The sequence below is a fragment of the Macaca fascicularis genome, chromosome 19, assembly GCF_037993035.2.
Source record: "Macaca fascicularis isolate 582-1 chromosome 19, T2T-MFA8v1.1".
NCBI classification, from domain to species: Eukaryota; Metazoa; Chordata; class Mammalia; order Primates; family Cercopithecidae; genus Macaca; species Macaca fascicularis.
The window spans coordinates 15,559,167-15,629,161 of record NC_088393.1 but is presented as its reverse complement, the minus strand read 5'-3'; the positions used below and the strand labels follow the sequence as shown (position 1 = coordinate 15,629,161).

Below are 69,995 nucleotides of genomic sequence, written 5' to 3'. Positions count from 1 at the left end.
GCAGCCAGGGGAAAGGAGCCTTTGTGGTATGAGAAGCATGTTCCTACCAGTGGGAACGTTGCAGGCAAAGGCTGGCAAGGCCAAGAGGCAGGGAGATGAAACTGATGAGGTGGGGAGGAATTGTGTTACTTCAGGCAATGGGGAGCCATGGAAGGTTCAAGCGTCAGAGTGTCCCAGGGAAGCAGTGTCCAGGGGACACGGCTGGGTCCAGCCTCCCCACACTTGCCGAAGGCCCACACTCAACTGCCCTCACCCCTGCTGGTTCTCACTAGGCTCCCACAGCCCACTGCCTGGCTGGAGAACCTGGCCCCAGCTTCTGGGCAGAGGGCGGGACCGCAGTCCCAAGAGGAAAAGCCAGGGCACATTCTCAGGTTCCTGGTCAGCGGGCCAGCAGCTGTGTCTTGGCCTGGCCCCAGGTCCCGCATCCCCAGGGACTGAGCTCATGGAGGAGAAATGCAGTCCCCAGCCAAGGCAGCCAGCAGGAGCTGGAGAGGGGGCTCAAGCCCACCCCCACCACATTGGGAACTGTGCGGCTGCAGGCTGCAAGGCCATGGGAAGGGTTGCTCCGACTGCCCCGTCCCCTAGGGATCTGGACACCTTGAGTGGGTCCCACCACCGTGGCTGGAGGGCAGTGGCAGGAACCCGCAGCTGAGATCCCATCTTTGGCTGAGCGGGTGCTTTGTAGATATGTCTTTCTTCTTTTTACTTGAGACAGAGTCTTGCTCTGTTGCTCAGGCTGGAGTGCAGTGGTGCAATCTTGGCTCACTGCAAGCTCTGCCTCCCGGGTTCAAGTGATTCTCCTGCCTCAGCCTCCCAAGTAGCTGGGATTACAGGCGTCTGCCACCAGGCCTGACTAATTTTTGTATTTTTAGTGCAGGTGGGGTTTCGCCATATTGGCCAGGCTGGTCTCGAACTCCTGACCTCAAGTGATCTGCCCATTTCAGCCTCCCAAAGTGCTGGGATTACAGGCATGAGCCACCGCTCCTGGCCGGGTCTGTCTTCTTTTAGTCTGTATTCCCCCGTGCAGTCCTCTGCCTGTGTTTTCACCATTACTGCCCCCTCTCCCACAGACCACGGTGTGCTGTATCAGCAGTCACAGACTCTGAACTTCCCACCTAGTGAAATGTGTGTCCAGGGTCCTTGGTTGCTCCTAGTGATGGGGAGCTCAGCACCTCCTACAGCATCCATTCCAGCAGAAAGCCCTTTCTCAATTGTTTGAACCCAGGAGACGGAGTTGCAATGAGCCGAGATCGAGCCACTGCACCCCAGCCTGGGTGACAGAATGACACTCTGTCTCAAAAAAAAAAAAAAAAGAGGAAAAAAAGAAAGAAAGAAAGAAAGGCCCTTCTCAGATGGGCCAAGGGAGGAGCTGACCTTCCTTGAGGGCCCTAACTTTGCCCCTCAATCCCTAGACCCTTCTGTGGAACCATAGACCATCCCTGCCTGCAAAATTATACTGAACAGAGTGGTTTGAGGCCCCCAAAGTGGCGGCTTTTTTTGGGGGGGGGGACGGGGTCTCACTCTGTCACCAGGCTGGAGTGCAGTGGTGCAATCTTGGGTCACTGCAGCCTCCACCTTCCGGGTTCAAGCGATTCCCCTGCCTCAGCCTCCTGAGTAGCTGGGACTACAGGCGCCCGCCACCACACGCGGCTAATTTTTTGTATTTTTAGTAGAGACGGGGTTTCACCATGTTAGCCAGGATGGTCTCGATCTCCTGACCTCGTGATCTGCCTGCCTTGGCCTCCCAAAGTGCTGGGATTATAGGCATGAGCCACCGTGCCCTGAAGTGGCTCTTCTGGGCTGGGCTTCTCAGCTCCTTCAGCCCCTTCCTGAGTCACCAAACTGTCCCATGTCACCTGCTTTGTGCTCACCCCATGCTGGGGGATGCTGGGACCCTCGAGAAACCTCATCCTCTGTCTACCTCAGTCTTTTGTTTGTTTGTTTGTTTTTTGTTTTTGTTTGGAGACAGGGTCTCAGTCTGTCACCCAGGCTGAAGTGCAGGGGCACGATCTCAGCTCACTGCAATCTCCACTTCCCAGGTTCAAGCGATCCTCACACCTCAGTCTTCCGAATTGCTGGGACTACAGGTATGCGGCAGCATGCCCGGATAATTTTTGTGTTTTTTGTAGACATGGGGTTTTACCATGTTACCCAGGCTGGTCTGAAACTGCTGCCCTCAGGTGACCCGCCCGCCTCGGCCTCCCAAAGTGTTGGGATGACAGGCGTGAGCCACTGCGCCCAGCCAGCCCTTAGTCTTTAAATAGGGGACAAACCAGGGTACAGACACCCCAAACCCCTTGTGAACAAGGCTGAGCCGTGGAGAAAAAGGGCACCGGAAGAGCAGGGGTGTCGGGGAGAGAGGGGTGCAGACTGAGGGGCAGGGAGGACTTCCCAGAGAGGTATCCTTGAAGAATGGATAGGAGGTAACCAGAAACAGAAATAAGGGGCCAGGCACAGTGACTCAGGCCTGGAATCCCAGCACTTTGGGAGGCCAAGAGTGGGAGGATCGCTCAAGCTCAAGAGTTTGAGATCAGCCTGGGCAACATAGCGAGACCCCCATCACTACAAAAAATACAAAAATTAGCAGGGTTTGGTGGGGAGCACCTGTAATTCCAACTACTCGGGAGACCGAAGTGGGAGGATCACTTAAGCCTGGAAGGTCAAGGCTGCAGTGAGCTGTGATCGCACCACTGCACTCCAGCCTGGACTATAGAACGAGACTCTGTCTCTATTAAAAATAAGTAAATAAAATAAATAAATAAATAAATAGAGAGAAAGAAAGAGAGCAAGCAGGCTGGGCGTGGTGGCTCACGCCTGTAATCCCAGCAATTTGGGAGGCTGAGGCGGGCAGATTACTTGAGGTCAGGAGTTTGAGACCCGCCTGGCCAACATGGTGAAACCCCGTCTCTACTAAAAATACAAAAATTAGCCGGGCATGGTGGCCCACCCCTGTAATTCCATGGGAGGCTGAGGCCGGAGAATCACTTGAACCCGGGAGGTGGAGGCTGCAGTGAGCTGAGATTGCACCACTGCACTCCAGCCTGGGTGACAGAGCAAAACTCCATCTCAAAAAAAAAAAAAAAAAAAAAAGAAAGAGAGTAGCTTGGGCAAAGGGGTGGCCTGTCTGAGAACTGTGTGAGAAACAGCAGAACATTCCCTCTAGCTGGAAAAAAATGTATTTTTGAAGAGGTCACAGTGGCTGTGAGTTCCTGCTTGGGGAGGAAGCAAAAGGGTGTTTCTGTGCAGCTGGGTGTCTCAGGCAGAGGGAAGCGCCCAGGCAAAGACCATGGGAGCGCAAGGCCTGCTGGGTGCAGATGAGGTTTGACATGGTGTGATGGTTGTTTTGTTTTGGTTTTTTTGGTTTTTTTTTTTGCTGGGGGGTTGGTGGGGAGGGTTAGGAAGGAGAGGGTCATTCCCGGCCCAAGGGGCCCGAAAGTAGGACTGAGGGTCTTGGATTTCCTTCCTGGGTGGTGAGCATGACGCAGGACTAGATCTGTGCCTGCCCCCACGGGCCTGTTGACTCAGCACAGTCGCCGTGCGTCAGCGTGTACCCCTTCTTAGGCAACTTTTGTCTATTCCTCTGCCCAACCCCTACCCTGCCCCTGTACTCCATGTGGCCGGGAGTCACTGAGACCCAGGTTCATTTTTTTTTTCTTTTTCTTCCTGTTTTTTTTTTTTTTTTTTCTGAAACAAGGTCACTCTGTTGTCCAGGCTGCAGTGCAGTGGTGTGACCATGGCTCCCTGCAGTCTGGAACTCCTGGGCTCAGGTGATCCTCCTGCCTCAGCCTCCTGAGTAGCTGGGACTACAGGTGTACACCACCACACCCAGCTAATTGTTTCTTTTTTGTTTTTGTTTTTGTAGAGACAGAGTCTCACTATGGCCCAGCCTGGTCTCAAACTCTGAACTCAAGTGATCCTCCTGCCTCAGCCTCCCAAAGTTCTGAGATTACAGGTGTGCTACACTGTGCCCAGCCAGGCCTTTTTTTTGGGAGACAGTCTTGCTCCAAGGCTGGAGTGCAGTGTCATGATCATAGTTCACTGCAGCCTGGAACTCCTGGGCTCAAGTGATCCTCCTGCCTCAGTCTTCCGAGTAGCTGGGACTATAGGCGCGCACCGCAACGCCTGGCTTGAGACTTAGCTTCAAACCTCAACTTTTTTCCCAGAAAGGCTGCAGTGAGTCACTGTCTTTTTTTTTTTTTTTTTTTTTTTCTTTTTTGAGACAGAGTTTCACGCTTGTTGCCCAGGCTGGAGTGCAGTGGTGCGATCTCAGCTTATCGCAACCTCCTCCTTCCAGGTTCAAACGATTCTCCTACATCAGCCTCCTGAGTAGCTGGGATTACAGTCACCTGCCGCCATGCCCAGGAAATTTTGGTATTTTTAGTAGAGATGGGGCTTCACCACGTTAGCCAGGCTGGTCTGGAACTCCTGACCTCAGGTGATCCACCCACCTCAGCCTCCCAAAGTGCTGGGATTACAGGCGTGTGCCACCGTGGCCGGCCTGTCTTCTCTAAGTTATACGGCTGCACCTGTAAGATGGAAATGGTCAAATATCTTCACCTTCTGCCCTCTCAGAAGCCAGGGCAAGACCAGGGGTTGTCAGTGATGCTAGCTGCTGGTCAGTCATTCAACTTTCTTTGTTGTTGTTGTTGTTGTTGTTTTGAGACAGAGTCTCACTTTGTCACGGGCTAAAGTGCAATGGGCTTCATTGCACTCTGGGCTGGAGTGCAGTGGTAAGATCTTGGCTCACTGCAACCTCCACCTCCTGAGTTCAAGAGATTCTCCTGCCTCAGCCTCCTGAGTAGCTGGGATTACAGGAACATGCCACTAAGCCTGGCTAATTTTTGTAATTTTAGTAGAGACAGGGTTTCACCATGTTGGTCAGGCTGGTTTTGAACTCCTGACCTTATGATCCGCCCGCCTCGGCCTCCCAAAGTGCTGGGATTACAGGCGTGAGCCACTGTGCCCAAGCTCAGCTTTTATCCTTAGCACTCTCTCTCACTCTCTCTTTATGAGACAGCTCTGTCACCCAGGTTGGAGTGCAGTGGTGTGATCATAGCTCACTGCAGCCTGGAACTCCTGAGCTCAAGCAATCCTTCCACCTCAGCCTCTTTTTTTTTTTTTTTTTTTGAGACAGAGTCTCACTCTGTTGCCCAGGCTGGAGTGCAGTGGTACAATCTCAGCTCACTGCAACCTCCGCCTCCCAGGTTCAAGCGATTCTCCTGCCTCAGCCTCTGAGTAACTGGGACTACAGGCACGTGCCACCACGCCTGACTAATTTTTTGTGTTTTTAGTAGGGACAAGGTTTCACTGTGTTAGTCAGGATGGTCTCAATCTCCTGACCTTGTGATCCTCCTGCCTCGGCCTCTCAAATGGTGGGATTACATGGGTGAGCCACCACACCCAGCAATTTTAAAATTTTTTATAGAGATGAGATTTCACGATGTTGCTCAGGCTTATCTGAAACTCCTGAGCTCAAGCAATCCTCCCATGTCTGCCTCCTAAAGTGTGATTATGGGTGTGAGCCACTGTGCCCGGCTGTCTCCTCTCTTTGACAAGCCTTCTCTGTCTCCTTTGCCTCCTCTTTCAGCCTTTAAAAATCATCCGTCTGGCCGGGCGTGGTGGCTTACGCCTGTAAACCAGCACTTTGGGAGGCTGAGGCAGACGGATCACAAGGTCAGGAGTTTGAGACCAGCTTGGCCAGTATGGTGAAATCCTGTCCCTACTAAAAATACAAAAAGTTATCTGGGCATGGTGGTGCGCGCCTGTAGCCCCAGCTAGTCAGGAGGCTAAGGCAGGATGATCTCTTGAACCCGGGAGGCAGAGGTTGCAGTGAGCCGAGATTGCGCCACTGCACTCTGGCTTAGGTGGCAGAGTGAAAGTCCGTCTAAAAAAGAAAAATCCATCCAACCGGGCACGGTGGTTCATGCCTGTAATCCCAGCATTTTGGGAGGACGAGACGGGTGGATCACAGGGTCAGGAGTTCGAGACCAGCCTGGCCAAGATGGTGAAACCCTCGTTTCTACTAAAAATACAAAAATTAGCCAGGCATAGTGGTGAGCGCCTGTAATCCCAGCTACTTGAGAGCTGAGGCAGAGAATTGCTTGAATCCAGGAGGCGGAGGTTGCAGTGAGCTGAAACCACTCCACTCCCTGGGTGACAGAGCGAGGTTCCATCTCAAAAAAAAAAAAAAAAAAAAAAAAAAAAAAAAAAATCCATCCTAAGTATCAATGGACGACTGGGTAAGTATTGTGTGGTATAGCCATTCAATGAAATATTACTTAGCCATAAAAAGGAAGGAAGGCTGGGCACAGTGGCTCATGCCTATAATCCTAGCACTTTGGGAGGCCACCAGCCTGGCCAACATGGTGAGGCTCTATTAAAATTACAAGATGTTTGTATTTTTACAAAATAACTAGAATTATTAACTATTAAAAATACAAAAATTAGCTGGGTGTCGTGGCAGGTACCTGTAGTCACAGCTACTCAGGAGGCTGAGGCAGGAGAATTGCTTGAACCTGGGAGGCGGTGGTTGCAGTCAGCCCGAGATCATGCCACTGCACTCCAGCCTGGGAGCAACAGAGTGAGACCCTGTCTCAAAATTAATAATAATAATAATAATAATAATAAATAATAAAATTAAAAGGAAGGAAGCTTGGATCCATGCTACGACACAGAAGAACCCCAAAAACATGATGTTGAGTGACAGAAGCCAGACACAAAAGGCCACATAGTGTATGATTCCATTGATATGAAATGCCCAGAATGGATAAATTCATAGAGACAGAAAGTGGATTAGTGGGTTCAAAGGCCTGGAGGAGGGAGAATGGGGAGGTTTCTGTTTGCGGGGATGGAAATGATCTGTAACTAGAGGTGATGGTCACACAGTATGAACATACTTTAAATGGTCAATGTTTAATTTTATGCTATGTGAATTTTACCTCAATTAAAACAAAAAGCATCAGAGAAGGCCCAGGAGTTGTGGGGTGTGTTTGTAGTTTCAGCTACTCGGGAGGCCACTTGGGCCCAGGAGTTCGAGGCTGCAGTGAGCTATGATTGTGCCACTGGAACCCCGCCTGGGAAACAGAGCAAGACACTCTCTCAAAAAAAAAAAAAAAAGTAAAAAAATGATCCGGAGAAATAATCAAAAGATGCTAAAATCCATGGGGGAAAGCTTAATGGGTACTAGGATATTCACATGGTCTCAGTGTATCTCCTTATAGGATAACTGTTCTGTGATGCTAGTCCCTGGTCAGTCATTCAACTTTCATCCCCCTTACAAATGGGGAGGATGGAAAGGGAGGAAAATGCACTCTTATAGCAAGAAAACTTGACCAACTTTGCCCTGGTGATGACAGCTGAACATCGCCAATGCTGGGAACTGACGTCAGGAACCTTCTGATATGATGCACCGGGCAGCATTGCTTCTGTGGTTTCTGCCGAAGATGCATAGCCTGAACCTGGTCACAAGGAAATGGCAGGCCAGCTGGCTGCTGGCCATTCTGCACAACTGACCTCAGCTCTCCAAAAATGTCAATGTCATGAAAGACAAAGAAAGGCTGAGGAACCGATTCAGATTAAAAGAAATCAAGAGATATAAGGATTAGAATTAGCCGGGTGTGGTGGCTAGCTACTTGGGAGGCTGAGGCAGGAAAATCTGTTGAACTTGGGAGGCGGAGGTTACAGTGAGCCAAGATCATGCCACTGCACTTCAGCCAGGGCGACAGAGCGAGACTCTGCCTCCAAACAAAAGGATTAGATGCAACTCATGATGCAGCATTAGATCCTGGGCCAGCAAAGAAACATTGCAATAAAAGATTCAATTTTTTTTCTTTTCTTTTTCTTTTTTCTTTTTTTTTTTTTTTTTGAGACTGAATCTTGCTCTTTCACCCGGTCTGGAGTGCAGTGTCGCGATCACAGCTCACTGCAACCTCTGCCTCCTCGGTTCAAGCTATTCTCGTGCCTCAGCCTCCCGAGTAGCTGGGATTACAGGCACCCGCCACCATGCCCAGCTACTTTTTGTATTTTTAGTAGAGACGGGGTTTCACCATGTTGGCCAGGCTGGTCTTGAACTCCTGACCTCAGGTGATCCGCCAGCCTCAGCCTCCCAAAGTGCCGGAATTACAGGTGTGAGCCACCACACCCGGCCACTGTTTTTTTTTTTTTTTTTTTTTCCCTACAGGGTCTTGCTCTGTTATTCAGACTAGAATGGAGTAGCATGATCACAGCTCATGGCAGCCTCGACCTCCTGGGCTCAAGCAACTCTCTCACCTCAGCCTCCCGGGTAGCTGGGACTACAGGTATGCACCACCATATGCTGCTAATTTTTTCTAGTTTTGTAGAGTCAGGGGTCTTACTATATTGCCCAGGCTAGTCTTGAACTGTTGGCCTCAACCAATCCTCCTTCCTTGGCCTCTCAAAGTGTTGGGATTACACGTGTGAGCCACTGTACCTGGCCCAATAAAGCCTATTATTTGGGCAACTAGCAAAATTTGAATACCGACTGGGGCAAAAACTGTAGTATGTTTATATAAGAGGATGTCCCTGTTCTTAGGAAACACACAGCAAAGTATCTGAAGGCAAAGGAACATCCTGTCTACAACTTGCTCCCAAATCATTTAGTCAAAAAATGCATATATACATATGCGTATAACATATATGTACATATATATGGCAAATGTGACAAAATGTGGGTGGTTGGTGAATCTGGACAAAGGGCTTATACAAGTTGTTCATGCTATTCTGTAACTCTCAGTTGTTTTTGTTTTTGTTTTGAAGTGGGGTCTTGCTCTGCTGCCCAGGCTGAAGTGCAGTGACATCCAGACTCAAGTGATCCTCCCACTTCAGCCTCCCAAGTAGCTGGGACTACAGGCGCTCACCACTACACCCTCTTAATTTTCTTTTAATTTTTTGTAGAGATGGAGGTCTTGCTATGTTGCCCAGACTGATTTTGAACTCCTGGTCTCAAATGATCCTCCTGCCTCAGCTTCCCAAAGTGCTGGGATTACAGACGTGAGCCACCATCCCTGGCATGCAACTTTGTGTGTTTTTAATTATTTTCAAATAAAAAGTTAAAGAATTTTGGTCAGGCGTGGTGGCTCATGCCTGTAATTCCAGCACTTTGGGAGGCCGAGGTCGGTAGATCACTTGAGGTCAGGAGTTCGAGACCAGCCTGACCAACATGGTGAAACCCTGTCTCTACCAAAAACACAAAAATTAGTTGGACATGGGGGTGTGGGCCTGTAGTTCCACCTACTGGGGGGAGGGGACTGAGGCAGGAGAATTGCTTGAACCCAGGAATGGAGGTTGTAGTGAGTTGATGGCGCCACTACACTCCAGACCGGGCCACAGAGCGAAACTCGGTCTTGAAAAAAAAGTCCGGGCGTGGTGGCTCATGCCTGTAATCCCAGCACTTTGGGAGGCTGAGGCGGGCAGATCCCCTGAGGTCGGGAGTTCGAGACCAGCCTGACCAACATGGAGAAACCTGTCTCTGCGAAAAATACAAAATTACCTGGGCATGGTGGCACATGCCTGTAATCCCAGCTACTCGGGAGGCTTAGGCAGAAGAATCTCTTGAACCCAGGAGGCGGAGGTTGTGGTGAACAGAGATTGTGCCATTGCACTCCAGCATGGGCAACAAGAGTGAAACTCCGTCTCAAAAAAAAAAAAAAAAAATGGCGGGCACGGTGGCTCATGCCTGTAATCCCATAATCCCAGCACTTTGGGAGGCAGAGAAGGGTAGATCACCTGAGTTCAGGAGTTTGAGACTAGCCTGGCCAACATGGTGAAATTCTGTCTGTACTACAAATGCAAAATAAGCCAGGCGTTGTGGTGTGTGCCTGTAATCCCAGCTACTTGGGAGGCTGAGGCAGGAGAATCAATTGAACCCTGGAGGCAGAGGTTGCAGTGAGCGGAGATCGCGCGCCACTGCACTCCAGTCTGGGTGACAGCGGGAGATTTGTCTCAAAAAAAAAACAATTGTCTGAAGATTTCTGGGATACCCATGTAACTATCTCTAACCAGAATGGTTCTCCCATGCTCAGCCTTACCTGCCTTGTAGGTGATCCCCTCAAACCCAGCACCTCACCTCCTCCCAACCCATTCCTTCGTCCAGGATCCTCACCACCAAGCCAGATACCAAGGAGTAAGCATGGCTCCTTTCTTTTCTTAACCTCTGGCCTGCACAATTTCCCTTCCAACTCTGCCCCTTCCTCTTGGCATGGGCCAGTCCCTCTGCTGGGATGTCTTCCCTCCAGCTCACCTTTCAGGGCCAAACCCCACTGGATGTCCTCTTGGACGCCCTCCAGAGTGCACCCCTGTCCATAGAACAGAGTGTGACATAGGGCTGGAGCCGTAGCCATACTTGTTGAATACATGAAAGAACAAATAAATAACCCTCCCAGGCAAAGTCCTCACCCATCACCTGTGTACCCCAGGCCCTTCCCAGATTCCATGCCTTTCTCTGGCCCAGCCCTGAGCCCACCACATTGCGTGTGTGTGCGTCTAGCTTTTTCTTCCCCAGACTGGAAGTTCCTTCAGGGCTGGGCTCCAGGCCTCTCAGCGTCCCCATTCTTTCTATGGAACAGAGGGAGCTGCAGGAAGGCTGTGCAACATGACTGATTTGGGAAAAGGCAATTGATCAAGGCTGGGCGTGGTGGTTCATGCCTGTAATCCCAGCACTTTAGAAGGCCAAGGTGGGCGGATCACTTGAAGTCAGGAGTTCGAGACCAGCCTGGCCAACATGGCAAAACCCAGTCTCTGCCAAAAAAAATAGAAGCTGGGGGCGGTGGCTAACGCCTGTAATCCCAGCACTTTGGGAAGCTGAGGCGGGCGGATTACAAGGTCAGGAGATCGAGACCATTCTGGCTAACATGGTGAAACCCAGTCTCTACTAAAAATACAAAAAAATATAGCCGGGCGTGGTGGCAGACACCTGTAGTCCCAGCTACTCAGGAGGCTGAGGCAGGAGAATGGCGTGAATCCAGGAGGCGGAGCTTGCAGTGAGCTGAGATCGCACCACTGCACTCCAGCCTGGGCAACAGAGCGAGACTCCGTCTCAAAAAAAAGAAAAAGAAAAAATTAGCCAGGTGTGGTGGCACACACCTCTAATCCCAGCTACCTGGCAGGTTGGGGGGGATGGGGGCTGAGGCAGGAGACTCGCTTGAACCCGGGAGATGGAGGTTGCAGTGGGCCAATATAGGGCCACCGCACTCCAGCCTGGGTGACACAGCAAGACCCTGTCTCAAAAAAAAAAAAAAAAGCCGGGCGCGGTGGCTCAAGCCTGTAATCCCAGCACTTTGGGAGGCCGAGACAGGCGGATCACGAGGTCAGCAGATCGAGACCATCCTGGCTAACCCAGTGAAACCCCGTCTCTACTAAAAAATACAAAAAACTAGCCGGGTGAGGTGGCGGGCGCCTGTAGTCCCAGCTACTCGGGAGGCTGAGGCAGGAGAATGGCGTAAACTCCGGAGGCGGAGCTTGCAGTGAGCCGAGATCCAGCCACTGCACTCCAGCCTGGGCAACAGAGCGAGACTCCATCTCAAAAAAAAAAAAAAAAAAAAATCAAGAAAAGGGAATTGATCAAATTGAGCCAGATGGGCTGAGGACCAAAGATGTGTGGCGTATGGGGGTGGGACTAGGGGGCTCGGGAGACGCTTTGAGAGTCACAGAGGGTAGTGAGGAGGAAGTGGGTTGCTTTCTGGGAGGGCTGAGAGTAAGAAGGGTGTGTGTGTGTGCATGTGTGAGCACACACGCATGCATGTGACTCCTAATGTGTGTCTGAGGTCTGAGGCTGCAAATGTACTCCTAGGCTCCTGGCCTGGTTGAGTGGGTTTTAGCGGTTTTTTTGTTTGTTTGTTTGTTTTGTTTGAGACAGGATCTTGCTCTGTTGCCCAGGCTGGACTGCAGTGGCATGATTTCGGCTAACTGCAACCTCAGCCTCCTGGGTTGAAGCGATTTTCCTGCCTCAGGCTCTCGAATAGCTGGGACTACAGGCCTGCACCACCATGCTCAGCTCATTTTTGTATTTTCAGTAGAGTCGGGGTTTCACCATGTTGGCCAGGCTGGTCTCGAACTCCTGATCTCAAGTGATCCATCCGCCTCTGCCTCTCAAAGTGCTGGGATTACAGGCGTGAGCCACCGCGCCCGGTCGACTTTTAGGTTTGTGAGTGTTTTAGATCAGTGAGTCTTGGGGAATCTTGGTGCATGGGCTTGCATTTGTGCGTCGGTGGCTGTGGGTCCATGAGCCTCTCAGGACGTGACTGGTCTCAGTTTCCAGGGTTTCTGGGAGGCTGTGTTTTTGTCCCAGCTCCAGAGGTGTCCCGCTCTGGGTGTGTATTGGGGGATGGGGATGGGGTGCGTGGGCGTTCACGAGGTTGGGTGTGCCTGCCACTCCGGGTTCGGCCCGCGTCTCACTGCATGCTCGGCCTGGGTTTCCGAGGGTCCGCGCGTCCCAGGCCGTGCGGGTGGAGGGTGGGCAGGGACCCCGGGAGGCCGGGCGGGGGGCGGGGGCGCGCTGGGCCGGCCCCGGGGCGGGGCGAGCCTTCGAGGGCTGGGGGCGGGGCGGCCCGGCCGCCTCACTTCGGCGAAGTTGGCGGCGCGGAGGCTGGCCCGGGACGCGCCCGGAGCCCAGGGAAGGAGGGAGGAGGGGAGGGTCGCGGCCGGCCGCCATGGGGCCGGGGGCCCGGGGCCGTCGCCGCCGCCGTCGCCCGATGTCGCCGCCACCGCCACCCGTGCGGGCGCTGCCCCTGCTGCTGCTGCTAGCGGGGCCTGGGGCTGCAGGTGAGGGGCCGGGACCTGGCGGATGGGACGAGGGCGGCAGAGGGGGAGTGCAAGAACCCCCAAGGCCGGGGCTGGGGGGGTTCATGGGAGGCAGGAACCAGGGTCGGGGAAGGGGCGCAGAAGCCCGGGGCTGCATGCCAGTCCTGGAGGTCCCAGAGGTTCAGAATGAGGAGGACCCCAGAGGCCCAAGGAACGGGGACCCTTGAGCGATCAGAGCAGAAGATGAAGGGACCCAGGAGTCCGAGACTGGGAGGTCGAGGTGCGGGGATCAGGGACTCGAGGTGGGGAGGGTGTACAGAGTCCGGGACTCGTCCCCATCCAACTCACGCCTGGAGTCCTGGATAGGTTATGGTTGGAGGCCCAGGTACTCCTAGGCCGGGGACCTCTCGCACAAAAGCCCCCCCACCCCGCCCCCGACACCCGGGGCGGGCCGGGCCAGGCGGGGGGTGGGGAGGGGGCGCGAAGTTCTGGGAGCTCTGAACTCGGAGAAAACTTCCCAGACCGGCGCGCAGCAAGACCCGGAGCCGGATTCGGAGCCGGAGCCTCGGCGGCTCGCGCGCCCCCTCCCCCGCCCGCAGCCCCGCTCCCTCCTCTGGCCGCGGGGACCCGGAGGCCCTGGGACCCCGCCCCTGCACGGGGAGGGGAAGGGGCGAGGACTCACGTGCTCCCCTTCGGCTCCAGCGCCCCCTCCCCACGGCCGGAGCCCCTCCCCAGCCGGCCAGGGGCCCCCCGCCCCTCCTCTTCTCCTCCCTCCCCTCCCCCGCTCGGGACAATGGCCGCGCCGTCTAGACACCCCCTCCCCCCGGCCGGCCTCGCGCTTTCTTTGCCAGACAAAGCGGGACCCGCGGCAGGGCCGGGAAGGGGGCTGCGGGGGCACCCCCCTCACCGCTACGGGAGGCCTGGTGGGCGGGGGAGGGGCGCCGGCCAAGGCCCCTGGCCAGGGGTCCCAGACGCCACTGTGCGGCTTGGCGCTGGGTGGAATGGGGATTTCGGGAGTGAACGGCCTCCCCAGCCCAGCCCCGGGGCCCGGACGGGACAGGACCGGGCAGGAGCAGCCGCCTCCGCCGGACCAGCGGCGCACACACATGGCCTGTGACACACTCGTTGGCACACACAGTTCTAGGTCACGTAACAGAGATGCAAACCAGCACACACACAGCACACTCGCAGACATGCACACCTGGCCCAGGAAAGACACACCCGGCTTCACGCACACAGCTCACACATTGACATACATGCACACACAAATATGATCACACATACTGTGCATCGCTAGTGCAAGGTGTGGTACACACGCTGCCTGCACACACTCAGCACACAGATGAAGACTCAAGGACATGCTTACACCCAGCTCACACATGCAGATGGACAGACACAGCCAACCCATACACAGACACACTGGTGCACACACAGGTCACACCAACACACAGCTGTACACCCAGATACACGGTTCACATAGACGCACAACAGACACAGCCTGCATACAGACAGCACACACATCTGTGCACTCCTGTATGGGTGTGCAGCTCATACACACATGGGCACACCCACGCTGACATGAATGTACAGATAGACTCACATGTAGCTGCACAGGGACACAATAGATGCATGCCCAAATCCACATACAGACTGACACAGAAGCCCGTGCACGCACACACATGTGGCTCACATTACCTACAGCTCAGCGTGACCCATAGCCCATGTTACGAGACCCACAGCGTGAGTTCACGAACACCCACAGGTCCTGGTGTGGGTGGTAGTGTCCAGTCGGCTTGTTCTGTGGGGAAGGCGACATATATCATGTACGCCCATGCTCAGGATCAGTTCAACTCATTCTGTCACTCACCCTCTTGTTTTCTTTTTTTTTTTTTTTTGAGGCAGAGTCTCACTGTGTTCCCAGGCTGGAGTGCAGTGGTGCAATCTCGGCTCACTGCAACCTCCGCCTCCCGAGTTCAAGAGATTCTCCTTCCTCAGCCTCCTGAGTAGCTAGGATTACAGGCGCCCGCCACCACGCCCAGCTAACTTTTGTATTTTTAGTAGAGACTGGGTTTCACCATGTTGGCCAGGCTGGTCTCAAACTCGTCCTGTCCTCAGGTGATCCATCCACCTTGGCCTCCCAAAGTGCTGGGATTACAGGCGTGAGCCACCACGCCTGGCCGCTTTCTATTTTTCTTTCTTTCTTTTTTTTTTTTTTTTTTTTTGAGAGGGAGTCTCACTCTGTCGCCCAAGCTGGAGTGCAGTGGCGGGATCTTGGCTTACTGCAAGCTCCACCTCCTGGGTTCATGCCATTCTCCTGCCTCAGCCTCCTGAGTTGCTGGGACTACAGGCACCCACCACCACGCCCGGCTATTTTTTGTGTTTTTAGTAGAGACGGGGTTTCACCTTGTTAGCCAGGATGGCCTGACCTCTGATCTGCCCACCTCGGCCTCCCAAAGTGCTGGGATTACAGGCGTGAGCCACTGCGCGCGGCCCGTTTCTTTCTGTCCTTCTCTGTCTTCTCCTGGTCTATCTGCTTCTAGTTCATTCTTTTGTGTCCGTCTGTTTTTATCGATCTTCCTTTCATTCCATCACCCTCTCTCTGACACGAGCACGCATGGATGTACACACTGTGTCCCCACACCTGATCCAATGCACACAGTTCTCCACTAGCTCAGACCCAGCCACACCTTGGACCTGTCTGGCAGGACAGTTAGACTATGCCACACCCTAGAGGGCCACAGCCTTAGGGATGGCGATGTTGGACAGGGCAGCACATGCCTTGTGCCAGTTGCTCCTCCCTTCAACACACACCCTATTCCAGCAACGCCCAGCGCTGGCTGCTCCTGGAGATGCTGTGCTCACTCGTGGGTACATGCCTTGGTCCCTCTCCCAAGAGCACAACGCAGGCCTGCCTGGCTGGAGTAGATGCCCATCAGGGAAAGGAAGGCCTGTGGCCCTAGGACCCCCTGCCCCTTCCCCTTCTGTTACCCCTGAACCTGGACTTGAAGCCCCAGACCTCCCTGTAACACTCAGCACCCTTACTTCCTGTCTCGGCACACCCCATTCTGCACATCTTGGCTCTGGCAGCTTCCCGAGCCCCCACATCTGGCACAAGACAGCCCCTCCTCCTGCCCGCCCCTGCTTTGTGGTTCCCAGGGCTCGAGCTGGCAGGGACAGCTGCAGTCTCAACAGCTGGGGCTGGGGCGGGGGGGCCGTGGGAACTGTGGATGGGGGGACTCCCTGCATCCGCAGAGACGCCCCCAGCCCCATGCAGCTGTTGCCTGGTGGAGGGAGGGAGGGGTTTTGTCACTTGGGCCTGGGGTTCCTGGGCACCTGGCTGATCCTCCACCTTCCTTCGCCCCCACACAGTCCCCCCTTGCTTGGACGGAAGCCCGTGTGCAAATGGAGGTCGTTGCACCCAGCTGCCCTCCCGGGAGGCTGCCTGCCTGTGAGTGCCTGGCTCAGAGCCACCAGTGGGCCCTGTGTGGGGGGTGTGATTTGTCTTCTCCCTCTGCCTCTGTGTTCACCGTGGATGTCTCTACCACTTCCTACATGTGTGTGGCTTGGGCAACCTCTCGCGTTTCTCCATTGGAAACTGACCAGGGGCTCTGCAGTCTTCTTGGCCTGGGTTCAAGTCCCACATCATGTTGCTGACCGGCTAGGAATTAAACTCTTTATGTCTCAGTGTCATGGTCTGCAAAATGGACCTGGTAATCCCAGCTTCACAGTTCTTGGCCACCTGAGGTCACATGTAAAGCCCCCCATGAGGCAGGTATTATTCAGTCAACAAACTCTCAGGGACCAATGGCAGTGGCTCACACCCTCCACGCCCCTCCCGTCTCTCAACATTTAGTGGTGGGGGACATAGGAGGCCTATAATACATCCCACACTGTCACTTACTTGCACCTGTGAAATAGGGTATGCTTCACCCTGGCGACTGTGAAGGGGCTTAACAATTTAAGAAGGCTCTAACAATTTGTTAGATATCGCAAGGAAAGGCAGGGGGTTGCAGGGAGCAGAGCAGAGGCTGGGAAAAAGCTGAGGAGAGACAGAAAGAGCTCAGTTTGAATTCTGGGGTCTGGGACACCTTGAGCATTCAAGCTTTTTGAGCCTCAGTTTTTGCATCTGGAAAATGGGGCAATAATAACTCCTGTATGCACTCAGCATACATTAACTGCTCAGAATACAGTATGTGCTCAACACATAGGCATTATAAATAATAATGGTAGGGAGGCAGGAAACAGGTGCTCTAAGGAGAAGTCTCTCAAGGTTATGAGGAAATGCTTGGCTCCTTTCATGCTATCATTAATAACAGCAGTTCACGCAGTAGCCATTAATTGACTCATTAATGTATTCATTTATTCAGCATCATGTGTGCCAAGTACTGGGTCAATCCCAAGCTGGGTGGGTCTAGGGTGAGTTTAGACCCAGAGGAGCTGCTTTGAAGTTACACCTACATTTATTTTGGCTGGATCTCCCACTCAGGCTCACCTTTGTGGAGGGCTGAGCCTGACTGAGGGGGTTTCCTGGGTGGGGCTGGAGGGTCTGCGATGGTGGGGCTGGATGGGGAAAAGTGTGACCTTACCTGGAGCCACACACCTGGGAGGGCGAGCGGTGGGGCCGGGCGCCTGCGCAGTGGAGCTCCGCGCCTGGAATACTGCCGACAGGTGAATGCGCCCGCGGCTGCCCCGCCCTTCGACAGGTGAATCACCGGCGTGCGCGGCGCCCGGAGCCCGGATCGCCCGGAGTGGAGCGGGCTCAATCCTCCGAGCGGGGCTGTGGGAACCACTGCCTACACTCCCCCCAACCCCCACGAGTCTCTTTCATGGTCTCAAATACTCAAGTCCTTTCAAGGATGCCCCAAGCTGTCACCCCACCCATGGATCCCCCAAGACTCCCCCCCTCTGACCGCAGAAGTTTCCATAGACCTCGTCCCCATCTCCTAGTCCTCGCCTCACCCGCTGTGCCCCCCCCCGCCCCCGACCAGGTCTGCGCTCCCCACTCCGTCTCCCCCAAAGCTTAGGCCGTGGGGCGGGGCGCGGGCTGGGGCTGGAACCGGCCCGACCGGTCGGCGGGGGCGCGGGACTCAGAGCGTGGGAACCCGCCCGAGGCGTCGGGAGGAGGCCCGCGCGGGTCGCGCCCTGCCTGGCGGTGGGACCGGCTATCCTCGGCGCCCAGCTCAGCGCGCCCCCTCCCGACGCGCGGTCGCGGCCGCAGTGGTCGCCCTGCGGGCCTTGGAGGAGGGGGCGGGAGCTGTGCCCTCGCCTCCCAACGCCACCCGCACCTCTGCTTGCTCGGCCGTGCCCCGACCTGTTTCGCTGGGGGCCGGGGTGGGGGGGATCTTGCGGGTGACGCTGACTGAGTCAGCCGCTTGTTGAGCTCAGTCGCAGGCGTCTGGGACAAGCCGGAGGGAGGACAACCGCGCCAGGGACGGGGGAGGTAGAGGGGGGTGAGGGTTGGCAGCGTTGGGGGGCGGAGCTAGGACTCTCTGGCTTCTCCAAGCCCCTCCCTCTGACCCCGCTAGAGCCCCTTGGAGATTTCCAGTCTTAAGACCAACCCCTCCCAGTTCCAATTTCTCACACTCCTTGGTGGGCTTGGGGAGCGGGGTACAGGTTGAAGGACCACCCCCACAAAGATGAAGGTACCGAGAGTAGTGTCAGTTCCCCAACCCTCCACCTTCCCATCCCTTCATAGGAGGCTATATAAGTCCCAGGGAAGGGACTTGAGGGTTTGTGGGAGCCCTGCTGTCTGTCCCTGTGAGTGAGAGTTGCTCATTTCCGCCTCAGATGCTGTGGGTTGGTATCTTGAGTGTTGGCCAGGCCATGGGGTCCAATTGGTGTGTCCCTCTATGTGTGTAGCTGTGGTTTCTGGGCCTATGTGTGCTTGGGTGGTTGTATCCTGGGGTCTGAAACTTTTCTCCTTTCTTTCTTTTCTTTTCTTTTCTTTTCTTTTTCTTTTCTTTCTTTCTTTTTTTCCTTTCTTTCTTTCTTTCTTTTCTCTCTTCCTTCATTTCTCTTCCTTTCTCTTTCTTTCTTCTTTCTTCTTTCTTTCTTTTCTCTCTTTCTCTTTCCCCTTCCTTCCCTCCCTCTCCCTCTCCTGCCTTCCTTCTTTCCTTTCTTTCTTTCTTTCTTTCTTTCTTTCTTTCTTTCTTTCTTTCTTTCTTTCTTTCTTTCCTTTCTTTCCTTCTTTCTCTCCTTCCTTCCTTCTTTCTCTCCTTCCTTCCTTCCTTCCTTCCTTCCTTCCTTCCTTCCTTCCTTCCTTCCTTCCTTCCTTCCTTCCTTCCTTCCTTCCTCTCTCTCTCTCTCTCTCTCTCTCTCTCTTCCTTTCTTTAGATTGAGTTTTGCTCTTGTTGCCCAGGCTGGAGTGCGGTGGCTCTATCTCCACTCACTGCAACCTCTACCTCCTGGGTTCAAGCGATTTTCCTGCCTCAGCCTCCCGAGTAGCTAGGATTACAGGCATGCGCCACCACACCCAGCTAATTTTTTGTGTTTTTAGTAGAGACGGGGTTTCTTCGTGTTGGTCAGGCTGGTCTCAAACTCCCGACCTCAGGTGATCCACCTGCCTCTGTCTCCCAAAGTGCTGGGATTACAGGCGTGAGCCACTGGGCCTGGACAAGGGTCTGAGACTTTTGATTTGCTGTTCCCTCTGCCTGGAATGCTGTTCCCCATAAATCCCCATGGCCCCCTCCTTACCTTCAAATGTCTGTGAAAACAGAATTCTACCTCCTCAACCCCATCATTCTATCCCTTAGCCCTGTGGTTTAGCTTCCTACTGCTGCTCTAACAAATTACCACAAACTGGGTAGCTCGAACAATAGTAATTCATTGCCATGAAGTTTGGAGGTTGAAAGTCTGAAATCAAGGTTTCGGCAGGGCTGAGCCTCTCCATGGGGACCCAGGGGAGAACTGACTCTTGCAGCTTCCGGTGGCTCCAGACGTTTCTCAGCTTGTGGCTGTCTCACTCCAGTCCCTGTCTCAGTCTCCTTCTCTTCTTTCTCCCACCCAAATCTCCTTTTGGCTGCCTGTCTCATTTTTTTGAGACAGAATCTTGCTCTGTCACCCAGGCTGGAGTGCAGTGGCGCAATCTCAGTTCACTGCAGCCTTCAACTCCCAGGCTGAAGCGATCCTCCCACCTCAGCCTCCCAAGAAGCTGGGACTACAAGTGTGAGCCACCACGGCCAGCTGATTTTTTATTTTTATTTTTTAAATGGAGTCTCTCTCTGTCACCCAGGCTGGGGTGCAGTGGCATGATTTTGGCTTACTGCAACCTCTGCCTCCCAGGTTCAAGCGCTTCTTCTGTCTCAGCCTCCTGAGTAGCGGGGACTACATGTGTGCACCACCACACCCAGCTAATTTTTGTATTTTTAGTAGCGATGAGGTTTCACCATATTGGCCAGGCTGGTCTTGAACTCCTGACCTTGTGATCTGCCCGCCTCAGCTTCCCAAAGTGCTGGGATTACAGGTGTGAGCCACTGCACCTGGCCTTTTTTTTTTTTTTTTTTTTTGAGATGGAGTCTCCCTTTATCACCCAGGCCGGAGTGCAGTTGTGCAATTTCGGCTCACTGCAACCTCCGCCTCCCGGGTTCAAGCGATTCTCCTGTCTCAGCCTCCTGAGTAGCTGGGATTACAGGCTCCTGCCACCATGCCAGGTATTTTTTCTTTTTTTTTATGGAAAAAAGGTCTCCCTATGTTGCTCAGGCTGTTCTCGAACTTCTGTCTTGAAGTGATTGTCCTGTCTTGACCTCCCAAAGTGTTGGGATTAGTCGTGAGCCTTTCGCTTGTATGAACACTTGTTACTGAATTTAGGGCCCAGGTGAATACTTCAGAATAATCTCATCTTGACATCTCTCATTTAATTACATCTACATAGCCAGGTGTGGTGTCGTGTGCCTGTAGTCCCAGCTACTCAGGAGGCTGAGACAGAAGAATTGCTTGAACCCCGGGAGATGGAGGTTGCAGTGAGCCAAGATCGTGCCACTGCACTCTAGCCTGGGTGACAGAGCAAGACTCCGTCTCTTAAAAAAAAAGAAAAGAAAAGAAAAGAAAATAATTACATCTGCAAAGAGTCATTAAAAAAAAAAAATAAGGTCCTAGTCACAGGTTCTGGGACATGGACATCATCTTTTCAGGGGCTGCCACCCAACTGACTACATCCTTCATGGTTCTGATGGCTTTCACCACCCCCTGCCAGCATGTTGTATATTAATTTGTTATTTCTATATGTTCTCCTTGCCTGGACCTTGCTGCAAGGATCCAGAGGGGTAGGGACCACTTTCATTGTGTTTGTTGCTGTATTTGTATTGCTCAGGACATAGTAGGTACTTAGTAAATCTTCACTGCATGAATGAATGTGTGTTTTGTTTTGTTTTGTTTTGTTGGGACGGAGTCTTACTCTGTCACCCAGGCTGGAGAGCAGTGGCACGATCTTGGCTCACTGCAACCTCCACCTCTGGAGTTCAAGTGATTCTCCTGCCTTAGCGTCTTGAGTAGCTGGAACTACAGGCACACACCACTATGCCCAGCAAATTTTTGTACTTTTAGTGGAGACGGGGTTACACCATGTTGGCCAGGCTGGTCTTGAACTCTGACTCCAAGTGATCTGCCCGCCGCAGCCTCCCAAAGTTTTGGGATTACAGGCGTGAGCCACCGCGCCCAGCAAATGTGTGTTTGCTGCACTGTTTCCCTGTGTGTTTCTTGCCTGTCTGGTGTGTATCTTTGTGTCTGGGGCCATCCTGCCCTGTGCTGCCCGACCAAGCCACCTCTGCCCACAGGTGCCTGCCTGGCTGGGTGGGTGAGCGGTGTCAGCTGGAGGACCCCTGTCACTCAGGCCCCTGTGCTGGCCGTGGTGTTTGCCAGAGTTCTGTGGTGGCTGGCACCGCCCGATTCTCATGCCGGTGCCCCCGTGGCTTCCGAGGTGAGAGGGGAAGAGTCTGGAGGGGAGGCAGGCGGGGGTGTGGTCAGTACCAAACTAACCCTGTCCCGTTCCCTCCAGGCCCTGACTGCTCCCTGCCAGATCCCTGCCTCAGCAGTCCTTGTGCCCACAGTGCCCGCTGCTCAGTGGGGCCCGATGGACGCTTCCTCTGCTCCTGTCCACCTGGCTACCAGGGCCGCAGCTGCCGAAGTGACGTGGATGAGTGCCGGGTGGGTGAGCCCTGCCGCCATGGTGGCACCTGCCTCAACACGCCTGGCTCTTTCCGCTGCCAGTGTCCAGCTGGCTACACGGGGCCTCTATGTGAGAACCCCGCGGTGCCCTGTGCGCCCTCACCGTGCCGTAACGGGGGCACCTGCAGGCAGAGTGGCGACCTCACTTACGACTGCGCCTGTCTTCCTGGTGAGTGAGCCCTACTCAGGGGAGGCAAAAGGGTGGGCGAGGGGACATCAGGCCAGCCCAACGGTGACCATCCTTGCCCCCTTCCCTGCTAGGGTTTGAGGGTCAGAATTGTGAAGTGAACGTGGACGACTGTCCAGGACACCGATGTCTCAATGGGGGGACATGCGTGGATGGCGTCAACACCTATAACTGCCAGTGCCCTCCAGAGTGGACAGGTGGGCACTGGGGCCAGAGGGAGTGGGGAGGCAGGCCTCAGGTGGACATGCGCCAGGTAGCTGGACTGCTGCGTCTGTTTGCCACAGGCCAGTTCTGCACGGAGGATGTGGATGAGTGTCAGCTGCAACCCAACGCCTGCCACAATGGGGGTACCTGCTTCAACACGCTGGGTGGCCACAGCTGCGTGTGTGTCAATGGCTGGACAGGCGAGAGCTGCAGTCAGAATATCGATGACTGTGCCACAGCCGTGTGCTTCCACGGGGCCACCTGCCATGACCGCGTGGCTTCTTTCTACTGTGCCTGCCCCATGGGCAAGACTGGTGAGTGGCTGTTTTCTCTGCAGGGAGCCGTGGATGGTTTTTAGGGGGGGCAAATAAGAAGTCTGACTTGAGTGTTAGAAAGATTATGCTAGGCTGGGCACAGTGGCTCATGCCTGTAATCACAGCACTTTGGGAGGCCAAGATAGGAGGATCGCTTGGGCCCAGGACTTTGAGACCAGCCTGGACAACATAGTGAGACCTCATCTCTACAAAAACTTGGTAGGCTGGGTGTGGTAGCTCACGCCTGTAACTGCAGCACATTGGGAGGCCCAGGTGGGTGGATTGCTTGAGTTCAGCAGTTTGAGACCAGCCTGGGCAACATGGCAAAATCCTGTCTCTACCAAAAATACAAAAAATTATTTGGGCATGGTAGTGCATGCCTGTAGTCCCAGCTACTCTGGATGCTAAGGTGGAAGGATGGCTTCAGCCCAGAAGGTGGAGGTTGCAGCAAGCTGAGATTGAGCCATTGCACTCCAGCCTGGGAGACAGTGTAAGACCCTGTATTTAAAAAAAAAAAAAGAGGCCGGGCGCGGTGGCTCATGCCTGTAATCCCAGCACTTTGGGAGTCCGAGGTGGGTGGATCACGAGGTCAGGAGATCAAGACCATCCTGGCTAACACAGTGAAACCCTGTCTCTACTAAAAATACAAACAATTAGCCAGGCTTGGTGGCACATGTCTGTAGTCCCAGCTACTTGGGAGGCTGAGGCAGGAGAATGGCGTGAACCTGGGAGGTGGAGCTTGCAGTGAACCGAGATTGCGCCACTGCACTCCAGCCTGGGTGACAGAGCAAGATTCCGTCTCAAAAAGAAAAAAAAAAAAAAAAAAAGATTACGCTGGAGGCGGCTTTAGAGGGGAAGTTGCTGGGAGAGGAAGCCTGGGAGAGACTTAGGAGGAGGCTGACATTGCACTGATGCATGCAGAAGCCATTGGAATTGGGGAACTCCTGGGAGTTACCTTTGGAAGTGGCAAAGATCAGAGAACATGTTTAGGAGGGGAACATGGATATAGAAAGAGGGCATAACATGGCAGAGGGTATTACAGAAGCAAAGACTGGAAGGTAGGCGTGGTGGCTCATGCCTGTAATCCCAGCACTTTGGGAGGCTGAGGCAGGCAGATCACCTGAGGTCAGGAGTTTGAGACCAGCCTGGCTAACGTGGTGAAACCCCATTTCTACTAAAAATAAAAAACATTAGCCGGGTGTGGTGGCGCATGCCTGTAATCCCAGCTACTCCGGAGGCTGAGCAGAAGAATCTGGGAGGTGGAGGTTGCAGTGAGCCGAGATCGCACCATTTTAATCCAGCTTGGGCAGCAAGAGCGAAACTTCGTCTCAAAAAACAAAACAACAACAACAACAAAACAATATGCAAGGGGTGTGGGCCTTTTGGGCAGAGCAGGAAGGTCTGCCTATGACTTCTGCCTACCACTTCCCAGGCCTCCTGTGTCACCTGGATGACGCCTGTGTCAGCAACCCCTGCCATGAGGATGCTATCTGTGACACGAATCCAGTGAACGGCCGGGCCATTTGCACCTGTCCGCCCGGTTTCACGGGCGGGGCGTGTGACCAGGATGTGGACGAGTGCTCTATCGGTGAGGGGAGCTCCATCGTCTGTGAATGGGCCAGGAAAGAGGGGAGAGGAGGGGGTCCCGTCCAGCCACGCCCACACTGAACGCACTCTATCCGGCAGGCGCCAACCCCTGCGAGCACTTGGGCAGGTGCGTGAACACGCAGGGCTCCTTCCTGTGCCAGTGTGGCCGTGGCTACACTGGACCTCGCTGTGAGACCGACGTCAACGAGTGTCTGTCGGGGCCCTGCCGCAACCAGGCCACGTGCCTTGATCGCATAGGCCAGTTCACCTGTATCTGTATGGCAGGTGGGTGGTGGGCGTGGCCTGGGCGGGTCCTGAGGCAGGGGGCGGGGCCAGATAAGCCCGCGGATGGGTAGCTGAGCAGAATGGGGTGGAAGTGGGTTTGGAGTGGGACCCTTAAGAGACTGAAGCCCGGAGGGAGGTGGGGTCGGGGCCAGAAGGGAATCCTGTGTGATTCTGGGGGCTTGGTCAAATGGAGTCAGTAGAACCTCAGGTGGGCTGGGAGTATTCTTGGCCTTAGGACCCTCTCGGGAAGGGGTTGGGGCTAGAGAGGCAGAGTTGGGGCTGCTGTGAGGTCAAGGTGAAGCCTGCAGACAGTCTTGCAGTGAGCCTGGGCAAAGGCTATGGGGGCCCTGGGGCTGGGGGCTGGGGACTGGGGACTGGGGAAAGGGCTTAGTCTGAGGACTGGGGAGAGAAGGAGGAGTTTGAAGGCAAGGCCTCTGCGAACACCCATGAGCCTTGGGCCAGTTGGGACCACAGCTGGGTGACAGTCCAGGCTGAAAATTAAGGTTGGGCTGGGAGTGTGGGAGGGGGGACGAAGGCTCGGGGGATTTGTCGATGAGTAGGAAGGGAAGGGAAGTACTTCCTTCCTTGCACCCCGTTCACACCATAGGGCAGCCCCCACTTTCCTAAGCCCTGTGCCCTGCCCCAGGCTTCACAGGAACCTATTGCGAGGTGGATATTGACGAGTGTCAGAGTAGCCCCTGTGTCAACGGTGGGATCTGCAAGGACCGAGTCAACGGCTTCAGCTGCACCTGCCCCTCGGGTGAGGACCTTGGGAGAGGGAGCCTGAAAAGACATATCTGGGAAGGGGCGAAAACTCCAGGGTGGGAACCTATAAAACCACATTAGCGGATAACTTACAATAGAAATCACAGGTTATGAAGCACATTGAAGTTAATTTAAATCCAAGTAAATGGGTTTTTCCACCCAAACAAGGCGGGGCTGGAGTGGGGTGTACTGCTCTCAGCCTTTCTGGGCCTCTGCTCATCCCACTCCCCACCCCAGGCTTCAGTGGCTCCACGTGTCAGCTGGACGTGGACGAATGCGCCAGCACACCCTGCAGGAATGGCGCCAAGTGCGTGGACCAGCCTGATGGCTACGAGTGCCGCTGTGCAGAGGGTGAGGCGGGCCAATGACAATCCGACGAGAATCAGGAGGCGGGGCTTGTGGGCGACAGGGCCAATAACAGACTTGGGGAGAGCTTGGGGGCAGGATTGTAGCAAGGCAGGACCCAGTGACAGAGTTGGGGGGTGGAGCCAATAATGCATATAGACTGACATAAGGCTACACGTGGAGCCAAAGGGTTGGGCTGGGCACAGGGTGCATGTAACTGAATGGGGAGGGCCCAGTACCTTCCCCTGTCACCTGCCGTCTGCTCACATCTCCAGTAGGGGGTGGGGCAGAAACAGGGCTGGAGGTGGGGCCACAGCTGGGGGTGGGATTTAACTGTGGGAGAGTCTTGGCTAGGGACAAATTCCGGAGCTTACAGCGGGGTGGAGTGGAAGTAAGTGGCGGGGCAGGGCCTGTATTGAGCCTGCCTCCTGACAGCTTGATGGGCAGGGCCTCAGATAGAGCTGAACCAGGATTGGTCCGAGGCCTCACCTGTGGGCAGGCCCCTGGCAAGTGGGCGGAGCCTGACACTCTTGGCCCCGCAGGCTTTGAGGGCATGCTGTGTGAGCGCAACGTGGATGACTGCTCCCCTGACCCATGCCACCATGGTCGCTGCGTGGATGGCATCGCCAGCTTCTCATGTGCCTGTGCCCCTGGCTACACGGGCACACGCTGCGAGAGCCAGGTGGACGAATGCCGTAGCCAGCCCTGCCGCCATGGCGGCAAATGCCTAGACCTGGTGGACAAGTACCTCTGCCGCTGCCCTTCTGGGACTACAGGTGGAACTGGGGGCTGGGGCAGAAACAGCACTCCTGAAGGGGCACAGAGGGTGTGGGAAGGTTGCATTTAGGGGGGCACAGTGGTGACTGCTCCATGCCATGTTCCTGGCCACCAGGTGTGAACTGCGAAGTGAACATTGACGACTGTGCCAGCAACCCCTGCAGCTTTGGAGTCTGCCGTGATGGTATCAACCGCTACGACTGTGTCTGCCAACCTGGCTTCACAGGTGGGCAAGTGGCTGCCATGGAGAGGGGGTCCTTAAATCGAGGGTGAAGTCGCTTGTTTCTGTGGGCCTGTTTTGCCCATATCTTTGCAGACTCTTGTCCAACGAGGTTGTCCGTGCTTTGCCCTGAGTCTGTGCTGTCTCATTGGCATAAAGTTGTTTAGATATTATTCTGGAGGCCAGGCGTGGTGGCTCACGCCTGTAATCCCAGCACTTTGGGAGGCCAAGGCAGGTGGATCACTTGAGGTCAGGAGTTTGAGATCAGCCTGGCCAAAATGGCGAAACCCCGTCTCTACTAAAAACACAAAAATTAGCTGAGCGTGGTGGCGGGCGCCTGTAGTCCCCGCTACTTGGGAGGCTGAGGCAGGACAATTGCTTGAACCCAGGAGGTGGAGGTGGCATTGAGCCAAGATTGTGCCACTGCACTCCAGCCTGGGCGACAGAGTGAGACTTCATCTAAACACACACACACACACACACACACACAAAAAAAAAGAAAAAAAAAACAAGAAAAGATTATTCTGGAACACAGATGAAAGTGTCCAAACTCAGTGACTAGGTTATTTCTGAATGGGACTAAAGTAATTCTTGGTGGAAACGAATGAGACTTTGCTAAGTGTGTTGGCTCATGTCTGTAGTAATCCCAGCACTTTGGGAGGCTGAGACGTGAGGATCACTTGAGCCCAGGAATTCGAGACTAGCCTGGGCAACATAATGAAACCCTGTCTCTACAAAAAATAAACACACTCCTCAAGACAGATTAGTCAATAAGTAGATAAACACACACACACGCACACAATTAGTCGGACGTGCTGGTGTGCAACTGTAGTCCCAGCCAGTCGGGAGGCTGAGATGGGAGGATCGCTGGAGCCCAGGAGGTCAAGGCTGTGGTGAGCTATGATCACGCCACTGCAGTCCAGCCTGGGAGACAGAGTGCGACCCTATCTCAAAAAATAAGAAGAAGAAAAGAAAAAGAAAGGGACTTCATGGAAGTTTGGGAACCAGAATGATCTGGGGCAAGGCAGCTCTTGTTTGAGGAGGTGGGTGTCCTAATTTGCACAAGAGCTGATGCATTACGAAAAAGAGGTTGTCCTTGCTCGGGGGTGTGGGTGTGCTAAGTGGGGTCAGATCGTCCCTCCCTGGTTGTCCCTGCTGCCTTTGTTCTGAGGTGAGATTGCTTGTCTACTCCCCAGGGCCCCTTTGTAACGTGGAGATCAATGAGTGTGCTTCCAGCCCGTGCGGCGAGGGAGGTTCCTGCGTGGATGGGGAAAACGGCTTCCGCTGCCTCTGCCCGCCCGGCTCCTTGCCCCCACTCTGCCTCCCCCCGAGCCATCCCTGTGCCCATGAGCCCTGTAGTCACGGCATCTGCTATGATGCACCTGGCGGGTGAGGGCCCTTCTCAACCTCAGACACCGCCTCCTCTCCCTGGCCTACCTCCTTGGCCTGACTACCTTCCCCTGCCAGGTTCCGCTGTGTGTGTGAGCCTGGCTGGAGTGGCCCCCGCTGCAGCCAGAGCCTGGCTCGAGATGCCTGTGAGTCTCAGCCCTGCCGGGCCGGCGGGACGTGCAGCAGTGATGGGATGGGTTTCCACTGCACCTGCCCCCCTGGTGTCCAGGGTGTGTACCTCACCTTCCCTCTGCAGCCCCACCAGCACCATTGGCCTCATCTCTCTTCTCCTCTACTCTCTCCTCCCCATATATTGGCTTCTTTTTTGCTTTCAATCATTTCCCTCCAGGAGCTTGGGAGGTGGGTATCGAAGTGGGGACGGGTTGGGGGAGGTGGGGGAGATGGGATCAGGGAATCCCTCAAGGCTGTCTCTGCTTCCTTCTCTTCCACCCCCCACAGGACGTCAGTGTGAGCTCCTCTCCCCCTGCACCCCGAACCCCTGTGAGCATGGGGGCCGCTGCGAGTCTGCCCCTGGCCAGCTGCCTGTCTGCTCCTGCCCCCAGGGCTGGCAAGGTATGTCACCTGCTTCTCTCCCCTCCTCCTCTCCATCTCCTCTGCCCCTTGCCCTATCGGGATTGATGCTGGGGATCTGGAGGGGGACCATCCCCAGCTCTGCCTTTGAGAGAGGCTTCCTTCTGGGAAAGACAGAGCTGGATACAGATCTGCTGCCTGTGTGGGTCAGCCCTTGGAAGAGGAAGGGCTATGGGGCTAGAGATGCTGGGATTCAGGATGGGGTTTGGGGTACAGCTTCCTGGAGGAGCAGACCTCATAGTAGGTATTTGCCACCTACTGAGACAGGGAGACGACCGTTCTGAAACTGCATATGCAAAATGCCCACGCGAATGACAGCATGGCTTATTTTGCCTTCACCCATCTCGGCCTGCAGGTTCTTCCTGAGCCCCAGGTCCCTGGGACCCTGCTCTATACCCTGTAACCCTAGGTGTGACCTTGCTCCCCACCCTCAGGCCCACGATGCCAGCAGGATGTGGACGAGTGTGCTGGCCCCGCACCCTGTGGCCCTCATGGTATCTGCACCAACCTGGCAGGGAGTTTCAGCTGCACCTGCCATGGAGGGTACACTGGCCCTTCCTGCGATCAGGACATCAATGACTGTGACCCCAGTGAGTGCAGGGGAGCTCTTGGGGGTGCTGCTCTGGGGAACACAGTCATTAAGCTTGAACTGTGTGCCTGGCACTGTGCTGTCATTTCATCTTCACAGTTATCTTACTTTTCCTGTTTTATTCATATGGAAACCTAGGCCCATGAAGGTTGAGTGACTTCTAGCCCGAGGCTACGGAACGAGTCAGGGAATGAGCTGGGCTTAGAACCCTGGAGTCTGTGCACTGATTCTTTTTTTTTTTTTTTTTTTTTTTTGAGACAGTCTTAGCTCTGTTACTGGAGTGCAGTGGTGCGATCATGGCTCACTGCAACCTCCGCTCTCTGGGCTCAGGTGCCTCAGCCTCCCCCGTGGCTGGGACTATAGGTGTGCACCACCACACCCAGCTAATCTTTTGTATTTTTTGTAGAGATGGCCTTTCGCCATGTTGCCCACGGTGGTCTCCAATTCCTGGGCTTAAGCACTCTACCCGCCTCCACCTCCCAAAGTGCTGGGATTACAGGTGTGAGCCACCACACCCGGCCTGAGTGCACCGTCTTTGAGAGCAAGCAAGTTAATATCATGCGCAGAGTATGAGATAAAAGGCCCCCCAGAGGCCGGGCGCGGTGGCTTACGCCTGTAATCTCAGCACTTTGGGAGGCCGAGGCGGGTGGATCACCTGAGGTTGGGAGTTCGAGACCAGCCTGACCAACATGGGGAAACCCCGTCTCTACTAAAAATACAAAATTAGCTGGGCATGGTGGCGCATGCCTGTAATCCCAGCTACTTGGGAGGCTGAGGCAGGAGAATCACTTGAACCTGGGAGGCGGAAGTTGCGGTGAGGTGATATCGTGTCATTGCACTCCAGCCTGGGCAACAAGGAAAAACTGTCTCAAAAACAAAAAAACAAACAAAAAGGCCCTCCAGAGGATTCCCCAGGGATGCTGCCCAATAGACAAATAACACAAGGCACATATGCAATTTTAAATTTTCTAGTAGTCACATTAAAAATAAACAGAAACTCGAGATATTAAATTTAATATTATTTATTTATTATTTATTCAGAGTGAGGCTGTGTCGCCCTGGCTGGAGTGCAGTGGTGCGATTTTGGCTCAGTGTAGTCTCGAACCCCTGGGCTGAGGCAATCCTCCTGTCTTAACCTCCTGAGTAGCTAGGATTACAGGCACTCACTACCATGCCTAGCTAATATTTTTATTTTAATTTTGTAGATATGGGGTCTCGCTACGTTGTCTAGGCTGGTCTCAAACTCCTGGCCTCAAACCACCCTCCTGCCTTGGCCTCTCAAACTACTACCACTGTGCCTGGCCAAATTTAATATATTTAAATTTAATTTATTGAATGTATATAATCGGCTGGGTGTGGTGGCTCACGCCTGTAATCCCAGCACTTTGGGAGGCTGAGACAGGTGGATCACCTGAGGTCAGAAGTTCAAGACCAGCCTGACCAACATGGAGAAACCCCGTCTCTACCAAAAATACAAAATTAGCCCTGCATGGTGGCGCATGCCTGTAATCCCAGCTACTTAGAAGACTGAGGCAGGAGAACCACTTGAACCCAGGAGGCGGGAGGTCGTGGTGAGCTGAGATTGTGTCATTGTGCTCCAGCCTGGGTAACAAGAGCGAAATTCCATCTCAAAAAATAAAATAAAATAAAATAAATAAATAAATAAATAAATAAATATAAATGTATATAATCTATTTTATTTAACCCAATATATTAACATGTCATTTCAACATGTAATCAGTATAAAAAGTGTTAATGAGATATTTTACATTTTTTCCTTTTTTTAATTTTTTGGAGACAAGGTCTCACTCTGTCACCCGGACTAGGGTGCAGTGGTGTGGTCATGACTCACTGCAGCCTTGATCTCCCAGGCTCAAGTGATCCTCCCATCTCAGCCTCCCCAGTAGCTGGGACTACAGGTGTGCACCACCACACCCAGCTAATTTTTGTATTTTTTATAGAAATGAGGTCTTGCCATGTTGCCCAGGTTGGTCTCGAACTCCTGAGCTCAAGTGATCTGCCCACCTTGGCCTCCCAAAATGTTGGGATTACAAGTGTGTGCCACCACACCCAGCCTATTTTTTTTTTCATACCATGTCTTCAAAATCTGAAACCCAGTTTGTATTTTACATTTATAGCACATCTCCATTTAGTCACAATTTCAAGAACTCAGTAGCCACATGTGGCTAATGGCCACTGTCCTTGGCTTGTCCCAAGCACAGGAATTAGATCAGGCACAATTAGCAGCATTTGCTCGGCAGCTTAAAGGGACATTTTGGTTCTCCCAACATCCTGCCCTTGCCACATAGGTGAGGTTTCCAGATAAAGGAGGGGACAAGGCCACAGAAGGGGATGGATTTAGATTCCTCTGATCAAATGCACCCCACCCCAGTTGAACCTGGTTTCCTCCTGAATTCTTCTCAATCCAAGGCATATCCCAGTCAGACTGGACTAATGGGGGCAAAGTAGGTGACCAGACTGCCTTCCTCCTGTCCGCAGACCCATGCCTGAACGGTGGCTCGTGCCAAGACGGCGTGGGCTCCTTTTCCTGCTCCTGCCTCCTTGGTTTCGCCGGCCCACGATGCGCCCGCGACGTGGACGAGTGCCTGAGCAACCCCTGCGGCCCGGGCACCTGCACCGACCACGTGGCTTCCTTCACCTGCACCTGCCCGCCGGGCTACGGAGGCTTCCACTGCGAACAGGACCTGCCCGACTGCAGCCCCAGGTGGGCGGGGCCTCTGTTTGGAGCGCAGGGACTCTGACTTGGGATGGGGCCTGGGACCTGGGACGAAGTGGGGACAGCAAGGACTAGGGGGAGTCCTCAGCTTGATACCCACTGTGGACTGTGATGACTAATGGGGCAGGGCCAGGGAAGGAGCAGGGCGTCTGTTTGGAGGTCACCTTGGAGTCTCTGGTGCCTGAGAGGGCATGGCCTCCAGGTGGCTCTCACCTTAGGGCTGAAGTCCCTGGCGAATTGGGGCTAAGGGACTTGGCTGGCTTCTGCTGGGGCTGAAGCTTCTTGCGGAGATAAGGGTCAGGGAGTGGGACGTCCCCAGCGCTACCAGTGGAACTCAGCGCTTCCAGTGGGACTCAGGAAGGAGGGCGGGGCCTGTGAGGGGGCGGAGCCTGATTCTCCCTCCCACTCCTTCCGCTCCAGCTCCTGTTTCAATGGCGGGACCTGCGTGGACGGCGTGAACTCGTTCAGCTGCCTGTGCCGTCCCGGCTACACAGGAGCCCACTGCCAACATGAGGCAGACCCTTGCCTCTCGCGGCCCTGCCTACACGGGGGCGTCTGCAGCGCCGCCCACCCTGGTTTCCGCTGCACCTGCCCCCAGAGCTTCACGGGCCCGCAGTGCCAGGTGGGTGGAGTTACTGGGGACCTGGGGGAGGAGCCTGCCTGGGATCCTAGGAGGGAGAAGCCAAGTTGGAGCACAGTTTCTCCCAGACTACCTCCTACCCCCCAGTACTGACTCTGAGTGCTTCCTCTCCAGACGCTGGTGGATTGGTGCAGCCGCCAGCCTTGTCAAAACGGGGGTCGCTGCGTCCAGACTGGGGCCTATTGCCTTTGTCCCCCGGGATGGAGCGGACGTCTCTGTGACATCCGAAGCCTGCCCTGCAGGGAGGCTGCAGCCCAGATCGGTGAGTGGGAGCACGCGGGCGGGGCTGTGGGGCCTCAGGAGGGGGCTCCTCCAGGTACCTCCTGCTAGTGTGAGTCGAATGGGGGTGCCACAGAGCTTATGCGGCATGATGGGGTGTGTGACTGAGTGGTGTGGGTGTGTGAGCATGTGACAACTGGCTGGGATGGTGTGTGTGTCTGTCACTGTGAGACAGCAGGGATAGTATATGTGCTACAGGGTGTGACCGAGCTGCTGCGAGCGTGGAAGGCATGTGTGTGTGTGTCAGTGATGAGACCTTGCCTGCTGGAAGGATGTGCGACAACCTGATGGAGTGTGGGTGCGATCCTGTGGACCTATTCTAGCAAGGATGTTGGAAGATGTGTGTGATGGAGGCAGAAGGGGGATGTATGGGGTTACCTCTGTTCCTGTGCCACTCTGCTCTTTGCAGGGGTGCGGCTGGAGCAGCTGTGTCAGGCGGGTGGGCAGTGTGTGGATGAAGACAGCTCCCACTACTGCGTGTGCCCAGAGGGCCGTACTGGTAGCCACTGTGAGCAGGAAGTGGACCCTTGCTTGGCCCAGCCCTGCCAGCATGGGGGGACGTGCCGTGGCTATATGGGGGGCTACATGTGTGAGGTAAGGGGGCGCTCCCCAGGAGAGGGAAGAGAGGGTGGGCATGCTTGGGTGTGTCTGGGCACACGTTTCTCTGCATCTGTGACTTGGTGTGTGTATGTCTCTAGATGTGTCTGAGTTTTTGCTTTTGTGACTCTTGGTATATCTGTGGGTGTCACTCTGGGTAGATCTGGGGTGTTTGTTTGTTTTTTGAGACAGGGTCTCACTCTGTCGCCCAGAGTGGAGTGCAGTGGCACAATCTCGGCTCACTGCAACCTTTGCCTCCCGGGTTCAGGTGATTCTCCTGCCTCAGCCTCTCGTATAGCTGGGAATACAGGCACCCACCACCACGCCCAGCTAATTTTTGTAGTTTTCATAGAGACGGGGTTTCACCATGTTGGCCAGGCTGGTCTTGAACTCCTGACCTCAGATGATCTGCCCACCTCGGCCTCCCAAAGCTCTGGGATTACCTACTGGTAGTGCGCTGGACATCCATGTGTCCTTTCGTGCTGGGGTTCTTTGTGTCTTCATGGGTATGTCCAGTTGTGTCTGTGTCACACTAAGCTGAGTGGGTCCCTCTCTTGCCCCACTGAAGTGTCTTCCTGGCTACAATGGTGAGAACTGTGAGGACGACGTGGACGAATGTGCCTCCCAGCCCTGCCAGCATGGGGGTTCATGCATTGACCTCGTGGCCCGCTATCTCTGCTCCTGTCCCCCGGGAACGCTGGGTATGCCAGGGCCAGAGTTGGGGGACAGGATGGGAGGCTGTCTTCATTCCTTCCTGACCACCCCCTGTTTCTTCCCCCAGGCGTGCTCTGCGAGATTAATGAGGATGACTGTGGCCCAGGCCCACCCTTGGACTCAGGGCCCCGGTGCCTACACAATGGCACCTGTGTGGACCTGGTGGGTGGTTTCCGCTGCACCTGTCCCCCAGGATACACTGGTTTGCGCTGCGAGGCAGACATCAATGAGTGTCGCTCAGGTGCCTGCCACGCGGCACACACCCGGGACTGCCTGCAGGACCCAGGCGGGGGTTTCCGTTGTCTTTGTCATGCTGGCTTCTCAGGTAAGCATTGGAGAAGGGGCTGGCCTGGGACCCGGCCTGTTATTCCCCCACTGTGGTTGATCTACATGTTCCTGCTTGCTCAGGTCCTCGCTGTCAGACTGTCCTGTCTCCCTGCGAGTCTCAGCCATGCCAGCATGGAGGCCAGTGCCGTCCTAGCCCAGGTCCTGGGGGTGGGCTGACCTTCACCTGTCACTGTGCCCAGGTAGGTGTGGGTGGCGGCCTTTGGAGGCGGGGCAGGGGCGTGGCCTCTGGAGTAGTGGGGCGTGGTGTCTAGGAGGAGGATATGGCTTTAGGGGAAACTTCGAAGGGGAGGGAGTTTCTGGAAAATGCTGACATTTCTAATGGGTGTGGTAGCTCATACCTGTAATCCCAGCACTTTGGGAGGCCTAGGCGGGAAGATCACTTGAGGCCAGGAGTTCGAGACTAGCCTGGGCAACATGGTGAACCCCTGTCTCTACGAAAAATACAAAAATTAGCCGGGTGTAGTGGCAACCGCCTGTAATCCCAGCCACTCGGGAGGCTGAGGCAGGAGAATCGCTTGAACGTGGGAGGCAGAGGTTACAGTGAGCTGAGATCGCGCCACTGCACTCCAGCCTGGCGACAGAGTGACACTCTGTCTCAAAAACAAAGAACCCCCCGCCCCCGACATTTCCTGGAGGTTTGAAGGAAAAAGGGGGTGAGGCTGGTAATCGGGGAACGTGGCCTCCCGGGGTGGCGGGGTGGCGGGGCGTGTCTGCCAGGTGAGGTCTCCGTTGTGGAAAGGTGAGAGGTTGGGTGGGACATGGGGAGGTTGTGGGGGGCGGGTCTCAACCTTCCTTAATCTTGACCTCTTCTCTTCCCCCTCTCTCCCCTTGACTCTTTTTTTCGCCTCTCCTCCATTTCTTCTCCTCCTTCCCTCCACTCCCCTCCTTCACTATTTTTCCTCCCTCCCCAAACCTGACCCCCAGCCATTCTGGGGTCCGCGTTGCGAGCGGGTGGCGCGCTCCTGCCGGGAGCTGCAGTGCCCGGTGGGCGTCCCATGCCAGCAGACGCCCCGCGGACCGCGCTGCGCCTGCCCCCCAGGGTTGTCGGGGCCCTCCTGCCGCAGTTTCTCGGGGTCGCCGCCGGGGGCCAGCAACGCCAGCTGCGCGGCCGCCCCCTGTCTCCACGGGGGATCCTGCCGCCCCGCGCCGCTCGCGCCCTTCTTCCGCTGCGCTTGCGCGCAGGGTTGGACCGGGCCGCGCTGCGAGGCGCCCGCCGCGGCACCCGAGGTCTCGGAGGAGCCGCGGTGCCCGCGCGCCGCCTGCCAGGCCAAGCGCGGGGACCAGCGCTGCGACCGCGAGTGCAACAGCCCGGGCTGCGGCTGGGACGGCGGCGACTGCTCGCTGAGCGTGGGCGACCCCTGGCGGCAGTGCGAGGCGCTACAGTGCTGGCGCCTCTTCAACAACAGCCGCTGCGACCCCGCCTGCAGCTCGCCCGCCTGCCTCTACGACAACTTCGACTGCCACGCCGGTGGCCGCGAGCGCACTTGCAAGTGAGCCCATCCACCCGATCGATCCATCTATGCATCCATCCCAGTCTGTCTGTCCGTGGGCCCTGCCTCTCTTTCTACCTGCCCACCCACTTGCCCGGTCTGTTTCTCTGTGCACCCTATCTGCCCATCATTGTGTCCCATGTGTCTGTCCGTCTGTCTGTTCATCCATGTGTCCTGCCTATCTTGTTCTTGTTTCTATCTGCGTATGCACTTCTCTGCCCCGTTTGTCTGCCCTTTTCTCCATCCAATAATTTCTTTTTCTTTTTTTTCCCCCCCGCAAGACGGAGTCTTGCTCTGTGGCCCAGGCTGGAGTGCAGTTTCGCGATCTCGGTTCACTGCAACCTCTGCCTCCCAGGTTCAAGTGATTCTCTTGCCTCAGCCTCTGAAATAGCTGAGATTACAGGCGTGAGCCACCGTGCCCAGCCGAATTCCTTTTTTTTTTTTTTTTGAGACTGAGTCCGGCTCTCTTGCCCAGGCTGGAGTGCAGGGGCTCGATCTCCGCTCACTGCAAGCTCCGCCTCCTGGGTTCAAGCGATTCTCCTGCCTCAGCCTCCCAAGTAGCTGGGACTACAGGTGCCTGCCACCACGCCTGGTTAATTTTTTTTTTTTTTTTTTTTGTATTTTTATTAGAGACAGGGTTTCACCATATTGGCCAGGTTGGTCGCGAACTCCTGACCTCGTGATCCGCCCGCCTCGGCCTCCCAAAGTGCTGGAATTACAGGCGTGAGCCACTGCACCTGGCACCTTTTTTTTTTTTTTTTTTTTTTTTGACAGAGTCTTGCTCTGTGGCCCAGGCTGGAGTGCAGTGATGTGATCTCAGCTCACTGCAACCTCTACCTCCTGGGCTCAAGTAATCCTCACACCTCAGCCTCCCGAGGAGCTGGGACCACAGGTGTGAGCCACAGCGCCCGGGTAACTTTTGTGCTTTTTTTAAGAGATGGGGTTTCACCGTATTGTCCAGGCTAATCTTGAACACCTGAGCTCAAAGCGATCCACCCAGCTTAGCCTCTCGAAGTGCTGGGATTATGGGCCTGAGCCATCGCACCTGACCTAAGAATTTTTTTTATCAGCCGAGCACAGTGGCTTACGCCTGTAATCCCAGCATTTGGGAGGCAGAGGTGGGCAAATCACCTGAGGTCAGGAGTTCGAGATCAACCTGGGCAACACGGTGAAACCCTGTCTCTACTAAAAAATACAAAATTAGCCGGGCGTGATGGCACATGCCTGTAATCCCAGCTACTTGGGAGGCCGAGGCAAGAGAATCACTGAGATCATGTCATTGCACTCCAGTCTGGGCAACAAGAGTAAATCTACATCTCACCAAAAATAAATAAATAAATAAATAAATAAAAGAAATAAAATTCCTGGCCGGGCGCGGTGGCTCAAGCCTGTAATCCCAGCACTTTGGGAGGCCGAGACGGGCGGATCACGAGGTCAGGAGATCGAGACCATCCTGGCTAACACGGTGAAACCCCGTCTCTACTAAAAAAAATACAAAAAACTAGCCGGGCGAGGTGGCGGGCGCCTGTAGTTCCAGCTACTCGGGAGGCTGAGGCAGGAGAATGGTGTAAACCCGGGAGGCAGAGCTTGCAGTGAGCTGAGATCCGGCCACTGTACTCCAGCCTGGGCAACAGAGCGAGACTCCGTCTCAAAAAAAAAAAAAAAAAAAAAGAAATAAAATTCCTTTTATTCCTCTGTGTATGCTGCACCCCTGCTTGTCCATCCTTGGGCTGAATCTGTCCATCCATGCAATCTTTTTGCTCCTCTATATGGCTGTCTATCTGTTTTGTGTCTGCCCCTGACTGTCTCTGCCCCTCTTCTGCCCCTCTCTCTGTCTGTCCTAGGCAGTCCATCTGTCCATTCCTACACCCTGCCCCTTCTGTTCCTCTGTGTACCTCTCTGTCCACTTGGAACCCTCCACCTCATTAATCTCCATATCCCCAACTTCTCTGCTTCCCCCCCAGTCACTCTGCTCCAGCCACCCTGGCCTCTCAGCTGTTCCCCAGATACCCCAGGCTTGATCCCACATCAGGGCCTTTGCACAAGCTGTTCCTACTGCCTGGCTGTTCCCTTCCCCCACATGGTTCCTCTCTCACCTCCTTCAAGTCTTTGCTGAAATGGTGGTACCTTCTCAGTGAGCACCTCCCTGATCACCCCCAGCCCTTCCTCTGCTTTATTTTTCTTCTTAGCATTTAATTCCATCCAGCACTATGTGTGTGCATGTTCTCATGTGTGTGTGTGTGTGTGTGTATATATATATATATATATATAAAAAAATTTTTTTTTTTTTTTTTTTTTTTGGAGACAGGATTTCTCTCCCATTGCCCAGGCTGGAGTACAGTGGTGTGATCTTGGCTCACTGCAACCTCCACCTCCTGGGTTCAAGCTATTCTCCTGCCTCAGCTTCCTGAGTAGCTGGGATTACAGGCACCAGCCACCACGCCTGACTAATTTTTGTATTTGTAGTAGAGATGGGGTTTCACCATGTTGGCCAGGCTGACCTAGAACTTGTGACCTCAGGTGATCCGTACACCTCGGCCTCCCAAAGTGCTGGGATTACAGGCATGAGCCACCGCACCCAGCCTGTATTTTAATTTTATTGATGAGTAATAGAGATGCTGTATATTTGGCTCATGTATCTCCCTTACTGTCTGTCTTCACCCAGTGAAATGCTAGCTGCACGTGGGCCAGGAATTGTGGCTGGACCTTATTCTTGTGCCTGCAGCAGTGCTCAACACATGGCAGTCAGTCAGTTAGTATTTACCGATTTTTTTTTTTTTTGGAGACGGAGTCTCGCTCAGTTGCCCAGGCTAGGGTGCAGTGGCCGGATCTCAGCTCACTGCAAGCTCCACCTCCCGGGTTCACGCCGTTCTCCTGCCTCAGCCTCCCGTGTAGCTGGGACTACAGGCGCCCGCCACCGCGCCCGGCTAAGTTTTGTATTTTTAGTAGAGACGGGGTTTCACCGTGTTAGTCAGGATGGTCTCGATCTCCTGACCTCGTGATCCGCCCATCTCGGCCTCCCAAAGTGCTGGGATTACAGGCGTGAGCCACTGCACCCAGCCAGTATTTACTGATTAATTAATAGTTAGCCAGTGAGGCCCAGAGTGTGGTGTGGGCTTGTAGTCCCAGCCACTTGGGAGACTGAGGAGGGAGGATCATTTGGGTCCAGGAGTTTGAGACTCCAGAGAGCTATGATCACACCACTGCACTCCAGCCTGGGCAACAGAGCAAGACCTCATTTCAATCAATCAATTAAAAAAAAAAAAAAAAGGGCCAGGCACGGTGGCTTATGCCTGTAATCCAAGCACTTTGGGAGGCCGAGGCAGGTGGATTACCTGAGGTCAGGAGTTCAACGGCAGCCTGACCAGCATGGTAAAACCCTGTCTCTGCTAAAAATACAAAAATTAGACGGGTGTGGTGGTGCATGCCGGTAATCCCAGTTACTTGGGAGGCTGAGGTGGGAGAATTGCTGGAACCAGGGAGGTGGAGGCTGCAGTGAGCCGAGAGATCATGTTAACTGCATTACGGCCTGGGCGACAGAGCAAGACTCCGTCTCAAAAAAAAAAAAAAAAAAAATTGTCCAGTGAATGACAAGATTTGCAGAAAGCCTGACATCGGTCCATACATTCCAGTCCCCTGTGCAAGCCTTATCTGGAGTCTTTGTGCTCTATGGTGTGAATGCATGGAGGGGGATCCTCTCTTCTGACCCCTGATCCCGCCCCTCTCTGCCTCACCCTTCCCCACCAGCCCGGTGTACGAGAAGTACTGCGCAGACCACTTTGCGGACGGCCGCTGCGACCAGGGCTGCAACACGGAGGAGTGCGGCTGGGATGGGCTGGACTGCGCCAGCGAGGTGCCGGCCCTGCTGGCCCGCGGCGTGCTGGTGCTCACAGTGCTGCTGCCGCCGGAGGAGCTACTGCGTTCCAGCGCCGACTTTCTGCAGCGACTCAGCGCCATCCTGCGCACCTCGCTGCGCTTCCGCCTGGACGCGCACGGCCAGGCCATGGTCTTCCCTTACCACCGGCCCAGTCCTGGCTCCGAACCCCGGGCCCGTCGGGAGCTGGCCCCAGAGGTGATCGGGTGAGTGATCCCACCTGGAAGAGCCGCCGTGGCTGGGGAGAGGAGAGATGCGGTTGATCCAGGTCTTGTGTGTTTCATTTCACTTAATGCCTTTACCACCAGATGTCAGGAGCACCGCCTCCTGGCTGTGACGAGCAAAAAATGCCTCCAGATGGAGCTAGTGCTTCTGGGGTAGAATTGCCCAGGTCTCGCGCTGACTCCTGGGGAGGCAGGTTGCTAAATGGCTGAGCAGAGTGGTTAAAGACATGTGTAGGGTTTTTCTCTTCTTCTTCTTCTTCTTCTTTTTTTTTTTGTTTTGAGACAGAGTCTCTCGCTGTCGCCCAGGCTGCCCGGCTCACTGCAACCTCCGCCTCCCGCGTCCAAGCAATTCTCTGCCTCAGCCTCCAGAGTAACTGGGATTACTGGCACCCGCCACCACGCCGGGCTAATTTTCTTCTTCTTAAAGACATGGAAGATAAAGCCGGGCACAATGATGTATTTCTGTAGTCCCAGCTACTTGGAGGATCGCTTGAGCCCAGGAATTCAAATCTAGCCTGGGCAACATAGCAAGACACCCATCTCTTTTTTTTTTTTTTTTTTTTGAGACATAGTGTCGCTCTGTCGCTGGGGCTGGAGTGCAGTGGCGTGATCTCAGCTCACTGCAAGCTCCGCCTCCCGGGTTCACGCCATTCTCCTGCCTCAGCCTCCCCAGTAGCTGGGACTACAGGCCCCCGCCACCACGCCCGGCTAGTTTTTTTTTGTATTTTTAGTAAGACGGGGTTTCACCGTGTTAGCCAGGATGGTCTCGATCTCCTGACCTCGCAATTCTCCCACCTCGGCCTCGGGACCAGCCTGACCAACATGGAGAAACTCTGTGTATACTAAAAATACAAAATTCCTGGGGCGTGGTGGCGCATGCCTGTAATCCCAGCTACGCAAGAGACTGAGGCAGGAGAATTGCCTGAACCTGGGAGGCAGAGGTTGTGGTGAGCCGAGATCGCGTTATTGCACTCCAGCCTGGGCAAGAAGAGTGAAACTCTATCTCAAAAAACAAAAAACACACAAACTAACAAACAAACAACAATGCCCTGGCCAACACGGTGAAACCCCATCTCTACTAAAAATACAAAAATTAGCTGGGCATGGTAGCACCTGCCTGTAATTCCAGCTACTCGGGAGGCTGAGGCAGAGAATCACTTGAACCAGGGAGTCGGAGGTTGCAGTGAGCTGAGATTGCGCCACTGCACTCCAGCCTGGCGACAGAGGGAGACTTCATCTCAAAAACAAAAAACAAAAAACAAACAATGTCCATTAGCTGGGCGTAGTGGCCCAGGCCTGTAAACCCAGCACTTTGGGGAGGCTGAGGTGGGAGGATTGCTTGAGCCTAGGAGTTCAAGACTAGCCTGGGCAACATAGTGAGATCCAGTCTGTATCCCCCACGCCCCACACCAAAAAAAAAAAAAAAAAAAAAAAAAATTAACCAGGTATGGTGGCACATGCCTGTGATCCCAGCTCTTTGGGAGAATGAGGTGGAAAGATTGCTTGAGGCCGGGAGATCAAGGCTACAGTGAGCTGTGATTTCACCACTGTGCTCCAATCTGGGCGACAGAGTGAGGCTGTCTCAAAAAACAAAACAAAACAGAACAAACGAACAAAAAAAAAACAGGCTGGGCATGGCAGCTCGCACCTGTAATCCCAGCAGTTTGGGAGGCCAAGGCAGGAGGATCACCTGAGGTCAGGAGTTCAACACCAGCCTTGCCAACATGGTAAAACCCCATCTCTTCTAAAAATACAAAAAAATTAGCTGGGCGTGGTGGCGCATGCCTGTAATCCCAGCTACTTGGGAGGCTGAGGCAGGGGAATCGCTTGAATCCAGGAGGGGAAGTTGCAGTGAGCCCAGATAGCGCCACTGCACTGCAGCCTGGGTGCAACACCAAAAAACAATATCCACTGGATTCACGGCTCTGGGGGGACTGCTGACCACAGCAAGATACGTTTTGGGGGTGCAGTGGGGTTGGATGCCAGGTGGTTGCAGGTGGGTCATGGAAACCTGTGGGTGAAGAGCCAGGCGCTGGGGAGGGAAGGTGGGACTTGGTGCCAGGGGGTGCATCAGGCAATTCTTGAACCCTCTGGTCCCTCCCTGCTGTCCCCGCAGGTCGGTAGTGATGCTGGAGATTGATAACCGGCTCTGCCTGCAGTCGCCTGAGAATGATCACTGCTTCCCCGATGCCCAGAGCGCTGCTGACTACCTGGGAGCGCTGTCAGCAGTGGAGCGCCTGGACTTCCCGTACCCACTGCGGGACGTGCGGGGTGCGACCCTGGCCTTGGGGAGGGGGTGGCCGGGACCAAGCTGGGGGCAGCCGAAGCCCCGCCCTGATGCCAAAGCCCCGCCCTCGACTGAAGCCCCGCCCCTTGCTTCCTACTCTTAGGGGAGCCGCTGGAGCCTCCAGAACCCAGCGTCCCGCTGCTGCCTCTGCTAGTGGCGGGTGCCGTCTTGTTGCTGGTCATCCTCGTCCTGGGCGTCATGGTGGCCCGGCGCAAGCGCGAGCACAGCACCCTCTGGTTCCCCGAGGGCTTCTCACTGCACAAGGACGTGGCCGCTGGTCACAAGGGCCGGCGGGAACCCGTGGGCCAAGATGCGCTGGGCATGAAGTGAGAACCCTGCTCTCTCCCTGTCCCTGACTACGGGGACCTTGTGAGCCCTGGACCCCGCCTTGACCTGACTCATACCTCTGACCCCACCTCAAATCCTCCTTCCCGGCTGGACACCTCTAGTGTCCCCTCTCACATCCCCTCTTCCCATTGTCTGCCAGGAACATGGCCAAGGGTGAGAGCCTGATGGGGGAGGTGGCCACAGACTGGATGGACACAGAGTGCCCAGAGGCCAAGCGGCTGAAGGTACTGCCCCCTCTTCTGAGCTTTGCCCCCTCTTCTGGCCCCTCCCCTCAGGGTACTGGGTGGGGTCCCCAATGGATGATGGGTGTAATCAGGGGATGCCACCGCTGTCCCCGCCTCCCTAGCTCCAGAGAATAGTCACAGCTTTGCAATGCTGTTTTCTTTTCTTTTTTTTTTTTTTTTTGAGACGGAGTCTCACTCTGTCCCCCTTGCTGGAGTGCAGTGGCCGGATCTCAGCTCACTGCAAGCTCCGCCTCCCGGGTTCAGGCCATTCTCCTGCCTCAGCCTCCCGAGTAGCTGGGACTACAGGCGCCCGCCACCTCGCCCGGCTAGTTTTTTTGTATTTTTTAGTAGAAACGGGGTTTCACTGTGTTAGCCAGGATGGTCTCGATCTCCTGACCTCGTGATCCACCCATCTCGGCCTCCCAAAGTGCTGGGATTACAGGCTTGAGCCACCGCGCCCGGCCTGCAATGCTGTTTTCTTCTTAGTGTGGTTCTGTGACCTCAGAGGGAGGAGGAGATTTGCCACTGGGGCCCCAAGGGTCCCTCTGGGCAGGTGGAAAATCTTTCACTCCGTCCTGCCCCTCCCCAGCCAGGATCCTGGGTCCTGGCCAGCCTGCACTCTTTCTGAAGGTGTCCCCCAATCCCAGAGAGTGAGTCTGCCTTATCTCTGTCAGTTCCTATTTTGTCCAGCATGGGATTAGCCTGGAAGTGCTCTGAGCCAGTTCTTAGCACCATTTCATGCAGTCATGCCCTGGGTTCAGTATGAGTCAGCTGTGGCTGCCATTAAAAAATCCCACAGAGGTGGATCACCTGAGGTCAGGAGTTCGAGACCAGCCTGACCAAAATGGTGAAACCCCATCTCTACTAAAAATACAAAAGATGAGCTGGGCATGGTGGTGGGTGCCTGTAATCCCAGCTACTTGGGAGGCTGAGGCAGGAGAGTCCCTTGAACCCAGCACTCCAGACTGGGCAACAAGAGCAAACTCCGTCTCAAAAAAAAAACAAAAAAACAAAAAAAACTGCAGCATGGGTGACTCAAACAATAGAAATTTGTTTTTTCACGGTTCTGGAGGTTGGAAGTCTAAGCCCAAGGTGCCATCAGGGTTGGTTCCTGATGAGGGCTCTCTTCCTGGCTTGCAGATGGCTGCCTTCTCACTGTAGCCTCACATGGCCTTTCCTCTGTGTACACAGAGGAAAGAGAGAGAGAGAGAGATCTGGTACCCCATCCTCTTCTTGTAAGGATACCTGTCCTATTGGATTAGGGTCCCACATTTATAACCTCATATAACCTTAATTACTCCCTTAAAGGCCCTGTCTCACCAGGCTTGGTGGCTTGCACCTGTAATTTCAGCTACTTGGGAGGCTGAGGCAGAAGGATTGCTTGAGTCCAGGAGTTGGAGGCTGCAGTGAGCTATGATTGCACCACTGCACTCCAGCCTGGGTAACAGAGCAAGACTCTGTCTAAAAAAAAAAAGTCGTATCTCCAAATGCAGGCACATGGAAGTTTTATATATGATTTAGGGTTTTAGAGTATGATTTTTATTTTTATTTTTATTTTTTTGAGACCAGGTCTCACTCCGTTGCTGAGGCTGGAGTGCAGTGGCGTGATCTTGGCTCGCTGCAGCCTCCACCTTCCAGATTCAAGCGATTCTCCTGCCTCAGCCTCCCAAGTAGCTGGGATTATAGGCATGTTCTACCATGCCCGGCTAATTTTAGTATTTTTAGTAGAGACGGGGTTTCACCATGTTGGCCAGGTTGGTCTCAAACTCCTGACCTCAAGTGATCTGCCCGCCTCGGCCTCCCAAAGTGTTGGGATTACAGACGTGAACCACCATGCCTGGCCAGTGTATGATTTTTAGAAGGGGCACAATTCAGTCCATACAGACCCTTGCTAGCATTACTGAGGCACCCACTGAATATCTCTAATGCACATGAAACATCTTATTTCATCTCTTTGAGGACCCTATAAAGTAGCTATTGACATATACTTCAATTTACAAACTCCCTTCTTCTGTCCATATTTTAATGTTGTGAAATGGAGGCATCTATTACAGTGGACAGATAAAAACATTTGCTCAACCCAGACTTTTCTCTCTTTCTCTCTTTCTTTCTTTCTTTTCGTTCTTTTTTTCTTTCTTTTCTTTCTTTCAGACGGAGTCGTGCTCTGTCGCTCTGGCTGGAGTGCAGTGGCGCGATCTCGGCTCACTGCAAGTTCCGCCTCCCGGGTTCATGCCGTCCTCCTGCCTCAGCCTCCCGAGTAGCTGGGACTACAGGCACCTGCCACCACACCCGGCTAATTTTTTTGTGTGTTTTTAGTAGAGACGGGGTTTCACCGTATTAGCCAGGATAGTCTCAATCTCCTGACCTTGTGATCCGCCCGCCTCGGCCTCCCAAAGTGCTGAGATTAAAGGCGTGAGCCACCGCGCCCAGCCCAGACTTTTCTTTCTGCTTTCCCATCCCAAAGCAGGTATCAGAGGTATTAAAAGGGTGGCCCAATGTAATTGTGGTGATATCTTAGCATGGTGGAATGACTGCGTCATCCTGATTTTGCCAATGAGAAGCTCAGAGCTTTAATGTGATTTGCCCAGAGACTTCCATCTACTAAGGGGCGGGGTTGGAACTTGAACCTGGATCAGATACTATCCCAAGCTGCTTATACTGTGTGCTTATAGTGCCGGCTACTCGGGCAGCTGAGGTGGGAGGATCATTTGAGACCGGGAAGTTGAGGCTGCAGTGAGGTATGATTGCACCACTGCACTCCAGCCTGAGTGACACAGTGAGACTCAGTCTCTAAAAATATATATACGTAAATAACTAAAGCCATTTATTACTTAAAAAGACAAAAAAAAAAAAAAAAAGAAAGAAATCTTGTGTCTTCCTTTTATTAGCATCCTGGGCTGTGGCACACATTGATTTCCTGTTAATCCCAGCACTTTGGGAGGCCGAGAGGGGCGGATCACTTGAGGTCAGGAGTTCGAGACCAGTCTGGCCAACATGGTGAAACCCCGTCTCTACTAAAAATACAAAAAATTAGCCAGACACGGTGGCATGTGCCTGTAATCCCAGCTACTCCGGAGGCTGAGGCAGGAGAATCACTTGAACCCGGGAGGCGGAGGTTGCAGTGAGCCGAGATCATGCCACTGCACTCCAGCCTGGGCGACAGAGCGAGACTCTGCCTCAAAAACAAACAAACAAACAAAAAACCAAGCAGATGGTAATGATTTCCCAGGGCTCTGTGTGTATCTCCTAAAGAGACACCTGTAGGAATGCTCAGCCCCATCCCTAGCAGCGGCTCTCCCCAGAGCCAAAGGGTGAAATCTGAGATTCCGGGTGCCTGCCCCTCCAGGTAGAGGAGCTGGGCATGGGAGCTGAGGAGGCTGTGGATTGCCGTCAGTGGACTCAACACCATCTGGTTGCTGCTGACATCCGCGTGGCACCAGCCATGGCGCTGACACCACCACAGGGCGACGCAGATGCTGATGGCATGGATGTCAATGTGCGTGGCCCAGGTCAGTGACAGTGCCCCTCCCAAAGGGATGCCCCTCACCCATCCTACCTGGAAGAGGTTATTTCTGAGTCTGTGTTTTGGGAAGAACTGGTGGAGTCTGTAAGCTTCTGTGAAGGGTGTGTGTTCAGCAACACTCTTGGTTGGAAGTGACAAAGGTCCAACTCAAGCTAGCTTAAGTAAAACAAGGGATTTATTGACTCATGTAACTAAAAGTGGCACATTTGGATCCAGGACTCATTTTTCCCCTCTCTACCCTTTGACTCCAATCTTATGAAATCTTCCTAATGTGCCAGCAGAAGTCTCAGGATGCATTCTGATTGGACAGACTAGGGTCACATGCTCATCCTTGAGCCAATCAGTATGACCAGGGGGCTGGAATATGCAAATTGACCAAGCCTGATTCCCTTACCTGCCCTTGAGCGGGCGAGGGTAGGAGGGGCAGCGGGGAGGTGTGTCTCTACCCAGGACTTGAGAATGGAGAACTGGATGCAAGTGGCTCCCTAAGAAAAACGAGGACAAGTGCTTGTGTACAGTGTGTGCAGTGTAGCAGTCTATGTTGTTTGATCCTCTCAGATCCATCTTTGCTATGTTTCAGGGCATTCCTGCCTTAGCTTCATTTTGCTTTTGCTCCAAATGGCCTGTACTTGTGGCTCTCTTTTGAAGTCCCTCTGGCTACTGGGGCCTGAAGTGCCTGGGATTTTATGTCCCTGGGGGCAGCTCTTTTTTTTTTTTCCTTTTAAAATACTGAAATGAATTGGCAGAAAGGGGCAGCTCCTAACTAGTGGATGCATGGTATGAGGGGGATAGTTTCTTTACCTTGAACTGGATTAGAACTCTGGAGTACAATGCATGTTCCAGAGTCCCTGTGCAGGATCAGGGTGGAATAACCCTTTGGGAATTTACTGGAGGTTGCACACTTGCTTGACTCCCAGAGTCCCTTGTCCTGTGTTCCGCACCCTAGGAGTCATTCTGTGATAAATCACATGCCCACGAATCCTCATCCTGGGTGTGGGTGTGCAGACAGGAGGATCTGCCAATCCACATTCTTCCATGTGTCCTATTAGCTCCTAATGGGGTGCCCTTGATAACATTTCCTGGAAAAGTCCCTGTGTTTACCTTCCTGCCGACACACTCCTGTCCCCGCAGATGGCTTCACCCCACTAATGCTGGCTTCCTTCTGTGGGGGGGCCCTGGAGCCGATGCCAACTGAAGAGGATGAGGCAGATGACACATCAGCTAGCATCATCTCCGACCTAATCTGCCAGGGGGCTCAGCTTGGGGCACGGACTGACCGTACTGGCGAGACTGCTTTGCACCTGGCTGCCCGTTATGCCCGTGCTGACGCGGCCAAGCGGCTGCTGGATGCTGGGGCAGACACCAATGCCCAGGACCACTCAGGCCGCACTCCCCTGCACACAGCTGTCACAGCCGATGCCCAGGGTGTCTTCCAGGTGAGACAGGCACACCCTCTGGACTTCGGAGCTGGGGCAGGCTTTAGACTTACCTGGATTTGAGCCCCAGTTCTGCCTTTCAGAGCTCATTTTTTCTCATTTGGAAAATGGGGATATATGGGAGTACAGTAGCTGTCAAGCAGCTGCTCTCTGAACTTCACCAATTTCAGGGGTTGGGGTGTGGGGGTTGGAGACTTCATGGGACTTAGGAGTGTTCTTGATTCCTCTGTTCCTGCCATGACTCCTCCTGCTGCATCCACTCTGTCCTAGATTCTCATCCGAAACCGCTCTACAGACTTGGATGCCCGCATGGCGGATGGCTCAACGGCACTGATCCTGGCGGCCCGCCTGGCAGTAGAGGGCATGGTGGAAGAGCTTATCGCCAGCCATGCCGACGTCAATGCTGTGGATGAGCTTGGTAGGTTGGCAGAGGAATCAAGTCTAGGCTGGGTTAGTGTCACCTGGGCCCCGAGGGTCATGTTGGTGCAAACTCATACCCATGTTGAGACCCAATCACTGAAGCTGATGCACACATAACCAGGCTTCATGAAGCCTGCAGGGTCATGCAGGGTCACCACTAGTCCTTAGGGTGCCTCAGGGATTAGGAAAAGGTGCCTTTCCCCTGGACACTTCATTTTCACCTGCTTTGTTAGACAGACACACTCTACTTCCACCTGCTGGAAGTTATTATAATAAACCTGCACATCTGGCCATGTGTGGTGGCTCATGCCTGTGATCCCAACACTGGGAGGCAGAGGCAGGAGGATGGCTTGAGGCCAGGAGTTTGAGACCAGACTGGGCAACACAGTGGGTTCTACAAAAATTTTTTAAAAGATTAGCCACGTGCGGTGGTGCATACCTGTGGCCCTAACTACTCGGAACACTGAGGTGGGAAGGTCATTTGAGCCCAGGAGGTTGAGGCTGTGAGCCATGATTGTGCCACTGTACTCCAGCCTGGGGGACAAACTCTGTCTAAAAAAAAAAAAAAAAAGTCTCCAGACATTGCCAAATGCCCTGGGGGCCGGGGTCGGGGAGTTTCTCCTGGTTGAGAACCATGGCTTCAGGGCAGGACTGGCCAATAGGACTTTCTGTGATGATGGAATTATTCTCTGCACTGTCCAATATGGTAGCCACTGGCCACATGTGGTGACTTGAAATGTTGCCGGGGCAAATGAAGAACTAAATGTTTTAGTTCATTTAATTCTTTTTCTCCTTGTGTTGCTTTTTTTTTTTTTTTTTTCCTGAGACAGAGTCTCGCTTTTATTGCCTAGGCTGGAGTGCAATGGTGTGATCTTGGCTCACGGCTACCTCCACTACCCGGGTTCCAGTGATTCTCCTGTCTCAGCCTCCCAAGTGTCTGGGACTAGAGGCGCCCGCCACCATGCCTGGCTATTTTTTTTGTATTTTTAGTAGAGACAGGGTTTCGCAATGTTGGCCAGGCTGGCCTCGAACTCCTGACCTCAGGTGATCCGCCTGCCTTGGCCTTCCAAAGTGCTGGGGTTACAGGCATGAGCCACTGTGCCCAGCCTTTAAAAAAAAAACAAAAACCAGCCGGGCGCGGTGGCTCAAGCCTGTAATCCCAGCACTTTGGGAGGCCGAGACGGGCAGATCACCAGGTCAGGAGATCGAGACCATCCTGGCTAACCTGGTGAAACCCCGTCTCTACTAAAAAATACAAAAAACTAGCCAGGCGAGGTGGCGGGCGCCTGTAGTCCCAGCTACTCGGGAGGCTGAGGCAGGAGAATGGTGTAAACCCAGGAGGCGGAGCTTGCAGTGAGCTGAGATCTGGCCACTGCACTCCAGCCTGGGCAACAGAGCGAGACTCCGTCTCAAAAAAAACAAAAACAAAAAACAAAAAACAGCTTTACTGAGATATGATTCACATGCCATACAATTCACCCACTTAAAGTGTACAATTCAATGGCTCTTAGTATAATCAGAGTCGTACAACTATTACTACAATCAATTTTAGAACATTTCATCACCTGAAAAAGAAATTCTCACCACTTGGCCATCATCTTCCAAGCCCCTCATCTGTCCAACCCTGTGCAACCAGTGATTTGCTTTTTGTCTCCATGGATTTGCCTGTTCTGGACATTTCATATAAATGTAATCATATGATATGTGGTCATTTTTGTCTGCCTTTTTTTCAGTTAGCATTATGTTCTCAAGGTTCACCCATGTTGAAGCATAGTTCAGCTGAATAATACTCCATTGTATTGATGGACCTTTTTTTTTTTTTTTTTTAATTTTTAGAGATAGGGTATCCCTCTGTCACTCAGGCTGGAGTTCAGTGGTGTGATTATGGCTCACTGCAGCCTCAAACTCCCAGGCTCAAGTGATCCTCCCATCCCACCCTCCTGAGTAGCTGGTATTACAGGTGTGTGCCAGCACACCTGGGTAATTCTCAAACTTTTTGTGGAGATGGGGTCTTACTTTGTTGCCCAGGCTGATCTCAAACTCCTGGCCTTAAGCAATGCTCCCACCTTGGCCTCCCAAAGTGTTGTGATTACAGGCGTGAGCCACTGTGCCTGGCCAGAAGTTTCCATTTTGATCATGTCCAATTTATCTATTTTGTAGTTGTTATTGTTATTTGTGGTTTTGGTGTCACATCTAAGAATCTTGGCCTAATTCAAGGTCATGAAGATTTACTCTTTATGTTTTCTTCTAGATGTTTAGTTATATAGTTGGAGCTCTTATATTTAGGTTTCTGATCCATTTTGAGTGAATTTTTGTATAAAGTGTGAGGTAGGGGTCCAACTTCATTCTTTGGATGTGAATATTCAGTTGTTCCGGCACCATTAGTTGAGAAGACCCTTCTTTCCCCATCGAATGGTCCTGGCACCTATTTTATTAGATTTAAATCTAAAGAACCACATGTAGGTTGGGCACAGTGGCTCATGCCTGTAATCCCAGCACTTTGGGAGGCCAAGGCTGGTGGATCACTTGAGGTTAGGAGTTTGAGACCAGTTTGGGCTCAAATATGGTTCCACATAGTGGAACTCTATCTCTATCAAAAATACAAAAAAATAGCTGGGCATAGTGGTACATGCCTGTAGTAGGGAGGCCGAGGAGGGAAAATTGCTTGAGCCCAGAAGGTGGAGGTTGCAGTGAACTAAGATTGTGCCAATGGACTCCAGCCTGGGTGACAGAACAAGACACTGCTTCAAAAATAAATAAATGGATAAATAAGAACCATATGTGACTGGCTACTGTATTGGACATCACAACCCTAGGTTCAACTGAAGGAGGTCCACACAGCACCCCCTGTGTATAGACAGTCATACACGTGCGCGCACGCCCGCGCGCACACACACACACACACACACACAGAGTACTTCCCCATTGCACAGAAAGAGTCATTTTGCAGATTTGCACATACATGGATCCAGACACAAGTACTTGGATATTCATGGCAAGCCTGCCTCCTCTACCCCTAGGCCACATTCTAGACAATTTCTGCTTTCCTGACATGGGGGCCCCAGGAGAGGAGCCTGGTCCTGACCTCTCTCCCCTTCATCCTCCAGGGAAATCAGCCTTACACTGGGCTGCAGCTGTGAACAACGTGGAAGCTACTTTGGCCCTGCTCAAAAATGGAGCCAATAAGGACATGCAGGATAGCAAGGTGAGCCCCAGCCCTTGGTCCACCGGGGGTCAGCACTGGCACAGCGCCACTGCACTGCAGCCTGGGCATCAGAGTGAGACTCTGTCTCAAAAAACAAAATAAAACAAAACAAAACCCCAAACATTGCATTAAAATATAATTTACTTTGGTAACTAAAGTTTTTGGTGGCCCCTTAAATTTTGTGCCTAATGGCTGGGTGTGGTGGTTCACGCCTATAATCCCAGCACTTTGGGAGGTCGAGATGGGTGGAATACTTGAGGTCAGGAGTTCGAGACAGCCTGGCCAACGTAGTAAACCCCTGTCTCTACTAAAAATACAAAAATTAGCTGGGTGTGGTGGTGCACACCTGTAATCCCGGCTGCTCAGGAGGCTGACGGAGGAGAATCGCTTGAACCCGGAAGGCTGAGGTTGCAGTGAACCGAGATGGCGCCACTGCCCTCCAGCCTGGGCGACACAGCGAGACTCTGTCAAAAAAAAAAAAAAAAAAAAGGTTATGCCTAAGGTGAGTACCTCGCTTAACTCACCCAGTCCTGGCCTTGACCCCTGGCACTTAGTAGGTGATGGATGAATGTGGTTTAGAGGAAAGAACTTTGTCCAGGCTCCCCCAGCGCAGCCGGGATTTAACCCAGCCAGGTCTGTCAAGCTCCAGTGTGCAAACTCATAGCTCTCGGGCTCCCCCAAGAGGCTGGAAGACTTTGCTACTCTTAACCGGGGTTTTGCTGACCTCTGTGGGTTCTGGCCCCCCAGGAAGAGACCCCTCTGTTCCTGGCCGCCCGCGAGGGCAGCTACGAGGCTGCCAAGCTGCTGTTGGACCACTTTGCCAACCGTGAGATCACCGACCACTTGGACAGGCTGCCGCGGGATGTAGCCCAGGAGAGACTGCACCAGGACATCGTGCGCTTGCTGGATCAACCTAGTGGGCCCCGCAGCCCCCCTGGTACCCACGGCCTGGGGCCTCTGCTCTGTCCTCCAGGGGCCTTCCTCCCCGGCCTCAAAGCGACACAGTCGGGGTCCAAGAAGAGCAGGAGGCCCCCTGGGAAGGCGGGGCTGGGGCCGCAGGGGCCCCGGGGGCGGGGCAAGAAGCTGACGCTGGCCTGCCCGGGCCCCCTGGCTGACAGCTCGGTCACACTGTCGCCCGTGGACTCGCTGGACTCCCCGCGGCCTTTCGGTGGGCCCCCTGCTTCCCCTGGTGGCTTCCCCCTTGAGGGGCCCTATGCAGCTGCCACTGCCACTGCAGTGTCTCTGGCACAGCTTGGTGGCCCAGGCCGGGCGGGTCTAGGTCGCCAGCCCCCTGGAGGATGTGTACTCAGCCTGGGCCTGCTGAACCCTGTGGCTGTCCCCCTCGACTGGGCCCGGCTGCCCCCACCTGCCCCGCCAGGCCCCTCATTCCTGCTGCCACTGGCTCCGGGACCCCAGCTGCTCAACCCAGGGACCCCCGTCTCCCCACAGGAGCGGCCCCCGCCTTACCTGGCAGTCCCAGGACATGGCGAGGAGTACCCGGCGGCTGGGGCACACAGCAGCCCCCCAAAGGCCCGCTTCCTGCGGGTTCCCAGTGAGCACCCTTACCTGACCCCATCCCCTGAATCCCCTGAGCACTGGGCCAGCCCCTCACCACCCTCCCTCTCAGACTGGTCCGAATCCACGCCCAGCCCAGCCACTGCCACCGGGGCCATGGCCACCGCCACTGGGGCACTGCCTGCCCAGCCACTTCCCTTGTCTGTTCCCAGCTCCCTTGCTCAGGCCCAGACCCAGCTGGGGCCCCAGCCGGAAGTCACTCCCAAGAGGCAAGTGTTGGCCTGAGATGCTCGTCAGTTCTTAGATCTTGGGGGTGCTAAAGAGACCCCTGTCCTGCCTCCTTTCTTTCTCTGTCTCTTCCTTCCTTTTAGTCTTTTTCATCTTCTTCTCTCTTCACCAGCCCTCCTGCATCCTTGCCTTGCAGTGTGACCAAGATAGGTCATCAGCCCAGGGCTTCAGTCTTCCTTTATTTATAATGGGTAGGGGCTACCACCCGCCCTCTCAGTCTTGTGAAGAGTCTGGGATCTCCTTCCTCCCCACTTCTCTCTTCCTTCATTCTTTTCTCTCTCCTTCTGGCCTCTCATTTCCTTACATTCTGACATGAATGAATTATTATTATTTTTCTTTTTCTTTTTTTTTTTACATTTTGTATAGAAACAAATTCATTTAAACAAACTTATTATTATTATTTTTTACAAAATATATATATGGAGATGCTCCCTCCCCCTGGGAACCCCCCAGTGCCCCCGTGGGGCTGAGTCTGTGGGCCCATTTCGGCCAAGCTGGATTCTGTGTACCTAGTATACAGGCATGACTGGGATCCATGTACCGAGTACACGACCCAGGTATGTACCAAGGAGGCACCCTTGGGCACACCCACTGGGGCCAGGGGTTGGGGGAGAGTTGGGAGCCTCCTCCCCACCCCACCTCCCTCACTTCACTGCATTCCAGATGGGACGTGTTCCATAGCCTTGCTGGGGAAGGGCCCACTGCCAACTCCCTCTGCCCCAGCCCCACCCTTGGCCACCTCCCTTTGGGAACTAGGGGGCTGCTGGTGGGAAATGGGAGCCAGGGGAGATGTGTGCATTCCTTTGTCTCCCTGTAAATGTGGGACTACAAGAAGAGGAGGAGCTGCCTGAGTGGTACTTCCTCTTCCTGGTAATCCCCTGGCCCAGCCTCATGGCAGAATATAAGTATTTTTAGGCTATTTTTGTAATATGGCTTCTGGTCACGATCCCTGTGTAGCTGAATTCCCAAACCCTGCATTGTACAGCCCCCACTCCCCTCACCACCTAATAAAGGAATAGTTAACACTCAGTGTTGTTGGTCTGTGTCTAGGTAAGGTGGGGAGTGGTGGCAGTGGGACTTCTATCTCCCCCCCCCAGCGCTAACTTGAGCTCCCATCTTGGGGTAAATACATTTGACTTGCCAGTCTACTTATGCTTCCTCTTTTGGCAGATGACTACCGACTGGATCAGTGGTGGTCACCTGACTTAAGTTGAGCCAATCAGATTCTTTTGCTCAAGAACCTTCTTTAATGGAGAGGCTAAGAAACTGGTCAGTTGGTGGAGCTCTTAAGGTCACAATTAGATTTAGAAATATCAGTGGCCAATTTGAGGTGGTGGGCAAACAGATGAGCAAAGAGGGCAGAAGAATGAAGCTAATATTCAGGGAGAATCAGAAATGAGAGCTCAAATGACCGTTTGAGGGCTGGGGGGTTTCTCTCAGCTCCCAATGCAGTATCAATTCCAGTTAAATGAGTGTTCATTCCATTGAGATCAACAGGTATTTGTTAATTGCTTTCTAAGTGTCTGATGATGGTTCTACATGAATTTCACTTTTACTTCATGCTCCTTTGGGTTTTGGAGATAACCTTGGACCCATGTAATAAATACTTCTTTACTTGTGCCGGCTTCGGTGGGTTTCTGTTTCTCACAACCAATCATGCTCCAAGACAAGGTTCGGTTTACACTGGTGTCTTCAGGAAAGGAGGATAGGATTTAGTGTTCGTTGATTCTGTCAGTTGGAGTGCTCCTGGTTGCAAATGACACAAAAGCCTCCTGGCTTAAACAAGAAAGGGGTTTATTAGCTCATATAAATTAAAAGGACCAACTTCAGGGAAGATTTGATCTAGTGGTTCAAATGTAGTCAACAATGGCTCAGTTTCTCTTCATCTCTACAACTTTCTCTGGGCATCAGTTTCATCTACATCCTCCACATGGCACCCAGTACAACCTCTCTTCCCTACATCACACAGCTCCAGCCCTCTCTCTGTGTTATCAAAATAGGTGCCATATTGCTCTTTCCAGGGGAGAGAGAAACTTCTAGTATTTTACTTTTATTTACTTTCTTCCTGTTTTTTTGAGATAGAGTCTTGTTCTTATCACCCAGGCTGGAGTGCAATGGCACAATCTCGGCTCACTGCAACCCCCGCCTCCTGGGTTCAAGCAATTCTCCTGCCTCAGCCTCCTGAGTAGCTGGGATTACAGGTGCCCGCTTCCATGTCTGGCTAATGTTTGTATTTTTAGTAGAGACAGGATTTCACCATGTTGGCCAGGCTGGTCTCACACTCCTGACCTCAGATGATCCGTCCACCTTGGCCTCCCAAAGTGCTGAGATTACAGGCATGAGTCACTGCACTCGACCTTGTGGTTGATTTTTCTGTTGACTCCAATTGGTTCATGTATCCACTCTCTAACCTAAGGTTTCTTAATTTCAGCATTATTGACATTTGGGGACAAATCATTCTTTACTGTGGGGAGCTGTCCTGTGCAATGTAGGATATTTAACAGCATCTCTGGTCCCTACCCATTAGCTACCAGCAGTACCCCTTTCCCAGTTGTGACAACCAATATAACATGTCTCCAGATACTGCCAATTGTCACATGGGAGGCAGAATCACACCTGTTGTTTTCTTAAAGCATGTCTTAAGGTCTTTTCTTTGGAACTACTGGTGTGCTACATTTAGGGGCAATCAGGTTTGCAGAAGCATGAATTTTGTGGAAGCTTCTAATAAATGTTTACTCCTCCCCACCCCCTTTAGACTAAGTCTTTGAAGATGAAACAGTCTCTTTTATGTTTGTCTCAACTTTATTTTATGTTTATTCCCTTACCCTCTAACCTTTATTGGGCACCTACTGTGTGCAAACTCCCGGACAAGTTGTTGAGAATAAAATGGTGAATTATATAGGCCCAGTCTCTGCTTTTATGGAATTTCAGGCTAGTTGGGGGATGTATGGGGGGTGCACCCCTGTATCCCCTTGGAACTTACCATTCTAGTGCTTGCTTACAGCATCTGACTGCGAACACCTGAGACTTTCCACCTGGGGACTTCCTCTTGTGTGGGGCAGGAGCAACCCTCAACATATGAGGGATGAATGAGAGATGGTGGATAAATACCCCAGCTTCATCACCACTCTCTGGGGGAATTCATGGATATGATGCACAGAGTCTCCCAACAGATGCTCTTTGGCATTAAACCCCAGTTGCACACAGCAGCAACCTACTTTTCCTCAACCCTACTAGAGCTTTCTGGAATGATCTTGTGAATAAATTCTTTGCACTGGAATCGTTGGTCCAAGAGGAGTCCATCTAGCTTTATGCATGAGTAGATTCTTGGGAATAAAAAATAAAATATCTGTTGGAGCTTAAGCAAGTTTGGGTATTCTTCTTCCCAAGTGCTGTACAAATGCGGAGAAAATCATTCTCCCTACCCACTTTGTCCACTCTATCATGCAACCTTGGCTTTATGTCAACAGAATATTGAAGAAGAGTGTCCCACAGGAGGAACCTACTTTCGTACCTCGTGGAGCTGACTTATTTGTAAGCACACGTGAGACTCATCCACACTGGGAGCTCCCTGGAATGACTGCAGGAAGGATATTAGGTTGAGGACTAGGAAGCCTGCATTGGTGATTGGGGAAAATTAACTAATGAGATTCAAAGATTCGTATGTATGTGATTTCATTGGCATGCTGAAGTTGGGAAGGGTTGGGGACTTTGGAATTGACATCCTAGTTAGTTTCTTGACTGAGAGGACAATGATAAACAGCTGAGTGCTTTTTGCCTCCAGATCTGCACTCATCTTCCTCCACTCTTTTCTGTGCTCTGGGAGAATGACCGAGGTGGATGGCATCAATGGGTTTCCTTACTCTCTGCCTTCCACTTGGGTTTGGCCAATGAGAGACACAGGTGAGGGATTAGAGGGTGGAATGTATTTATCTCCCTGGCTACCTGCCTGCAGGGTACCTGCAGTGCTCTCCCTCCAGCTACCTACCCTCTGTGGGTCTGGGTTATTGTTTCTTCTGCTTGGCCCTTTTGGCCTAGAAGCAATAAAGTCTGTCCACCATTGTGAGCCCCAAGGTATAGTAACATTCCTTGCCTACATTCTGTGCATGCTCATCTGTCTAGCATGTCAATCATTTACCTATTATCTATCTAGATCTATCATCTATCGTTTATCTTTCATCCATCTATATCTATCTTATGCTTCTCTGTCCTCTGTTGTCTATTTATATCTATGAATCTTTCTATTTTTCTATCATCTTTCTCTCTATCTATCTACCAATCTTTCTTTCCTTTTTTTTTTTTTTTTTTTTGAGATGGAGTTTCACTTTTATTGCTCAGGCTGGAGTGCAGTGGCATGATCTCGGCTCACTGCAACCTCCGCCTCCTGGGTTCAAGCCATTCTCCTGCCTCAGTCTCCCCAGAGCTGGGATTACAGGCACGCACCACCATGCCCAGCTAATTTTTTTTTTTTTTTTTTTTGAGATGAAGTTTTGCTCTTGTTGCCCAGGCTAGAGTGCAATGGCACAATCTCGGCTCACTACAACCTTCACCTCCTGAGTTCAAGCAATTCTCCTGCCTCAGCATCCTGAGTAGCTGGAATTACAGGCATGCACCACCATGCCTGGCTAATTTTTTGTATTTTTAGTAGAGACAGGGTTTCTCCATGTTGGTCAGGCTGATCTCGAACCCTAACCTCAGGTGATCTACCCATCTTGGCCTCCCAAAGTGCTAAGATTACAGGTGCGAGCCACCGCGCCTGGCCTAATTTTTGTATTTTTAAGTAGAGACGGGGTCACCGTGTTGACCAGGCTGGTCTTGAACTACTGACCTTGTGATCCACCTTCCTTGGTCTCCCAATGTGCTGGGATTACAGGCAGGAGCCACTGTGCCCAGCCTTATCTGAGCTTTTCAAAGCCTCCATAGACAGCTCATTCCCTAGCTTTTGGTTTAATCTATTTGTCTCAACTGTTACTCACTGCCTCAGGCATCCATGAAGCTAAAATACTTTCCTGTAGCTGTTGTCAACAAAGGACCCCCAAGGAGAAGTCTTTTTGCATGGGTTTATCTCAGAACCATGTCAAATACAGAGAGCTTTGCAAGTGGGATCTTGCAGGGAATCACTAGCATGATAAATAATGACAATTCTTGGCCTGGTGTAGTGGCTCACACCTGTAATCCCAGCACTCTGGGAGGCTGAGGTGGGCGGATCATTGAGGTCAGGAGTTCGAGACCAGCCTGGCCAACATGGTGAAACCCTGTCTCTACTAAAAATACAAAAATTAGCCAGGCGTGGTGGTACGTGCCTGTAATCCCAGCTTCCTGGGAGGCTGAGGCAGGAGAATCGCTTGAACCCCGGGAGATGGAGGTTGCAGTGAGCCAAGATCGCACCACTGTACTCCAGCCTGGGCAACAGAGAGAGGCTCCAGAGGTTCCATCTCAAAAAAAATTTAAAACAAAAACAAAAATAAAAAAGACAATTCTTTGGGAATGAGGCTTGAAAGGGTTCTGGCTCTATTTTGCTTTCTCTGGTGGATGTCAGGCTGCACCAGAGTTTGGGATGCTATTTTTCAAGATGACCGTGGAGCTGGAGAGTGGGGGATAGGACCAGATATATTAAAATGCTAACTAGTATGCTGTTCTCACTGATATTCAGTAATTTTTTGAATACATCCTCTCAGAGTTGCTGCAAGACTTTAGTTAATTTCTAGAATTCTCAAAAATTTAGTCTAACAATTTTTTCTAGCTTTTTCATTTCTTTATGGAGGACATACTTTATGGAGGTCCATACTCTGACATTTTTTCTGACATCCCACCTCACATTGGTTGATGATGGATTGTTAGATTTATGCATCTGGAGCTCAGAGTGGATGGCTGATCTAAGATGTAGATTTGGGGAATATTGGTATAGAAGTGATATTTAAAACCATATGATTGTACTAATCAGTTAGAGAGAAGAGAGTCAAGGTTGAAGCCATGAGCTGCTTCAATATCAGAACAGCGAAAGTACAGAAAGAGAGTGACAAAGAATGGTCAGAAATGAAGTGGACAAACCACATGCAGCAGATGGTGTTGGTCCCCTGCCCACATCCACTTTCTCTGACCACTTCGCTGCATATTGTCCTGATTTCCAACACCCAGTGCTTGCATCTATTTGTCTGAGGGCTTTCTCTGGACATCAAAGCTTACTCCATCCACACATACAGCAGGGCAGGATTATTGGATAATTAATGCACTCAGGAGCAACCCTCAACAATGACCAGCTGGAGTGGGTGTATACATACCTCACCTCCCTTGCCCTTCTGTGGTGAATGTTCTATGCTGCCACCCAGAGGTCCCCAGTGGGATTGACCCCAGTTGCTTACAGGGATAACTTACTTGATAGGACATGCTTTATAAACTTCCTTCTGTTCCTACTTTCACTTCTTCAGATCTGGGATGACCTCCCAAATAAACTTACTTCCACTAGAATCCTTGTCTCAGAGTCTGTGTCTGGGGGAAACCCAAACTATGCAGGCTTTTTGGCATAGAGTGGGTACACAGAATCATGAGTCTGTACTTACCAGCTAGGGAGAGAAAAGAGGTCTAGGACTGAGCCCTGGGGAATTATCATATTAGGGGTCAGAAGAGGAGGAGGCTAAGGAAGAGTAGCCAGAGAAGAAGCATATACCATGAAAAGAAAGAGAAAGGAGCATTGCAAGGAGGGGATTTATCATCTAAGTTTAATGTTCCTGGAGAAAGGAATAAGATGAGGCCAGGTCCAAGACACCTCACAAGCTAACAGGAGACACAGAGGAACACAGACAATGTGAAGAGAAAACCCAGGACCTCTGGTAGCCCAGATACTGCATATGACTAGCTTGGGGGTTCTTATAGAAGGCTTCCTGGAGAAGGTGATGCTGGAGGTGAGATTTTAGGGAAAGTTGGAGTTTGCCTAAAGTAGGAGTTCCAGAGGAGGAATTTCCTTCCTTGTTGTAATTTAATAAATGTGTGAATGTTGTTATAAGTGGAGCAATGATTGGATTTAGAGGTAGAAAAGGTGGCAGGGGTCATATCACAAGGGTCTTGGGTGTGAAGATGGAGGAATTTTAAACTTTGAGGGCAATGGCGAGCCACGGAAGATGCATGAGTAGAGGAGGAGCACAGATTGAGTTTTCTGTCCTGGTGGTCAGTGCAGAGGTCAAACTGGAGGAAGTTGACACTGCAGGTTTTTGCAACAGGTAAGAATAATGCAGTCCTGAGTTGGGGTGGAGGTGAAGGGACAGAGAGAATTTGGAGAGGAAGAATGCTGATTTGGTAATTAATGGTCTAGGGAAGGAGGGATGGAGAAGGCTGAGATCACCCAGATATGTTAAGCCCGGGCAACATTGGTAGAACAACATCAAATGATCCACTGCTTCCTCCCTCTTTCGAGGGCAGGGCCTGGGGGTGCATTTCCTAAGGAAGCAGCCTTGCCTAGCATGGGTGGGTAGTAGGAGCATTCATGAATGCAGTGATGAGTGTATTTCTGACTGTCATCCACAAAGAGAAATGGTAATTAGTCCTTTTCCCGCTCTGTGCATTCAGGACCTGCGGGCTGAGGAAGCTGACCCAGGGGTCTTGAGTTTCCTGGAGGGAAAAGCCCCTCAGGGTGCACCTGCCTGATCTCCGTGGGACTTGTTAGTGTTCAGGGAACCCCTGGGATGGCAGCTCTGGGGACCCTCAGCATAATGGGAGCTGTATCCTCAGCCCCTCCCTTTTTAGGTGGTGAACAGAGCGATGCCAGCAGGCCCTGCAGGAGCCTCCCTTGGCAATGGTGAGTGTGAATTCAGAGGCTTTTCCTGGCTGAAGAAGCCACCCCGGCCCATCCCTGGCCTTAAGGTTCAGATCTACAAACAAATGGGGAGAGAGAGAAACTGTAGAGGGACTGAGCTAACCCAGCAAAGGCTGAGCAGTGACACTCTTGGATGGAGTTTCCCAGAAAGGCGTTTGATCCGTTTTTTGCCGACTGCAAAGCATGGGCTGGAGGAAAATATGAGATTTTCCCAGAAAGGAAAGGAGGCGCATCTGGGGGAACCAAAGGGAGACGCCTGAAAAGTCACACACACGCAGACACAGTGTTATGGTGTGAACAGGTGTGCAAGCAGACAGAGAAGATGTAGGGTGTGGACACGCATGTGCCCTAGAGTCTCATGAGTACGTGCGCGCGCGCGCACACACACACACACACACACACACAGTCATTTAGGGTGGGGCTGAAAGGGGAGGAGAAGGGCCTTTGGGGGTCTCCCTGATGAGAAGAAAGAGGAAAGGGAAAGACTCCAGACCCCAATCCCATGCATTGCTCGCCTTCCCGGCTCCAGACAGCTCTCAGGAGTGTTATGTGGTCCCCTCTCCCCTGCACTGTGGAGGTGGCATTGGCTTGGTCCCTGAGCTCAGCACCTACTGGTTCCCTGTAACTCTTTCACTAAGCAAGAAACCAGCCTGGGTGCTCTCAATGGGTGCAATTTTCATGGGCTCCAGGTGGGCAAATAAGGAATATTCTACTCCTGTAAATTGACCTCCTTTTGGATCAGGCCTGCAATCTGGACATATTTCGGCAAACTCAGTCACAGCTCCTCAGCTGTTTCAGGGTTAATGTTCAGCCACATTTGGGGTTTCCTCCTTTCTTTTTCCTTCTGTCCGGGGTGGGTGCAGGGGGTTGGGGCAGATGCCACCTCCAAGATGAGAGCGGAGAGGGACCAGGTTGTTGGTTTGAGAGCTCTAGGTGCTGTGTGTCCCCAACCCCAGCAATACTGAGATGGACAGAGTTCTCGCTGAACTCCAGGTGGGATGGCCCTGCTCCTATCCCCCAGTGTGATGCTGCCAGCTCCTCCACCACCTTTCTTTGAACCTACTTCTGGTTTTTTTTTTTTTTTGAGACCAAGTCTCGCTCTGTCACCCAGGCTGGAGTGCAGTGGCGTGATCTTGGCTCACTGCAAGCTCCGCCTCCCGGGTTCACACCATTCTCCTGCCTCAGCCTCCCGAGTAGCTGGGACTACAGGCGCCCGCCACCACGCCTGGCTAACTTTTTGTATTTTTAGTAGAGATGGGGTTTCACTGTGTTAGCCAAGATGGTCTCGATCTCCTGACCTCATGATCCGCCCATCTCGGCCTCCCAAAGTGCTGGGATTACAGCCATGAGCCACTGCGCCCGGCCTACTTCTGTTTTCAAAAAAATAAAAATATTTTTTGAGACAGAGTCTCACTCTTGTTGCCCAGGCTGGAGTGCAATGGTGCGATCTCAGCTCACTACAACCTCCGCCTCCTGGGTTCAAGTGATTCTCCCGCCTCAGCCTCCTGAGTAGCTGGGATTACAGGCGTGTGCCACCACACCTGGCTAATTTTTGTATTTTTGGTAGAGACGGGGTTTCACTATGTTGGCCAGGCTGGTCTTGAACTCCTGACCTCAGGTGACCCACCCACCTCGGCTTCCCAAAGTGCTGGGATTACAGGCATGAGCCACTGTGCCCAGCCAAAAAAATTTTTTAATAAAAAATATTTAAATATTTGTTCAATGAATACATGAATGAATGGAAATGTGCTTTGTTTGTTTGTTTGTTTTTGTTTTCAAGAGGATCTCGCTCTGTTGCCCAGGCTGAGTGCAGTGGCATGATCACAGCTCACTGCAGCCTCAACCTCCTAGGCTCAAGCAATTCTTCCACCTCAGCCTCCAAAGTAACTGGGACCACAGGAGCACACCACTGTGCCTGACTTATTTATTTATTTATTTAATTTTTTTTTGAGATGGAGTCTCACTTTCTTGCCCAGATTGGAGTGCAGTGCCACAATCTTAGCTCACTGCAACCTCTGCCCCCTGGGTGGAAGTGATTCTCCTGCCTCAGCCTCCCAAGTAGCTGGGATTACAGGCATGTGCCACCACACCCAGCTAATTTTTGCATTTTTTGTACAGACAGGGTTTCACCATGTTGGCCAGGCTGGGCTTGAACTCCTGATCTCAAGTGATCTGCGCACCTTGGCCTCCTAAAGTGTTGGGAAAGTGATGAGCCACCATTCACAGCCTGTCTCTAAACTCACTTCTAACCCATCAAGAAATTCATTGGTCGGCCGGTCGCGGAGGCTCATGCCTGTAATCCCAGCACTTTGGGAGGCCGAGGAGGGCAGATCACAAGGTCAGGAGATCGAGACCATCCTGGCTAACACGGTGAAACCCCGTCTCTACTAAAAATACAAAAACAAAATTAGCTGGGCGTGCTGGCGGGTGCCTGTAGTCCCAGCTACTCAGGAGGCTGAGGCAGGAGAATGGCGTGAACCCGGGAGGCAGGGCTGGCAGTGAGCCGAGATTGCGCCACTGCACTCCAGCCTGGGCAACAGAGTGAGACTCGTCTCAAAAAAAAAAAAAAGAAAGAAAGAAAAGAAAGAAAGAAAGAAAGGAAGGAAGGAAGGAAGGAAGGAAGGAAGGAAGGAAGGAAAGAAAGAAAGAAAGAAAGAAAAAGAAAGAAAGAAAGAAAGAAAGAAAGAAAGAAAGAAAGAAAGAAAGAAAGAAAGAAATCCATTGGGCTTCACCTTCAGAACCCATCCAGATGGGCAACTCCTCACCACCTCCATGTGCCCACCATGGCCAGCCCACCTCCATGGGCCCACATGGTCCACACTGGTCCCATTATCATCGTTCTGGACCAGCTTAGTCACCTCTTAACCTGGTGTCCAATGTCTCACGCCCACTGTTTTCCCACAGCCACCAGAGGGCGCCTGGGAACACCTGAGCCTGGGGATGTCCCGCCTCTGCTTAGAGCCCTCCACGGCTCCCACCTCACTAGGAGTAAGTGATTAATCCTCCCCTTGACCTACAAGGCCTAGACAACACCTCCCTGTCACCTCCCTGTCCTCACCTGCTCCCTCTCCCTCATTTTCTCTCCCTCACCATTCCTCCTTGCTGCTCCTGTACCAGGCATGGTGCAGCCACAGGGCATTTGCACATGCTGTTGCCTCTACCTGGAATGCTCTCCTCCCTCTTGACTCATTCCCTCACTCTTTTTCAATTGTGAATTCGGGGTCTTTGCCTGGCTGGAGAAGCCACCCTGATCCATCTTTAGCCTAGAGCTGAGATCAGAAAATTGGGGTAGTCAAGGAAGAAAAAATTCTGAGCTGACTGTGATTAAACATCAACAAGGCCTTTCCTGACCATCCCATTAAAAATGGCTACTCTCTCCTGATTTCCCAATTCTCCCTTTAGGTCCTCTTTTCTGTTTCTAGCACTTAGCTCTGATGTAACTCACTTGTTGAGTTATCCTGTTTGTGGCTTATTGCCCAGCTGCCTCCCCTAATACCTTCTGTTCCTCCAGGGCAGGGATCTGTGCCCATTTAGTTCCCTGCTGTGTTCTCATGCCCTCAGCAGCACCTGGCACAGAGGAGCTGTTCATGAAGATGTGTGGAATGAAAGGTGAGCCGCTGAAACTCACAGTCCCGAAAGCACAGCCTCCAGAGACAGGCTCCTGGGTTCCAATCCTGACGCCAGGACTGAGAATGTGAGCAAATTATGCCTGCTACGCTCTGCCTCTCAAGCAGTGCAGAGCACAGAATAAGAATCCCAGGTGTCCTCACAAGAAGTTAGAGACTGGCCAGGTGTGGTGGCTCACGCCTGTAATCCTAGCACTTTTGGAGGCCTAGGCAGGCAGATCACCTGAGGTCAGGAGTTCGAGACCTGCCTGGCCAACCATGGCCAACATGGTGAAACCCCGACTGTACTAAAAATACAAAAAATTAGCCAGGCGTGGTGGTGGGCACCTGTAATCCCAGTTACTTGGGAGGCTGAGGCAGGAGAATTGCTTGAACCCAGAGGCAGAGGTTGCAGTGAGCCGAGATTGCACTACTGCACTCCAGCCTGGGAGACAGAGCGAGACTCGGTTTCAAAAAAAAAAAAAGTTAGAGACCAAAAGATTCCTAACACTGTCAGGGCATCTTCCTATTACCCGTGACTTCACAAGATCAATCTCCACTTTCATAGATGAAGCTCAGAGGAGCAAAATTAGCTGACCAAGGTCACCCTGTTCCTGGTAAGGCACCAGCATTCAAATCCAGGCTTGCAAAATTACCGAGCTCTACTTGGTATTTCTGCTGGCCACTGAGGGGCTGTCCTTGAGCATGAGATTTCTGCTCTAGGTAATGGGCATTTTTAAAAATAGGTAGTGATCTTCTCATCACTGGAGGCAAGCAAGTGGAGGCAGGTTAATTGTGGTAGAGGACACTCCTACACTGAGCAAATATCGAGGGGGGTTTCCTTTCCAATTCCCTCCCATATGATGCTCAAGAAGGGGCTGGCTTATACCTGAAGGGGGCCTGTGATAATACCTTAAAGGGTTTCTTCCACAGGCACTTCCTCTTCAGATTATTTCTTAAAACTTTAATTACAAATTATAGCCGGGCTTGATGGCAGGTAGATGCCTGTAATCCTAGTTACTCGGGAGGCTGAGGCAGGAGAATAGTTTGAATCCAGGAGGCAGAGGTTGCAGTGAGTTGAGATTGTGCCACTGCACTCCAGTCCAGCCTGGGTGACAGAGTGAGACTCGATTTCAAACAAAACAAAACAAAACACTTTAGTTACAAATGGTTTTAGCATGTTTTGCATTCTGTACCTCAACCTTTGTCTTCCTCTGTCAAACTAGAATGATTAACCAGGAAGAGTTTATCAAGAGAAAAAAATTCCTCTAAGAAATGTTATTTCTTCTATTGACACAAACTAGCAATTGATGTAGGAAATTTGGGAAATTCAAAAAAGTATAAAGAATGTATGTGAATGTCATCACAGAATTTTTACTGTTTCTTTTCTTTCTTTTTTTTTTTTTTTTTTTTGAGGCAGAGTCTAGCTCTGTTGCTCAGGCTGGAGTACAGTGGCACAATCTCGGCTCACTGCAAGCTCTGCCTCCTAGGTTCACGCCATTCTCCTGCCTCAGCCTCCCGGGTAGCTGGGACTACAGGCGCCCGCCACCATGCCTGGCTAATTTTTTTGTATTTTTAGTAGAGATGGGGTTTCACCATGTTAGCCAGGATGGTCTCGATCTCCTGACCTCGTGATCCACCCGCCTCGGCCTCCCAACGTGCTGGGATTACAGGCATGAGCCACCACGCCCGGTACTGTTTCTTATCCCATTCTCACACAACCCATAGATGAGAATTCTTTCCATATTATTATCTATTCTCAAATATATGACTTTAATAATGTCTTATTATTTTTATGCTTTATATATTTTTCAATTAGAGTGTCAGTATTTTGTTTTACCCTTGTTTGTTAAGGGCATTCGCCCGTAGAACACTTAGGTCATGTCCTCTTTAAAAATTTAAATAATGCAATCATGAACATTCCTATACATCTAAGTGCAGTTATTTATTTATTTATTTATTTTTTTGAGACAGAGTCTCGCTTTGCGCCCAGGCTGGAGTGCAGTGGCTGGATCTCAGCTCACTGCAAGCTCCGCCTCCCGGGTTTACGCCATTCTCCTGCCTCAGCCTCCCGAGTAGCTGGGACTACAGGCGCCCGCCACCTCGCCCGGCTAGTTTTTTGTATTTTTAGTAGAGACGGGGTTTCACCGTGTTAGCCAGGATGGTCTCGATCTCCTGACCTCATGATCCGCCCATCTCAGCCTCCCAAAGTGCTGGGATTACAGGCTTGAGCCACCGCGCCCGGCCGCAGTTATTTTTCAATGAGAAAAATCTAGAGGTGAAATTATCTAGACAGACACATAATAATTCTATGTATTTATGGAGTAGAGTTTGATGTTTCAATCCATGTATACATTATATCATAATGAAATCAGGGTCATCCGCTGATTTTATACTGGGGTATTAGAGGACCACTGTTAGCCTTGGACAAGAGGGACCCTACCCTGGCACTGATGCATCTGAGGACTACTCTGACCCTGTTCTGTCCTACCCCATCCCAAGGGGTGAAGAGTTTACAGAGTCAAGAGTATGTGTTTACCTTGAGCTTGCACTCCATTATAGAGGACGCTGTACAAGACCTTAGAAGTCCCTGCCCAGGTGGCTCCAAGCCACTAGCAGGACCAAAAGGTGGGACTTCTTTCTTCTAATGTGAACCACACTGCTGGCGTGTATTTCCTTAGGTGTGGTTAAGCAGTGGTTGCTGATGGAGGGTGTAGCTGCATCTTGAACATACATGGTTGGGATAGCTGTACACATACACACAAGGCCCCTTGCAGTGCTAAGTGACACCTGGGGTGGGAAGAGAAGGGGATAGGACATGGGCTAGAAACGAGCCCACAGTGCTCTCCACAGCATCACATTCTGGAGTGGAACGCTAAAGAGTGCAGAAATCCTAAACTGAAGTCTGTTTGTTCATGTTGTTATGAAGGTTGTCAGTCAGTGTGATGAGTTAGAGCATATTTTACTTAACTGTTTATTAGCTTTACTTTTAACTGTAAATATTCAGTCACATGGTATATGGGTCTTTATTTGAGCTCCATGAATGTTGGGGAGTGGTCCCACGCATTTTCCTTTCCCTTCCCTTCCTTCCTTTCTTTCTCTTTCTTCCTTTTGTTTCCTTCCTTCCTTCCTTCCTTCCTTCCTTCCTTCCTTCCTTCCTTCCTTCCTTCCTTCCTTCCTTCCTTCCTTCCTTCTTTCCTCCCTCTCTCCCTTTCTTTCTTTCTTATTTATTTATTTATTTATTTATTTTTGAGTCAGAGTCTCGCTTTGTTGCCAGGTTGGAGTGCAGTGGCGCCATCTCGGCTCACTGCAACCTCCACCTCCCAGGTTCAAGCGATTCTCCTGCCTCAGCCTCCTGAGCAGCTGAGATTACAGGCGCCCGCCACCATGCCTGGCTAATTTTTGTGTTTTTAGTAGAGACAGGGTTTCACCATGTTGGCCAGGATGGTCTTGATCTCCTGACCTTGTGATCCGCCTGCCTCAGCCTCCCAAAGTGCTGGGATTACAGGCGTGAGCCACCGCGCCCAGCTCCTTCCTTCCTTCCTTCCTTCCTTCCTTCCTTCCTTCCTTCCTTCCTTCCTTCCTTCCTTCCTTCTTTCCTTCCTTCCTTCCTTCCTTCCTTCCTTCCTTCCTTCCTTCCTTCCTTCCTTCCTTCCTTCCTTCCTTCCTTCCTTTCCTCTCTTTCTCTCTTTTTCTTTCTTCTTTCTTTCTCAGGGTCTCTCTCTGTCACCTAGGCTGGATGCAGTGGTGCAATCATGGCTAACTGCAGTTTTGATCTCCTGGGCTCAAGTGATCCTCCCACCTCAGCCTCCAGAGTAGCTGGGACTACAAGCACGTGCCATCATGGCTGGCTAATTTATATATATATATATAAAATATATATTATATATATAAAATATATATACATATATATATATATATATATATTTTTTTTTTTGGTAGAGATGAGGTTTCACCATGTTGCTCAGGCTGATCTCAAACTGTTGGGCTCAAGCAATCTGCCTGTCTTGGCTTCTCAAAAGTGTTAGCATTGTAGGCATGAGCCACTGAGCCTGGCTCATGTTTTTGTTAATTTGTAAGAGTTAAACATTTATCACAACTTTGTTCTAGTTTGTGATTTGCCTATAAATTTGTTTCAATTTAACAATGTTTTGTCATGTTAAGTAATTATACTTCTTAAATAGTCATATCTCATTATTTTTCACTGTGCAGTCTTCCATGTGATTGACTTTCTATCACAGTCTCTATAAAGGGTTCTGTTCTTCTCTTTGGTGTTGTTTACTTCACCATGAAAAGGCCTATTTCAGACATATTTAGGGCATGTCTGCCAGTATGCTTTTTATTAGATCTGGATTCTTTTTTTTTTGAGACAGAGTCTTGCTATGTTGCCCAGGCTGGAGTGCAGTGGCTTGATCTCAGCTCACTGCAAACTTCGCCTCCCAGGTTCAAGTAATTCTTCTGTCTCAGCCTCCTGAGTAGCTGGGACTACAGGCATGCGCCACCACACCTGACTATTTTTAGTAGAGATGGGGTTTCACCATATTGGCCAAGCTGGCCTCAAACTCCTGACCTTGTGTTCTGCCCGCCTCGGCCTCCCAAAGTGCTGGGGTTACAGGCATGAGCCATCACGCTGGGCCTAGATCTGGATTTCTTAAGTGGAGTCTGAGTTTCTTGGCTTGGGGTTTCATTTTACTTCAGTTTCTGAAGATTTGAAGTAAACCTTCGTACTTTTTCATGACATGAATCCCTCAGGGAGTGTGTTTTATACATTTATGTTTTCCATTGTTGGGTGCATATATATTTATGATTGTTGTATCCTGTTGCTGAATTGATCCCTTTATCATTATATAATGTTTTTCTTTGTTTCTTTATAGTTTTTTATTTAAAGTTTGTTTTGTTTTTTGTTTTTTTTTCCCCTGACATAAGGATTATAATCCCTGCTGTTTTTTGGCTTCCCTTTGGGTAGAATATATTTTTCTTTCTTTTCTTTTTTTTTGAGACGGAGTCTTGCTTTGTCGCTCAGGCTGAAGTGCAGTGGTGTGATCTCAACTCACTGCAACCTCTGCCTCTGGGTTCAAGTGATTCTCCTGCCTCAGCCTCCCTGGTAGCTGAAATTACAGGCATATGCCACCATGCCCGGCTAATTTTTGTACTGTTAGTAGAGATGGGGTTCCACCATGCTGGCCAGGCTGGTCTCGAATGCCTACCTCAAGTGATCTGCTCACCTTGGCCTCCCAAAGCATTGGATTACAGGTGTGAG

At 52.3% G+C, this 69,995-nt stretch overlaps 1 protein-coding gene across 1 annotated transcript; it reads left to right on the top strand.

The window, feature by feature from the left end:
- Positions 1-12,574: 12,574 nt before the first annotated feature.
- NOTCH3 (notch receptor 3) lies at positions 12,575-54,349 on the top strand. Its single transcript, XM_045379701.2, has 33 exons — positions 12,575-12,777; positions 16,126-16,204; positions 21,528-21,670; positions 21,749-22,087; positions 22,180-22,302; positions 22,390-22,623; positions 24,056-24,211; positions 24,310-24,495; positions 25,142-25,255; positions 25,498-25,611; positions 26,148-26,381; positions 26,498-26,608; positions 27,799-27,991; positions 28,070-28,221; positions 28,451-28,564; positions 29,017-29,172; positions 31,671-31,896; positions 32,329-32,530; positions 32,663-32,810; positions 33,237-33,421; positions 33,993-34,125; positions 34,206-34,463; positions 34,547-34,665; positions 35,411-35,976; positions 39,724-40,056; positions 42,191-42,345; positions 42,465-42,687; positions 42,849-42,933; positions 46,280-46,442; positions 47,588-47,892; positions 48,163-48,310; positions 51,420-51,517; positions 52,265-54,349. The coding sequence occupies exons 1-33, from the start codon at positions 12,666-12,668 to the stop codon at positions 53,315-53,317; spliced, it is 6,960 nt and encodes a 2,319-aa protein (XP_045235636.2). The 5' UTR covers positions 12,575-12,665; the 3' UTR covers positions 53,318-54,349.
- Positions 54,350-69,995: the final 15,646 nt, after the last annotated feature.

Bases quoted from the DNA above. Each gene is read 5' to 3' on its own strand.
- NOTCH3 (XM_045379701.2), top strand. From the start codon at position 12,666: ATGGGGCCGGGGGCCCGGGGCCGTCGCCGCCGCCGTCGCCCGATGTCG. The intron at 21,671-21,748 runs GTGAGAGGGGAA...CGTTCCCTCCAG, and splicing joins GTGCCCCCGTGGCTTCCGAG to GCCCTGACTGCTCCCTGCCA. The intron at 24,496-25,141 runs GTGGGTGGTGGG...GCCCTGCCCCAG, and splicing joins CACCTGTATCTGTATGGCAG to GCTTCACAGGAACCTATTGC.